General features: G+C 45.6%; 3 protein-coding genes and 1 long non-coding RNA gene across 6 annotated transcripts; 2 read left to right on the top strand and 2 right to left on the bottom strand.

The window, feature by feature from the left end:
- Positions 1 to 29,725: 29,725 nt before the first annotated feature.
- On the bottom strand, positions 29,726 to 31,467 carry LOC127307153 (uncharacterized). Its single transcript, XM_051337859.2, has 3 exons — positions 31,089 to 31,467; positions 30,937 to 30,983; positions 29,726 to 30,421 (listed from the first exon to the last, which is right to left on the bottom strand). The coding sequence occupies exons 1-3, from the start codon at positions 31,294 to 31,296 to the stop codon at positions 29,876 to 29,878; spliced, it is 801 nt and encodes a 266-aa protein (XP_051193819.1). The 5' UTR covers positions 31,297 to 31,467; the 3' UTR covers positions 29,726 to 29,875.
- Positions 31,468 to 31,519: 52 nt separating this feature from the next.
- Positions 31,520 to 33,941, top strand: LOC127307155 (uncharacterized). Of its 2 annotated transcripts, none has more exons than XM_071822768.1 (4): positions 31,520 to 31,719; positions 31,884 to 31,962; positions 32,754 to 32,949; positions 33,818 to 33,941. In XM_071822768.1, exons 1-4 carry the CDS (start codon positions 31,657 to 31,659, stop codon positions 33,837 to 33,839), a joined length of 360 nt encoding a protein of 119 aa, XP_071678869.1. In that variant the 5' UTR covers positions 31,520 to 31,656; the 3' UTR covers positions 33,840 to 33,941. The 2 variants fall into 2 exon arrangements, with proteins under 2 accessions (XP_071678869.1, XP_071678868.1); XM_071822767.1 differs by having other exon boundaries at positions 31,881 to 31,962.
- Positions 33,942 to 34,035: 94 nt separating this feature from the next.
- LOC127309496 (uncharacterized) lies at positions 34,036 to 37,421 on the top strand. 2 transcript variants are annotated; one of them, XR_007857181.2, is made up of 6 exons: positions 34,036 to 34,171; positions 34,919 to 35,020; positions 35,646 to 35,788; positions 35,888 to 35,961; positions 36,030 to 36,092; positions 37,184 to 37,421. It is a non-coding gene; the product is annotated as an uncharacterized lncRNA (long non-coding RNA). The 2 variants fall into 2 exon arrangements; XR_011747358.1 differs by having other exon boundaries at positions 35,868 to 35,961.
- Positions 37,422 to 64,026: 26,605 nt separating this feature from the next.
- Positions 64,027 to 65,528, bottom strand: LOC127307156 (zinc finger protein CONSTANS-LIKE 3). The gene is made up of 2 exons (XM_051337860.2): positions 64,742 to 65,528; positions 64,027 to 64,625 (listed from the first exon to the last, which is right to left on the bottom strand). Exons 1-2 carry the CDS (start codon positions 65,408 to 65,410, stop codon positions 64,308 to 64,310), a joined length of 987 nt encoding a protein of 328 aa, XP_051193820.1. The 5' UTR covers positions 65,411 to 65,528; the 3' UTR covers positions 64,027 to 64,307.
- Positions 65,529 to 71,694: the final 6,166 nt, after the last annotated feature.

Here is a 71,694-nt window from a genome sequence, read left to right as displayed (position 1 = left end):
GAAACATCCAACTCCCCGCCATTAAGTATTTCGCCTATTACATTGCTACCAGCATTCTTGGTAGGGAGAACACTAGCAATATTTCTAGCTACCATCTTGCTTTCTTGATTGCTGCACTTACTGGACAGACACCTTATCATCTTGGTTCTCTTATTGCTCGCCGCCTGTCTAACAGGGGGCCTATTTTTGGAGGAACCATTGCATCGCGCATTCTAGCATATTTAAGACTTCCTCTTGATTCTAATGATGTGCCATTAACTCCTAGGAGGCTTGATATTGCTGCTATGAAGAGCCATCATTTTGTTACCGCTGATTCCACTCCAGATAATTTGGTCTATAGAATGTTGTTTGTTGACGGGAATGAGAAGGAAATTCCTTTGCCCCAGCCAGATTTGTTCAGTATTGACAGGGAACCATGGTCGCGCACTAAGGAGGAGGTGGAGGAAAAGATGAAGATACAAGACTTCCACCAGCAGCATGACTCCGAAGACGCCGAGCCCTCCTACGACTACACCGTCACGTATCCGGGTGCTTCTTCTAGCACATACCCGGAATATGATCCATCTTCGTCGTACTACGGAGATGCAACTTCATGGCCACGATGGGATTGAACTCCACTTAGGCCAAAAGCCTAAGCTTGGGGGGGAGGTATACCGGCATCACTCATTCTTTGCATATTATGATTGCTGGATACTTGTATATACTTGTTTAGTTTGTTTGAGTGGTTTTCTAATGAGAGGGAGATGATATTTGGGGAAGTGCTGCCTGAAAACAGATTCTGGACTGTTACCGAAAAAATTCTCGAAAATAGCCAGAACAGTATTTTGCGAAGCCAATTTTTGTCCATGTTCCCTAGGTTGTTATCTAACTTTCATTAGTTGAACACTTTTCGATTTGAGCAGTGGAAGAATTTCTTAAAAATCGAGTACTGTACTGCTGTCAAGTTTGACGAATTTCTGCTGCTTTGTGTTTTTGTGACTCTTCTACTTTGCCATTTCTTGTTTTTGCTTTGTTTCTTTCCTAAAACACAAAAAGACCAAAAATATTTCTATTGTTTCTCTTCATCATTTGTTTGTTTTGGTTTCTTGCATTTATTTTGCTTTATTCGTTATCGTTGGTTTGCTATAAGAAAATCCAAAAAGATTTTGCTTTGTTTGCTTGTTTCCTTTTGTTCTTGTTTCCAATTCGAAGACACCAAAAATATTTGCTGTTCTTCTTTGGTTTGTAAAGTTCATCTTGAGTTCAATGGTCTTCGGTGGCTGGAGCGTGGTTTTCATTTCATATTATCCAAGCTACACAAGTGAAAGGCAATAATGACGATCTACGACAATTGGATTGTGGTGAGAGGCTGGTATGAACTCTATTTGTTTTCATTTTTATACTTATACTCATCCATGTGAGCATGCTTAGTTGGTTCATGTGAGGTATATGTCATTTGAGGAAGTCTAGTAGTTCATGATCTCTCATGTTTAGCTCCAATTTATTAATATGAGTAGCATGTCATGGATGTTTGCTTGCATTGTTTTATTCATAAGTAGGTATGGCATTGTGGTATCCTCCTCTGAATAATTCATTTATATCTACTTGGCACATGCTCACGCATTCATATGACTGAACAAAAGTCAATTAAGCCTCTATGATTTACATTGCTTCAGAGTTCTTGTATCAATTTTATGCCTCCGTTAATTTATTTTGCCGCAAGCATGATTATGACAGTTACTGCTCTCTTAATTTGTCGCTCCCCAGTCTATTGCTAGCCTTCACTTGTATTGAGCGGTAACGCTGCTCTTGCTTCCAAACACCTGAAAACCAAGTTGTTCCAAAGTGTCCACCATAAATACCTATGCATGGCATTTCAAACCATTCCAAGTAAATTCTCATGCGCTACCTTTAAAACCTTCAAAATGCTTCTCAATTTGTGTTAATGTTTCATAGCTCATGAGGAAGTATGTGGTGTTTAACTTTCAAACTTGTCATTTACTCTTGACGGACTTTCATTATGGACTAGTGGCACATCCGCTTATCCAATAATTTTGCAAAAAGAGCTGGCAGTGGGATTCCCAGTCCCAAATTAATTAACCTAAATAGACACTCCTCCATGGTATGTGATTGTTGGACGGCACCCGAAGGATTCGGTTAGCCATGGTTTGTGTAAGCAAAGGTTGGGGGGAGTGTCATCATAATAAAACTAAAATAAAAAAGGCACTCCTTCATGGTATGAGATTGTTGGCAGGCACCCGAGGATTCGGTTAGCCATGGTTTGTGAAAGAAAGGTTGGAAGGAGTGCCACATAAACACAAAAATAATTCATGGGAGCCGCTCTTGGAAGTCCGGTTGGCGAGGTAGTTGGTGTACCCATTACCATTCGTTGACAACAACAAACACCTCTCAAAATAATTTTACTCCTGTTTTTTTAAAAAAATGAAAAGCTCTAGCGCATGTTAATCCCTGCTTCCCTCTGCGAAGGGTCAATCTTTTACTTTTATGTTGTGTCTCCATTCTTTCTTTGAGCACTATCTTGAGAGCACAACTGTCATTCTTAGTATAATATGCTTGTCTCAAAATATGATTGATTGTGGTATAACTTTGATGCTTTTATCTTTGACAATCACTACTTCTAGTCTGTCTATGAACTTCAGAGGTGCCTGAGCATTTATGTTTTGCTGATCAAACATGGGCAAGCGAGATACCACTTTATCATACTCTCTTATGAACATTGCAATCCTGCTTATATACATGATTCATGATGCTTATTATTAATTGTTGGTACCTCTCCATGATTGACATAGCTATTAGATGATCTTATTTGCATGTATCTTATTATGAACTGCTTAAGTGTTAGCCATATTATGAGAATATATACATCATATGAACAAATGTGTTCGTGAAAGTTCTTTTATCGCTCAGTTGTTAACTGAATTGCTTGAGGACAAGCAATAAGCTAAGCTTGGGGGGAGTTGATACGTCCAAAACGTATCTACTTTCCCGAACACTTTTGCTATTGTTTTGCCTCTAATTTGTGTATTTTGGATGCAACTAACACGGACTAACGCTGTTTTCAGCAGAACTGTTCTGGTGTCTCGTTTTTGTGCAGAAATCCAACTTTCAGGAAAATCCTCGGAATTTATGCAGAAGGTCCTATTTTCCCAGAATATTGGCGGAGCCAGAAGGGCAAACCAGGTGGGGGCCCGAGGGCCCCACACACTAGGCCGGCGCGGCCCAGGAGGGGCCCGCGCGGCCCTAGTGTGTGGCGGTCTCGATCGGCCTCCGACGCCCTCCTTCGGACTACTTATTGCCTTCGACCTAAAAACGCACGGGGAGAAGTTGAAGTCGCCAGAAACCCTCCAGAACGCCGCCACATCGCGAAACTCCGTCTCGGGAGCCAGAAGTCTCCGTTCTGGCACTCCGCCGAGACGGGGAATTGGAGGAGATCATCGCCATCATCACCACCGACGCCTCTTCATCAACCAGCCATGTTTCCCCCATCCATGTGTGAGTAATTCCCCCGCTGTAGGCTGAAGGTGATGGTAGGGATTGGATGAGATTGGTCATGTAATAGCATAAGATTGTTAGGGCATAGTGCCTAGTGTCCGTAATTGGTACTTTGATGATATTGTTGCAACTTTTTATGCTTAATGCTTGTCACTAGGGCCCGAGTGCCATGATCTCAGATCTGAACATGTTATTGTTTCATCATGATATTCATTGTTTATGATCTTACCTGCAAGTTGTATACACATGTCGCTGTCCGGAACCAATGGCCCCGAAGTGACAAGAATCGGGACAACCGGAGGGGATGGTAGTGATGTGAGGATCACATGTGTTCACGGAGTGTTAATGCTTTGCTCCGGTACTCTATTAAAAGGAGTACCTTAATATCCAGTAGATTCCCTTGAGGCCCGGCTGCCACCGGCTGGTAGGACAAAAGATGTTGTGCAAGTTTCTCATTGCGAGCACGTACGACTATATATGGAACACATGCCTATTGATTGCTTTGTACTTGGACACCATTTTATTATTATCTGCAAATGCCCTGCTATGATTGTTACATGAGTTTCTCTCATCCATGCAACGCCCGTTATCCGTCCCCGTGCCTACAGTATTTTAATCCTGTTGTTTACTATAATCACTATTGCTGTCTCTGTTACTCTGCTGCTATTATTTCACTACTACTACTGCTATAAAACTGTTACTACTGATAAACTCTTGCGAGCAAGTCTGTTTCCAGGTGCAGCTGAATTGACAACTCCGCTGTTAAGGCTTTCAAGTATTCTTTGTCTCCCCTTGTGTCGAATCAATAAATTGGGTTTTACTACCCGCGAAGACTGCTGCGATCCCCTATACTTGTGGGTCATCATGGAACTCCATAAGAAACTCTTGTGAATGAGTAATCGAGGCACAGGCCATTGCGTGGTTTTGCAATGGGTGCAGAAGAGGCTCACCGATTTGGCAAAAGCTACAGAGAAACATGCCAACAACTATGGCAGAGATGATACGAGTAGCGGATAACTATGCGTTGGGAGACCCAATGCAACCGGCGGTACAAGCTGAGCCGAAACAAATAAACCAACCTCAGCAGCACCAAGAGCAGTACCAGGATAACCGGCACAACAAAACAAGGGAAGATTTCCCAGATAGAAGGTACGGGCAACAAGTGGCCGCGGTGCAGGGTAATTCCGGCGCCAGCGGAAGCCAGAGGCAGAAAACCGGATCGCAGCCATGGGCGGGTCCTAAAAAACAATGGGTTGAAAAGAAACCGTGGGGAGAGAAAAAGAATTGGCAAGAACATGCAAGGTACACCATGGAATCGGCAATGGAACAACCATGCCGGTGGCACACTCCAAATCCGGCGAAGCCGGCGAACCATTTGACAAAAGATTGTTCCTGGACCAAGTACTTGATTTTGAAAGGTGCGGTAAAAGATGCGCAAGCACAAGGCTGTACTACGATACTACCACCATCGCAAGACATGTTGCGGCAACAACTGCCACCACCACCACCGCTTACCGGAGTAAATGCTCTACCGGTACAGCCTTAGCCAAACCGGCAGCAGCACCAGCAGGTTCATCAGGTGGGAGATGGCGATGGCCAACCGCCACCGCCGTCACCTTTAGGCCGGAACATTTACCAGGATCCGGACTTGTGATGTGTTGTGTTCGTCACTGAGCCAACAGACAGGCAAAGTGTGCATCGTCGTTCCATGGAAGTAAACACAGTGATGCCGGCGGTACCAAAATACATGTTGTGGTCAGATCAGGAAATTGCCTGGTCGTTTAAAGATCACCGAAAGATAATGCCAAACCCGGGTGGCTACGCTCTTGTTGTGGATCCAATCATGCAGGGCCCAACGACTCGAGTTCGGTTCAGCAAGGTGCTGATAGACAATGGGAGCAGCATAAACATTATGTACCGGCACACTATGCACACATTGGGAATAACAGATAACATGTTACAACCAACCCACACAACGTTCCACGGAATCGTTCCGAGGCTGTCCTGTTCGCCCATGGGAAAAGTCCGGGTGGATGTGTCATTCGGAGAACACGACAATTGCCGGGTGGAAAACATTATGTTCGAAGTGGTGGACCTAGACAGTCCTTACCATGCACTGCTGGGTAGGCCGGCATTGGCAGCGTTCATGGCCTCAACTCATACGGCGTATCTCAAAATGAAGATGCCGGCACCTCGAGGACCCTTAACTGTGGTAGGAAATTACAAGGTCTCACTGGAAACCGCTTCTGCCGGATCAAATCTGGCCGAATCGCTGGTGATCGCAGAGGAAAAAAGGAGAATGCAAACTGCGATTGCGCTGGCTCAGTCCTCACAATTGAGCTTACGGCAATGAGTGGAAGCCTGGGCACACCGGCATTCAAGCTGACCAAGGAAACAAAAGACATTGTGCTGGATCCGGCTTACCCTGAGCGTACCGTTCGTATCGGCGCCGGTCTCAGTGAGGCATAGGAAAGCGCGCTCGTCAACTTCCTCCGTGAGAATCGGAATATCTTTGCCTGGTCTACTGGTGACTTGGTAGGTGTTCCGAAGGAGTTGGCTGAGCACTCTCTAAATGTCCGGAAGGATGCGAAGCCGGTACGACAACCCTTACGCCGGTTCGCTGAAGACAGGAGAAAGATCATTGGAGAAGAAGTGACCAAGTTACTGGTTGCCGGTTTCATCGTGGAAGTACTGTATACCGAGTGGCTAGCCAATCCGGTGCTGGTCGAGAAGAAAAAAGAGGAGAAACCAAAAGCTCCAAAGGTGTGGCACATGTGCATCGACTACACCAACCTGAACAAGGCTTGCCCGAAAGATCATTTCCCTTTACCCCGGATCGATCAAGTGATTGATTCTACTGCTGGCTGTGAACTGTTGTCATTCCTGGATGCTTATTCCGGTTTCCACCAGATTCCCCTGAAAAAGGAAGATCAAATAAAAATTGCGTTTATCACCCCGCACGGGGCTTATTGCATGTCACTATGCCTTTCGGTTTGCGCAACGCGGGTGCAACGAACCAGCGCTGTATGCAAAAGTGTTTGTTTGATCAAATCGGAAAAAATGTGCAAGTCTATGTGGACGATGTCGTGATAAAAACTAAGGTAAAAGAAACCTTGATCGATGATCTGAGGCAAACGTTTGACAACCTAAGAAGGTTCCGGATGAAACTCAATCCGGCAAAATGCACCTTCGGCGTCCCTGCCGGTAAACTGCTTGGTTTTCTCGTATCTAGTCGGGGAATCGAGGTTAATCCGGTAAAAATCCGGGCCATCGAAAGAATGACTATACCGCAAGATCTCAAAGATGTACAAAAATTTACCGGAAGCTTGGCATCGCTAAGCCGGTTCATAAGCAGGTTGGGAGATAAGGCTTTGCCACTCTATGCTTTGATGAAAAAATCTGATACCTTCGTCTGGACCCCTCAGGCAGACGCAGCGTTCAAAGAGCTAAAAACAATGTTAGCCACTGCTCCGGTACTGGCTTCGCCTTTGGAAAGAGAGCCCATGCTGTTGTACATAGCAGCAACAAACCGGGTCGTGAGTGTTGTAGTAGTGGTGGAAAGAGAAGAGGAAGGAAAAACCATGCAAAGACCGGTATACTACCTGAGCGAGGTGCTCTCCCTCGCAAAGCAAAACTACCCTCACTTCCAGAAAATGACCTATGGTGTGTTCATGGCAGCCACAAAGCTGAAGCACTACTTTGAAGAGCACCCAATGAAGGTGGTGAGTGAGGCACCCATTTCAGATATCATGTGCAACAAGGATGCTAGCAAAAGGATTGCCAAATGAGCAATTCAGATATCACCATATGTACCGGTATACGAAAGAAGAGATGTCATAAAATCACAAGCTTTAGCTGATTTCTTGGTTGATTGGGCGGAAATGCAATACAAACCACCGGAACAAAAGATAGAATACTGGAAGATGCACTTTGACGGATCCAAGCTCAAAGAGGGTCTAGGCGCCGGTGTGGTCCTGACTTCACCAAAGGGAGATCATCTCCGGTATGTTCTGCAAGTGCACTTCAGAGCATCAAACAATGTAGCTGAATACGAGGCTCTGGTCCATGGACTCAAGGTTTTAAAAGAAATCGGTGCGCACCGGATCATTTGCTATAGCGATTCAGATCTTGTGGTGCAGCAGTGTTCCGGAGATTGGGACGCAAAAGATGCCAACATGGCCTCATATCGGTTCCACGTGCAAAAGATTGCCGGCTTCTTTGAGGGCTGTGAGTTTCACCATGTGCCGCGCGCGGAAAATGAAGCCGCGGATACTCTCTCTAAGCTAGGTTCCTCCTGGCAGGAAATTCCTCCCGGAGTGGCTTTGGCTCACCTAAAGACACCATCGATTAAACCGAGTCCGGAGTCAGAGTCAATCTTTGTACCGGAGTCACACATTGTGCCAATGGACATTGATGAAGGAAACCCGGGGACTGTTCCGGTAAACCCGGGGACTGCAGGATCTAAGCCGGAAGAGGCTATGCTGGTGGACAATATGGAGATAGACCTACCGGTATTCCTGGTTCGGGAAGCACCAACTTGGGTTGAACCTATTAAGGAATTCCTGATCAACGGCACCCTGCCGGTTGACGAAAATGAGTCAAAAAGAATCCAAAGGAGGTCCAAAGCTTACACCATCATCAATGGAGAAGTGTACAAGAGAAGTGTTACCTGTGTCCTTCAGAGATGTGTGGAACCGGAAGAGGGAAAAGAAATGCTGGTGGAGATTCACCAAGGAGAGTGTGGGCACCATGCCTTATCAAGGGTGCTGGTGGCAAAAGTGTTCCGGCATGGGTTCTACTGGCCCACGGCGCTGGAAAACGCTGAGGACTTGGTACGGAGATGCAATGGGTGCCAGCGGTACGCCAAGAAAAACCATACCCCAGTATCCGGCCTGAAAACTATACCATTAACTTGGACGTTCGCTGTTTGGTGCCTTGACATGGTTGGCCCATTCAAAACTGCGAGGAGCAGCATGACCCACATCCTAGTGATGGTGGATAAGTTCACTAAGTGGCTTGAGGTGAAGCCTATTGCCAAATGTGATGGGCATACGGCGGTGAAGTTCTTGAAAGATGTTATCTTGCGGTATGGCTACCCGCATAGCATTATCACTGACAATGGAACGAACTTTGCTCAAGGAGAGTTCAAAAGATTCTGTGACGATAACAACATCTAGCTAGATTTGTGCTCAGTCGCACATCCGCAAGGCAATGGCCAAGTGGAAAGAACCAATGCTTTGGTGCTTTCTGGTATCAAACCAAGGCTCATTGAACCGCTTGAAAAGACACTGGGATGTTGGCTCGATGAGCTACCATCAGTACTGTGGAGCATAAGAATGACTCTGTACCGGTCTACCGGATACACTCCATTCTTCATGGTTTATGGGGCGGAAGCCGTGATACCAACCGATATCATACATGATTCACCAAGGGTTCAACTCTATACCGAAGAATAGGTAAAAGAGGCCCGAGAAATTTATGTGGACTTGCTAGAAGAAGCAAGGGAACTGGCTTTGGCAAGAACAACCATATACCAGCAGAACCTCAGACGCTATCATAGCCAGAAGGTTAAACCGAGAGTGTTCCGGGAAGGGGACCTGGTGCTACGCCTAGTGCAGCGCACTGAGGGGCGCCACAAACTCTCACCTCCATGGGAAGGACCTTTCATTGTGAGCAAGGCTCTACACAATGATGCCTACTATTTGATCGATGCACAGGAATCAAAGAAAGGAAAGGCGGACAGGTCACGAGAGGAAACTAAGCGCCCATGGAACATAGCTCTGCTGCGTCCTTTCTATTCCTGAAGTTGTGCTGTAAGGAGTTCTTTTTTGTACCTTATATGCTATGAATAAAAGATGCCGGAACCTCGAATGGATCTCGGGGACTACTTCTATTGAAATTGCATGTAATATGTTTATTTTTTCAGTTTACCGGTTGCTTGGTAAACGTTTTTTTATTTCCGGTTTAGTAACGTGCTAAACTTACCGGAGTCTTCGACTTTGCTGCTGTCCGCAACCCGGCTTCATGGCAAGCAAGATAAACCGGTAGGAACTAAGCACCTGAAAAACGAAAAGAGGAAGTGGGAGCAAACAATCCGGAAAAAGTTTAACTAACCCCGGTCATACCGGTTTTTTGTGCAAAATTTCGAGTTATTTCTAAGTTCAAGAAAGTGCTTGCTTGGCAAAAGAACTTTGTGACTCATACGCCAAAACACCCAGAGAGGTAGGCAGAAAAAGAACCAAATGTGCATCGGATTGAATGCCGAAACAATTCCGGAATCTTCACAGTGCAAGATAAAAGCAAACAATAAGCAAAATGCTAAGATAGCATACAAACTTAACTTGATAAGTTACCGGTATAACATACTGGCATGAAATATTGTAGCACAGCCAAAAGAACGGCAGAGTATTATCTTACATCATAAACCCCAGCATACCGGGGTAGAATTTAAGGAGCATTGTTTTTGAGGTAACCAGGTGTGACACATACAAACTGAGAAATATTCAGACAACGGGGGGCTGCGCGCCGGCTTCAGGAGCTTCCGGAGGGGCATCGCCTTCTGCCGGAGGGACGTCGCCTTCTCCGGCTTCCTCATCCTCCTCGTCCTCAACATCTTCTTCCTCGTCGTCACTGACTGCGTCCTTGACGTCGGGAGGAGGACGGATGAAAGTGCGGAGGTGGGCGCATTCCGCGATCCGGTAGGCACGGTCCTGCCGCTTTGCGGTGAGAACTGGGTCTGTATCCGTAGGCGCGTCGCCGCGAAGGCTGTGGAAGGCGTCCAGGTCCAAATCTTCATACCAAGAATAGGCAACGCGTAGCGCTGCATCTGCTCCGGCACGGGCCGCTGAGCACTTCCATTCACGGATCCTCTGGCCAGCATCCTTCAGGCGGCCGGAGGTGAGCGTTACGTTGGCTGGCACTGCTTCCCCAGGCCATAGCACCTTGAAGATCTGGATGGCAACATCCGGTAGATCGGCCAGATGCCGGTCCACTGAGCGCATGTGCTGGATCCGGGCGGTGAGCGCGACCAAGTAGTTATACGCATCCCAGGAAGCATCCGGATTGGTCATGGATTGCTCAGCCCTGTGATCCGTCACTTTCTTGACAGCGTGTGCCTGTGAGTCCGGGAAGAGTTCTGCGGGAGAAAGAAGAGAAAAAGGACCGGTATAAGAATATGTTGCCGGAAAGAAAGGAAAAAGCTTGTAAGCAAAGAGAAAACAAAGGAAACCGGCATAAAAAGATCTTGTCGGAAAGAAAGAAACTTCTAAGCAAAAAGAAGAAAGGGCTTACTGAAGGCCAGCGCATCATCTTGCAGGACCAGCCGGTCATACGCGGTTTGCTCGGTGGTGAGTAGGGTGATCCGGTCTTCTGCCGCCTTTCGCGCTCGGCTCTGCTCCTCCAGCTCCGCCCGCAGCACCGCGCTGGAATTGGTGAACTCCTTCAGAGATTCATCCAATTTGGCCTCAGCTGCAGCCTAGGCCTCCTTGAGCTCCCGCGCATGCCGGAGTTCAGCCTCCATGAGCTGGTCCTTCAGCTCGGAGGAATGAGTCCTCTGAGCATCCAGAGCTTGGTAGTGCTCCTTGGCAAGCTGCTCCTTTTCAGCTACAAACCGAAAGAAAGATAGTTAATAAGATGAATCCGGTAAATTAAAAAGATGCAAGACAAGCGAAAAGAAGAGGCGGTACCTTTGAGCGCGGAGATCTGGGCGGAGAGGTCCTCGAAGGAGGCTTCCGGAAGAGCTGGTGTGTAAAAAAGTTATAAGTGCTGAAAAGGAAAAGCAACCGGTAAAAAGAAGCCAGGGGCGAAAAAAGCTAACCTTGGCACTTGCTGTGGGCCTCAGAGAGCTCCCGGTGCTCCCACAGAAGCTCCTAGAAGAGCTGCTTCCGGGTGTCCAGCACGCTCTGTTCAGGTTAAAAAGATCCGGTAAAGAAGATGTCAGTTTCTTGTGTTTCTAAGAAAGTTTCGCGCTAAGAACTGCGATCTCAACCCGAAACTCGGGGACTGGCTATGCCGGTTTCTTGTGTTTCTAAGAAAGTTTCGCGCTAAGAACTGCGATCTCAACCCGAAATTCGGGGACTGGCTATGCCGGTTTCTTGTCTTTCTAAGAAAGTTTCGCGCTAAGAACTACGTTCTCAACCCGAAACTCGGGGACTGAGAGGATATACATATAGGTTGTAAGATTGAAAACCGGCATGAATTTAAAGAACTATGAAGTTTGTGCAACTTACCACCACGTTGTTGTTGGCATCGTGCCACGCGGTGTCGAACTCTCTGACAGCGCGCCGGAGCCGGCAAAAGTGCTGCCCAGTGCTCCGAGGGCCGGTAGGATCAACAACCGGGAGCTTGTCCTTCCCAAGGCCGAGCGTCGCTGGGGACAGGTCTGCTTGATTCCACTTTTCAGCATAGTCAAGCAGGTGGCCCAGGTCGGCTCCTCCGCGGGTGAGCTCGGTGATCCGCCCACCTGACCTGAGGTCGTCTCACCAGCCGCAACAGCGGCGCGGCCGGCATGCACAACTAGTGTATGCGAGCCGGAAGAGGTGGGGGTCGCCGCGGTGACCACCGTGGCAAGTTCCTGCGTGGAGAGCTTGGTGCCTTTCGGAGGGGTTGGCTTGGCGGAAGCTGGCTTGCCGGCTGAGGTTGCCGAAGGAGATGTTGGTGTGGTTTTGGCTGGCGCGGGAGCTTCAGGTGCTTCCTTTGCCGGGGCAGAGCTTGCCGGCGCGGAAGAATCCGGCACGGTCTTAGAGGGGGAGGAAGTAGGAGCTTTCTTCTTCTTCATCGAGACAGGAGGAACCTGAGGTTCCGCCCTCCCGGCATCTTCAGTGTTGGCGCCGGTGTTGCTGGCGCCGGTGTCTTGGGCTTCCGGAGGGGAGACAAGGTCCTCCTCCGCGCGGTGATCTGTAGGTTCAGGGGCCGCGCGCCCCGCACTTGTGTTGCCTCCCCGAGAGGAGGCAGGAGATTTACCGGCACCAGAAGGTACCGGACTTGGTTGAGGAGGAGATGAGGACCTGGAGGCGTCCTCCGAGGTCTCCGGCCTCATGCCGGTGGCGCTCTTGGAAATCTTGAGCGCAGGCCTGAAAAGATGGAAAAAAGAAGTTCGGAAGAAGCAACCGGAAAAAAGAGACTCACGAAACAAAAGGAAAGTGGAAACGGAAACTTACCCGGAAGCAACCGGCATCTCCCGCTTCCGATAATGCTTCGCGGTGACCTTTTTCCCGCCGACTTCCATCCGGGAGCGTTTGGTAGGGGGAGCATCGCTTGAACCGGCTTCGGGCGCGGGCGCCTTGTTCTTTTGGCCCTGGGAGGCGAGTTTCTCAAGGAATTCATCCCCGACCATGGCTTGCAGCGGGGTGGCGCGCTCCACAACCTGTGGGTTGGCGCTGGCTGAGGGGAGATCTACAGAAAGACAATATATGAGGGAGCGAAAGAACAAAATACCTCAAGGATAGTGACCTCGTCATCTGTACCGGAATCGTGGGTTGGAAAGTTACCGGGGCATGAGGTATGGGTCCTGCCCATCTGGTGCTTGTTCCCGATCACGTAAGGATCCGGGTCAACCTCGTCCAAGGCGCGCTTGCGGCAAGGGCCTCGTTCCTCAGCGGCGATGCGAGGAAAGCGCTTGCGGGCCTGAAAAAAGAGAAGAAAGATGGTTAGCAACACGTTAAAAGCTACCGGAACAACAATCTGGATTGCTCAGTTTCTTACTTCGGCAATAGGAGGATTAGTGGAGCTGAGGGGAAGAAAGCCCCACTCCTAGTCCAGCGGCATGTCGGTTTGGCAAATTTGCCTAGCCTTAAGGGCTACATCCTCTTTATTTAGGGGGGGCAGCTGGTGATCTTGGTGGGATCGCAGGGGCCGCACATCTGGCTCATCTTGTGAACCCGGCGCTGGAGGGGAAGCACCCGGCGTGAGATGAACGCGCGGATGATGTCATCGGAGCAGATGTCCGTGTCCTTCATAAGCTTCTCCATGAAGCGGACAATCCGGTTGGTTTCAATATGGTTAGTCCCCGGATTGTACCTCCAGTTGGCCTTCGATGGTGTTCCCGGATGGTAAGCCGGCAGATTAATGAAATCTGTGGCATCCTTGTTCCTCACGTAAAAGAAGGTCTGTTGCCATGCCCGGCATGACTCCAGACCGGAGAATTTGAAAAAGGGGCTCCCCTGGCGCGCGCTGATAATGCAAGATCTGCATTGGACCGGAGGTTTGGGATTGGGAATGTTCTTACCTTGCACCGAGTTGATCCGAAGGCCGAAGAAGCGAGAGAAAGCTTCTTTTGTAGGAAGGAGACCTATGTAGGCCTCCATAAAGGAAACAAAGCAAGAAAGATAAAAAATGGCATTGCCAGGAAGATGATGAGGTTGGAGTTGGTAGAAGTCAAGAAACTCGCGGAAGAAATCGGAAGCCGGAAGGCCGAAGCCGCGCTCGAAGTGAGCAGAGAAAACCACGTACTCTCCAGGTTCAGGCGTGGGTTCCACCTCGTTTCCTGGAGTCCGGCAAAGCACTTGTGCCGGTATCCTCCGGGAGCGGTACAGCCAGTCGATTTTCGGCTGCTTTACGTCGGAGCCCTTCTAGGCTCCGCGGGTGATCGCCGCCAAGTTCGCACCGGAAGCTTGGCCGGAGCTGCTGGCCTCCTGGCCCCTTCCGGTTCCGGCCTCTGGAGCAGAGGAAGAGGCATCCATCCGGGCAAGCTCTGCCTCGAGCCCGTCGGAGGCCTCGCTGTGGTGGCTGCTGCCGGCAGATTCGGAAAAATATTCTTCGGAGGACATCCCAGTCAAAAGGTGCCCAAATCTACCTAAAAACAGATTTCCCAAGATCTAGCCTTGCGCGAAGATCTACGAGTAAGAGAAAAACCAAAAGAAAAGGGAAAGTAAATCCCCTACCGGCCCAAGAACTGGGCAAAAGGAAGAGATTAAAGAGGCGTCGAGGCTAACCTGAGGCGGCAGAGAACCACAAAAATGACGGTCGCCGGAGATTGGGCGAACTTGCAGTCGTCGGTGACAAAGAGAGAACGAGGAAGAGGGAGTGCAGTGAAGTGCTTGAGGCAGGAAATGCGAAGATACGCAGTGAATCTCTGCGGAGCTTCTCTGCGAGTTCGTCGGAGAGCAGAACTCCGGCGGCGAGCAAAGGCGATACGAGCGTAGCAAGCAGAGCAAGCGATGTGCGCGTGAGAAGTGGTGAATGCGGAGAAGAAGAGGAGAAGGGACCGCTTCGCCCTTAAATAGGGAGAAGAGGTCATGGGCCGGCAACCGCTGGGCCGCGGCGGTTCGGTTCGTGGGCCACCACGTGGCGCAACGATACACGCACGGAAAATAGAAAGCCACAGGGAGGCCGCACGGATCTGGAACGGCGGCGAAGATCCGGTGTGGCGCCATAAATGATAGCGCAGAAGTCGAAGGGAAGTGACCCCTAACACTGTCGCGCCAGACACAGTGCTCATGTCACTGACAGGCACTGTACCTGAGATATTCTCAACTTTGTCGAGGAAGGTTTTAATGACAAAGATACCGGAAAAGTTCGGTGTTAACATAAGTTCGGCAAAGACTCCGGGAGGCTTGAACCGGGCGCCGGACGGATTAAACCGGTACCTTGAGTAACGAGAACCTGGCATGGTCCGTTGGATAGGATCCACTGGACTATACCAGCTTCGGGGACTAAGGTTGGGGGGATGACCCCCGGTATGCCAAAGGCATGCCGAACCGGATGGTTCGAGCTATCAAGATACCGATTTAAAGGTAATTCCGAATAACAAAGCATGGTTCATGCCTAAGTGAATCATACCAGTATCCCAGGAGGGGTATACCGGAACCGGCTAAGAAGGTACCGGAGTACCGGTACAGGCTACACTGTAGCACGTCGGCAAGACTGGTCAAATATTCTCTCAAGAGCTAGAGGACAAGGATGAGCGAAGCACTTCAGCTTTAAACGAAGCCCTGGCGCCAAAAGCAAATAATGACGTAAAAGGTACCGGAGGATGTCACCGCTCCTGATTAAAGACATACCGGTGTCACCGGTAGCCAAAGTGGCTTTGTAAAGTAGTTTGTCTAGTCAAATATGCCATCATGGTTTCCTAGGGTTTCTTCCCCTGTAAGCCACCCTCTCCCCTATATAAGAGAGGGGGCACACCCATACGCGGAGACAGAGGCTACGTTCTATCTTGTATCCAGAAACCTGTAAGCTTGTATGATCAAGAAATAGAGAGATCTAGAGGTGAGATTGTTCTTGTGTTCTTCTTCTTCTACCTCTGGCCAAGGCCAAGTTCTTGAGGAAAGCATCCTGAATCCATCCCATCCTTACCAAAACCCTCCCTCGAATCCTCTAGCGCACATTCGGCCCCAACTTAAGCCATCCCATGGCATCTGTCTGTTCACCACGACGATAGGCTCTCTTATCTTGTTGGGCTTCACCGCCTAGAGAGTACGACGTCGGCTAGAGGATTAGTGCACATTTCCACCTTTACATTTGATGGCACTAATTCTGATGCCTGGAAATTCTACATGCTTGATTATTTTAGGGGCATGCACCCACATGTGGAGCAAATTCTTGATATGGGTTTTTCTTCTCCTAAGGATCCACAAAATCCAACCTTTGAGGAGAAGAAAAACTCTTATCTAGATGCTCAAGCTACTAAAGTGATTTGCCATGTTGTGAGTCATGTAGTGATTTCCTCCATCGCGCCTTTCCGGAGTGCTCATGAGTTTTGGACAAAGCTTCGAGATACATATGGTGGGTCCAAGAACATTGAGGATTATCACACTCCTTCCACTTCACCAATGTGTGGTAAGACACAAGGTAATGGTATGGTGAGTGGTGATGAACATTGCATTGTTGATGGTGAGCTTTTTCTTGATGATTCTTCATCCCTATCCCATTGCAATGTCTCATCTTTGGGCTTGAACACTTGTGATGTCTACGGGTGCTTCTATTCTTGTAGACAGTGTTGGGCCTCCAAGAGCAGAGGTTTGTAGAACAGCAGCAAGTTTCCCTTAAGTGGATCACCCAAGGTTTACCGATCTCAGGGAGGAAGAGGTCAAAGATATCCCTCTCAAGCAACCCTGCAACCACAAAGCAAGAAGTCTCTTGTGTCCCCAACACACCTAATAGGTGCACTAGTTCGGCGAATAGATAGTGAAATACAGGTGGTATGAATAAGTATGAACAGTAGTAACGGCGCCAGAAAAGTGCTTGCTGGCGTGCGGTTGATGGTGGTAATATTGCGGGCAGTAGAGATGCAGTAAAACAGTAAACAAGCAGTAATAGCAGTATTTAGGAACAAGGCCTAGGGATCATACTTTCACTAGTGGACACTCTCAACATTGATCACATAACAGAATAAATAGATAGATGCTGGACTCTACACCCTCTTGTTGGATGATGAACACCACTAACTGTGTAGGATTACACGAACCCTCAATGCCGGAGTTAACAAGCTTCACAATATTCGATGTTCATATTTAAATAACCTTAGAGTGCATGACAGATCAACATAACCAAACCAAGTACTAACATAGCATGCACACTGTCACCTTCACGCTACGAAAGGAGGCATAGATCACATCAATACCATCATAGCAATAGTTAACTTCATAATCTACAAGAGATCACAATCATAGCCTACGCCAAGTACTACACGATGCACACACTGTCACCATTACACCGTGCAGGAGGAATAAACTACTTTCATAACATCACTAGAGTAGCACACAGATAAATTGTGATACAAAACACATTGCAATCATAAAGAGATATAAATAAGCACTTCACTATGCCATTCATAACAGTGAATAAGTATTCTGTGAAATATAGCCTAAGAGACCCACACGGTGCACACACTGTCACCTTTACACACGTGGGACAAGGAGTCTCCGGAGATCACATAAGTAAAATCCACTTGACTAGCACAATGACATCTAGATTACAAGCATCATCATATGATTCTCAATCATGTAAGGCAGCTCATGAGATTATTGTATTGAAGTACATAGGGAGAGAGATTAACCACATAGCTACCGGTACAGCCCTTAGCCTCGATGGAGAACTACTCCCTCCTCATGGGAAACAGCAGCGGTGATGAAGATGGCGGTGGTGTCGATGGAGAAGCCTTCCGGGGGCACTTCCCCGTCCCGGCGGCGTGCCAGAACAGAGACTCTTGTCCCCCAGATCTTGGCTTCGCGATGGCGGCGGCTCTGGAAGGTTTCTCGTACCGTGGCTTTTCCGTATCGATGTTTTAGGTCAGGGACCTTTATATAGGCGAAGAGGCGGCGTCGGAGGGGCGACGAGGCGATGACACAATAGGGGGCGCGGCCCAGGCCCTGGCCGCGCCACCCTATCATCTGGGGCCCCTGTGGCCCCCCTCTGGCGGCTCTCGGGTGTTCTGGATGCTTCCGGGGATTCTAAGATGCTGGGCGTTGATTTCGTCCGATTCCGAGAATATTTCCTTACTAGGATTTCTGAAACCAAAAACAGCAGAAAACAGCAACTGGCCCTTCGGCATCTAGTCAATAGGTTAGTTCCGGAAAACGCATAAAAACAACATAAAGTATGCATAAAACATGTAGATATCATCAATAATGTGGCATGGAACATAAGAAATTATCGATACGTCGGAGACGTATCAGCATCCCCAAGCTTAGTTTCTGTCGTCCAGCGGTGTAAACGATAACAAAGATAATTTCTGGAGTGACATGCCATCATAACCTTGATCAAACTATTGTAAGCAAATGTAATGAATGCAGCGATCAAAACAATGGTAAATGACATGAGTAAACAAATGAATCATATAGCAAAGACTTTTCATGAATAGTACTTCAAGACAAGCATCAATAAGTCTTGCATAAGAGTTAACTCATAAAGCAATAATTCAAAGTAAAGGTATTGAAGCAACACAAAGGAAGATTAAGTTTCAGCGGTTGCTTTCAACTTGTAACATGTATATCTCATGGATATTGTCAACATAGAGTAATATAACAAGTGCAATATGCAAGTATGTAGGAATCAATGCACAGTTCACACAAGTGTTTGCTTCTTGAGGTGGAGAGAAATAGGTGAACTGACTCAACATAAAAGTAAAAGAATGGTCCTTCAAAGAGGAAAGCAACGATTGCTATATTTGTGCTAGAGCTTTGATTTTGAAAACATATAGAGAACAATAAAAGTAAAATTTTGAGAGGTGTTTGTTGTTGTCAACGAATGGTAGTGGGTACTCTAACCCCCTTGCCAGACAAACCTTCAAAGAGTGGCTCCCATTTTATTTTATTTTTGTGTGGCACTCCTTCCAACCTTTCTTTCACAAACCATGGCTAACCGAATCCTTCGGGTGCCTGCCAACAATCTCATACCATGAAGGAGTGCCTTTTTATTTTGGTTTTATTATGATGACACTCCTCCCCACCTTTGCTTTCTCAAGCCATGGCTAACCGAATCCTTCGGGTGCCGTCCAACAATCACATACCATGGAGGAGTGTCTATTTTTATTAATTAATTTGGGACTGAGAATCCCATTGCCAGCTCTTTTTGCAAAATTATTGGATAAGCGGATGAAGCCACTAGTCCATTGGTGAAAGTTTCCCAACAAGATTGAAAGATAAACACCACATACTTCCTCATGAGCTATAAAACATTGACACAAATAAGAGGTGATAAATTTTGAATTGTTTAAAGGTAGCACTCAAGCAATTTACTTTGGAATGGCGGAGAAATACCATGTAGTAGGTAGGTATGGTGGACACAAATGGCATAGTGGTTGGCTCAAGGATTTTGGATGCATGAGAAGTATTCCCTCTCGATACAAGGCTTAGGCTAGCAAGGTTATTTGAAACAAACACAAGGATGAACCGGTGCAGCAAAACTCACATAAAAGACATATTGTAAACATTATAAGACTCTACACCGTCTTCCTTGTTGTTCAAACTCAATACTAGAAATTATCTAGACCTTAGAGAGACCAATTATGCAAACCAAATTTCAACAAGCTCTATGTATTTCTTCATTAATAGGTGCAAAGTATATGATGCAAGAGCTTAATCATGAGCACAACAATTTCCAAGTATCAAATTATTCAAGACATCATACCAATTACTACATGTAGCATTTCCCGTTTCCAACCATATAACAATTAACGAAGCAGTTTCAACCTTCGCCATGAACATTAAAAGCTAAGAACACATGTGTTCATATGAACCAGCGGAGCGTGTCTCTCTCCCACACAAGCATTTATTCAAACAAAAACAAAAACAAAAACATACAGACGCTCCAAGTAAAGTACATAAGATGTGACCGAATAAAAATATAGTTTCAAGAGAAGGAACCTGATAATTTGTCGATGAAGAAGGGGATGCCTTGGGCATCCCCAAGCTTAGATGCTTGAGTCTTCTTGAAATATGCAGGGGTGAACCACCGGGGCATCCCCAAGCTTAGACTTTTCACTCTTCTTGATCGTAGTATATCATCCTCCTCTCTTGACCCTTGAAAACTTCCTCCACACCAAACTCAAAACAACTCATTAGAGGGTTAGTGCATAATCAAAAATTCACATGTTCAGAGGTGACACAATCATTCTTTACACTTCTGGACATTGCACAAAGCTACTAAAAGTTAATGGAATCGAAAAATCCATCAAGCATATCAAAACAGGCAATGCGAAATAAAAGGCAGAATCTGTCAAAACAGAACAGTTCGTAAAGACGAATTTTATTGAGGCACCAGACTTGCTCAAATGAAAAAGCTCAAATTTAATGAAAGTTGCGTACTTATCTGAGGATCACTCACGTAAATTGGCATAATTTTCTGAGCTACCTACAGAGAATTTTGCCCAGATTCGTGACAGCAAAGAAATCTGTTTCTGCGCAGTAATCCAAATCTAGTATGAACCTTACTATCAACGACTTTACTTGGCACAACTATGCAACAAACTAAGATAAGGAGAGGTTGCTACAGTAGTAACAATTTCCAAGACACTAATATAAAACAAAGTACTGTAGCAAAATAAACACATGGGTTATCTCCCAAGAAGTTCTTTCTTTATAGCCATTAAGCTGGGCTCAGCAGTTTTAATGATGCACTCGCAAGAAATAGTATTTGAAGCAAAAGAGAGCATCAACAGGCAAATTCAAAACAAATTTAAGTCTAACATGCTTCCTATGCATAGGAATCTTGTAAATAAACAAGTTCATGAAGAGTAAAGTGACAAGCATAGGAAGATAAAACAAGTGTAGCTTCAAAAATTTCAGCACATAGAGAGGTGTTTTAGTAACATGAAAATTTCTACAACCATATTTTCCTCTCTCATAATAACTTTCAGTAGTATCATGAGCAAACTCAACAATATAACTATCAAATGAAACATTCTTATCATGAGTCTCATGCATAAAATTATTACTCTCCACATAAGCATAATCAATTTTATTAGTTGTAGTGGGAGCAAATTCAACAAAGTAGCTATCATTATTATTCTCATCATCAAATATAGGAGGCATATTGTAATCATAATCAAATTTATCCTCCATAACAGGTGGCACCAAAAGACTACTATCATTATAATCATCATAAATAGGTGGCAAAGTATCATCAAAGTAAATTTCCTCCTCAATGCTTGGGGGACTAAAAAGATCATGCTCATCAAAACCAGCTTCCCCAAGCTTAGAATTTTCCATAGCATTAGCAACAATAGTGTTCAAAGCATTCATATTAATAACATTCCCATTAGCATGCATATAAAGTTCCATGGGTTTTTTAATTCTCTCTTCAAACACATCATGTCCTAATTCAAGATAAAGTTCATAAAGATCTCTCATATTTTTGTTGTTTTCCATTATGCCTAACTAGTGTAAACAAGAAACAAAAAGATGCAATTGCAGGATCTAAAGGAAATAGCTTCGAGCACACACACAACGGCGCCAGAAAAGTACTTTACCTGGGACCGGAGTATGAGAGCCTTTTACCTTTCCTCCCCGGCAACGGCGCCAGAAAAGTGCTTGATGTCTACGGGAGCTTCTATTCTTGTAGACAGTGTTGGGCCTCCAAGAGCAGAGGTTTGTAGAACAGCAGCAAGTTTCCCTTAAGTGGATCACCCAAGGTTTATCGAACTCAGGGAGGAAGAGGTCAAAGATATCCCTCTCATGCAACCCTGCAACCACAAAGCAAGAAGTCTCTTGTGTCCCCAACACACCTAATAGGTGCACAAGTTCGGCGAAGAGATAGTGAAATACAGGTGGTATGAATAAGTATGAGCAGTAGTAATGGTGCCAGAAAAGTGCTTTGCCCAGGACTGGCGTGTGGTTGATGGTGGTAATATTGCAGGCAGTAGAGATGCAGTAAAACAGTAAACAAGCAGTGATTTCAGTATTTAGGAACAAGGCCTAGGGATCATACTTTCACTAGTGGACACTCTCAACATTGATCACATAACAGAATAAATAAATATATGCTAGACTCTACACCCTCTTGTTGGATGATGAACACCACTAACTGTGTAGGATTACACGAACCCTCAATGCCGGAGTTAACAAGCTCCACAATATTCAATATTCATATTTAAATAACCTTAGAGTGCATGACAGATCAACATAACCAAACCAAGTACTAACATAGCATGCACACTGTCACCTTCATGCTACGAAAGGAGGCATAGATCACATCAATACCATCATAGCAATAGTTAACTTCATAATCTACAAGAGATCACAATCATAGCCTACGCCAAGTACTACACGATGCACACACTGTCACCATTACACCGTGCAGGAGGAATAAACTACTTTAATAACATCACAAGAGTAGCACACAGATAAATTGTGATACAAAACACATTGCAATCATAAAGAGATATAAATAAGCACTTCACTATGCCATTCATAACAGTGAATAAGTATTCTGTGAAATATAGCCTAAGAGACCCACACGGTGCACACACTGTCACCTTTACACACGTGGGACAAGGAGTCTCCGGAGATCACATAAGTAAAATCCACTTGACTAGCATAATGACATCTAGATTACAAGCATCATCATATGAATCTCAATCATGTAAGGCAGCTCATGAGATTATTGTATTGAAGTACATAGGAGAGAGATTAACCACATAGCTACCGGTACAGCCCCGAGCCTCGATGGAGAACTACTCCCTCCTCATGGGAGACAGCAGCGGTGATGAAGATGGCGGTGGTGTCGATGGAGAAGCCTTCCGGGGGCACTTCCCCGTCCCAGCGGCGTGCCGGAACAGAGACTCCTGTCCCCCAGATCTTGGCTTCGCGATGGCGGCGGCTCTGGAAGGTTTCTCGTACCGTGGCTTTTCCGTCTCGAGGTTTTAGGTCGATGGGGCCTAAATAGGCGAAGAGGCGGCGTCGGAGGGTCAACGAGGCGACGTCACCACAGGGGGGCGCGGGCCACCCCTGGGCCGCGCCGGCCTATCTCCTGGGGGGCCTGTGTCCCCCCTCTGGCGGCTCTCGGGTGTTCTGGATGCTTCCGGGAATTCTAAGATGCTGGGCGTTGATTTCGTCCGATTCCGAGAATATTTCCTTACTAGGATTTCTGAAACCAAAAACAGCAGAAAACAGCAACTGGCCCTTCGGCATCTCGTCAATAGGTTAGTTCCAGAAAACGCATAAAAACAACATAAAGTATACATAAAACATGTAGATATCATCAATAATGTGGCATGGAACATAAGAAATTATCGATACGTCGGAGACGTATCAACTTGTAGACTATAAATGCTTTACATGCTAGTGTTGGTAGTCCTTGCATATCTTCATCCCATGTTGATATGCTTGCCTTGTCTTGTTGCCATAATGAAAATACTTGGCTTTCCTCTAGTATTTGTGTGACTAACAATGTAGAGGAAACCGAAGATACTATGGGCCAAGACAAGATCTTGGATGGAGCTTCAAGTAGTTCATCTTCTTCTTCATCGCACGGTTCCTACACTTGCCTTATGGCTAAGGCTTCTAAGGTATCTCATTCCTTGGAAACCTATCTATCTAGTGATGATGAGGATGACGATATGGAAGAACTTAATGTTGCTTCCTTAAACATGATGGGTGAGTTGGTTTTCCATGCTCTCCATGATAAGAAATTTGCTTGCTCTAACTTCATGAAAATCTTGGCTTTTTTCCATTGAGAGCACAAAACTTATTGAGAAAATGGAAGGGCATAAGCAAGAGTATGCAAACAAGATTGCAACTCTTAGTGAAGCTCTTGAATAACAACAAACCACCAAAGAATCTCTTGAGGAGACCTTTACTCTAGAGCTATCTAAAGTAAAGGAATCTCGTGATAGAGCTTTAGAGGCGGCACATGATTTTCAAATTAAAAATGATGAGCTAGTAATTGCTCATACTAAACTCCTTGAGGATTTTGAGCTTCTCAAAAATGGTTCTAGGACCATTGAGAGTGAGCTCATCAAACTCACCGAGTCACAAGAGCAATTTAAGGCTCTCAACCTAATAGAGCTTGCTAAGTTGCCTTCTCCTTATGCTATAATTGATAATGCTTGTGCTACTAACTCTACCTCTTGTGAAGCATCCATCTTGAAGGAGAATGTTGAGCTAATGGCTCAACTTTCTTTGCTAACAAGCAATTATGAGAAATTGGAAGAAAGTCATGGAAAGCTTTGTAGCTCCCATGATGATCTTCTAGTCTCTCATGATTTGCTAAAGTTAGCTCATGAGGCTATCATGTCAAAGGTAAAATCTTGTGAGCCTCATGTGATTACTAGCACTACCTCTCAAAATGCTATTTTGCCATGTGCTAGTGCTTTTTGTTAACCCACTCATGCTATTGATTTATCTTGTGGTGAACTACCTTCTATGCCTTGTTGCTCTAAAAATCCATGTGCTTGTGCTAGTAATTCACCCACCCATGATATTGCTATATCTTGTGGTGAATTACATACCTTGCCTTGTTGCTCTAACAATAAAGCTTCCACTTGCTATAGTACGTGTTTTGTTACTAACCATGTAGGGGAAATCGAAGAGCACGAGGCCCAAGTCACTTCTTTGAAGAAGGACTTGGTAAAGGGTCATGAAGGGAAGCAATCCCCAAATGACAAGAGTGGACTTGGATTCAACTCCAACGACAAGAACAAGCCCACCACGCACAAGCGGAAGAAAGGCCATGGGCATGTGAAGGACCCCGCCAAGATTGTGTGCTTCAAGTGCAAGATTGAAGGGCATCATGTTAGATCGTGCCCCTTGAAGAAGAAGCCACTTGGCGAGAAGAAACAAGGGAAGCGGCCTCAAGATGGAGCTCATGGTCTTCCTCAAGGTCAAGCTCAAGGTCTACCTCAACTTGAAGAAAGGCCGCTACCCAAGAAGGATCAAGCCAAGGCTCCCGTTGTGGAGAAATCAAGTGAGAAGAAGGAGAAGAGAAGAACATGCTACATATGTCGTGAGAAGGGTGATGGCGTGTAACTCACACGTTCGTTGGGAACCCCAAGAGGAAGGTATGATGCGCACAGCAGCAAGTTTTCCCTCAGAAAGAAACCAAGGTTTATCGAACCAGGAGGAGCCAAGAAGCACGTTGAAGGTTGATGGCGGCGGGATGTAGTGCGGCGCAACACCAGGGATTCCGGCGCCAACGTGGAACCTGCACAACACAACCAAAGTACTTTGCCCCAACGAAACAGTGAGGTTGTCAATCTCACCGGCTTGCTGTAACAAAGGATTAACCGTATTGTGTGGAAGATGATTGTTTGCAGAAAACAGTAGAACAGAATTTAGTAGATTGTATTTCAGTAAAGAGAATTGGACCGGGGTCCACAGTTCACTAGAGGTGTCTCTCCCATAAGATAAACAGCATGTTGGGTGAACAAATTACAGTTGGGCAATTGACAAATAAAGAGGGCATGACCATGCACATACATATCATGATGAGTATAGTGAGATTTAATTGGGCATTACGACAAAGTACATAGACCGCCATCCAACTGCATCTATGCCTAAAAAGTCCACCTTCAGGTTATCATCCAAACCCCCTCCAGTATTAAGTTGCAAAGCAACAGACAATTGCATTAAGTATGGTGCGTAATGTAATCAACAACTACATCCTTAGACATAGCATCAATGTTTTATCCCTAGTGGCAACAGCACAACACAACCTTAGAACTTTCTCATCCTTGTCCTGTGTCAATGCAGGCATGAACCCACTATCGAGCATAAATACTCCCTCTTGGAGTTACAAGCATCTACTTGGCCAGAGCATCTACTAGTAACGGAGAGCATGCAAGATCATAAACAACACATAGATATAACTTTGATAATCAACATAACAAGTATTCTCTATTCATCGGATCCCAACAAACGCAACATATAGAATTACAGATAGATGATCTTGATCATGTTAGGCAGCTCACAAGATCCGACAATGAAGCACAATGGGGAGAAGACAACCATCTAGCTACTGCTATGGACCCATAGTCCAGGGGTAGACTACTCACACATCACTCCGGAGGCGACCATGGCGGCGTAGAGTCCTCCGGAGATGATTCCCCTCTCCGGCAGGGTGCGGAGGCGATCTCTGGATCCCCCGAGATGGGATCGGCGGCGGCGGCGTCTGCGGAAGGTTTTCCGTATCGTGGCTCTCGATGCGGGGTTTCGCAACGGAGGCTTTAAGTAGGCAGAAGGGCAGGTCAGGAGGCGGCACGAGGGCCCCACACCACAGGGCCGCACGGCCAAGGGGGGGCCGCGCCGCCCTAGGGTGTGGCCCCCTCGTGGCCCCTTTTCGTCTCCTCTTCGGACTTCTGGAAGCTTCGTGGCAAAATAGGACCCTGGGCGTTGATTTCGTCCAATTCTGAGAATATTTCGTTACTAGGATTTCTGAAACCAAAAACAGCAGAAAACAGCAACTGGCACTTCGGCATCTTGTTAATAGGTTAGTTCCAGAAAATGCACGAATATGACATAAAGTGTGCATAAAACATGTAGATAACATCAATAATGTGGCATGGAACATAAGAAATTATCGATACGTCGGAGACGTATCAGCATCCCCAAGCTTAGTTCTGCTCGTCCCGAGCAGGTAAAACGATAACACAGATAATTTCTGGAGTGACATGCCATCATAACCTTGATCATACTATTTGTAAAGCATATGTAGTGAATGCAGCGATCAAAACAATGTATATGACATGAGTAAACAAGTGAATCATAAAGCAAATACTTTTCATGAATAGCACTTCAAGACAAGCATCAATAAGTCTTGCATAAGAGTTAACTCATAAAGCAATAATTCAAAGTAAAGGCATTGAAGCAACACAAAGGAAGATTAAGTTTCAGCGGTTGCTTTCAACTTGTAACATGTATATCTCATGGATATTGTCAACATAGAGTAATATAATAAGTGCAATAAACAAATATGTAGGAATCAATGCATAGTTCACACAAGTGTTTGCTTTTTGAGGTGGAGAGAAATAGGTGAACTGACTCAACATTGAAAGTAAAAGAATTGTCCCCCATAGAGGAAAAGCATCGATTGCTATATTTGTGCTAGAGCTTTGATTTTGAAAACATGAAACAATTTTGTCAACGGTAGTAATAAAGCATATGTATCATGTAAATTATATCTTACAAGTTGCAAGCCTCATGCATAGTATACTAATAGTGCCCGCACCTTGTCCTAATTAGCTTGGACTACCGGATCATCACAGTGCACATGTTTTAAACAAGTGTCACAAAGGGGTACCTCTATGCCGCCTGTACAAAGGTCTAAGGAGAAAGCTCGCATTGGATTTCTCGCTATTGATTATTCTCAACTTAGACATCCATACCGGGACAACATAGACAACAGATAATGGACTCCTCTTTTATGCATAAGCATGTAACAACAATTAATAATATTCTCATTTGAGATTGAGGATATATGTCCAAAACTGAAACTTCCACCATGGATCATGGCTTTAGTTAGCGGCCCAATGTTCTTGTCTAACAATATGCATGCTTAACCATAAGGTGGTAGATCGCTCTTACTTCAGACAAGACGAACATGCATAGCAACTCACATGAAATTCAACGAAGGGTAGTTGATGGCGTCCCCAGTAAACATGGTTATCGCACAACAAGCAACTTAATAAGAGATAAAGTGCATAATGACATATTCAATACCACAATAGTTTTTAAGCTATTTGTCCCATGAGCTATATATTGCAAAGGTGAATGATGGAATTTTAAAGGTAGCACTCAAGTAATTTACTTTGGAATGGCGGAAAATACCATGTAGTAGGTAGGTATGGTGGACACAAATGGCATAGTGGTTGGCTCAAGTATTTTGGATGCATGAGAAGTATTCCCTCTCGATACAAGGTTTAGGCTAGCAAGGCTTATTTGAAACAAACACAAGGATGAACCGGTGCAGCAAAACTCACATAAAAGACATATTGAAAACATTATAAGACTCTACACCGTCTTTCTTGTTGTTCAAACTCAATACTAGAAATTATCTAGACCTTAGAGAAACCAAATATGCAAACCAAATTTTAGCATGCTCTATGTATTTCTTCATTAATGGGTGCAAAGCATATGATGCAAGAGCTTAATCATGAGCACAACAATTGCCAAGTATCACATTACCCAAGACATTAATAGCAATTACTACATGTATCATTTTCCAATTCCAACCATATAACAATTTAACGAAGAAGAAACTTCGCCATGAATACTATGAGTAGAAGCTAAGGACATACTTGTCCATATGCTACAGTGGAGCGTGTCTCTCTCCCATAAAGTGAATGCTAGGATCCATTTTATTCAAACAAAACAAAAACAAAAACAAACCGACGCTCCAAGAAAAGCACATAAGATGTGATGGAATAAAAATATAGTTTCAGGGGAGGAACCTGATAATGTTGTCGATGAAGAAGGGGATGCCTTGGGCATCCCCAAGCTTAGACGCTTGAGTCTTCTTGATATATGCAGGGGTGAACCACCGGGGCATCCCCAAGCTTAGAGCTTTCACTCTCCTTGATCATGTTGCATCATACTCCTCTCTTGATCCTTGAAAACTTCCTCCACACCAAACTTAGAACAACTCATTAGAGGGTTAGCGACAATAAAAATTAACATATTCAGAGGTGACACAATCATTCTTAACACTTCTGGACATTGCATAAAGCTACTGGACATTAATGGATCAAAGAAATTCATCCAACATAGCAAAAGAGGCAATGCGAAATAAAAGGCAGAATCTGTCAAAACAGAACAGTTCGTATTGACGAATTTTATCGAGATACCAGACTTGCTCAAATGAAAATGTTGAAATTGAATGAAAGTTGCGTACATATCTGAGGATCACTCACGTAAATTGGCATAATTTTCTGAGTTACCTACAGGGAAAACAGCCCAGATTCGTGACAGCAAAGAAATCTGTTTCTGCGCAGTAATCCAAATCTAGTATGAACTTTTCTATCAACGACTTTACTTGGCACAATAAAACACTAAACTAAGATAAGGAGAGGTTGCTACAGTAGTAAACAACTTCCAAGACACAAAATAAAAACAAAGTACTGTAGGTAAAAACATGGGTTGTCTCCCATAAGCGCTTTTCTTTAACGCCTTTCAGCTAGGCGCAGAAAGTATGTATCAAGTATTATCAAGAGACGGTGCGTCAACCTTACCTTGGGCTTTACCCTTACCTTTATTGATTTTCTTTCCCTTTGATTTAGGAAATATATGATTTCCCCCCGGTATAGAGGTGAATTTCAGGGTGCCTTCTCCCACATCAATGACTGCTCCCAATAGTTTCAGCAAGGATCTTCCGAGTGTGATTTTTCCTGTCCCTACACATTCAACAACAAGATAATCAATGGATATTGTTCTTCCAAGAATGGTTGTATGCACACCTGCGGCTATTCCCTTAGGAATTATAACAGAGTTATTAATGAGAGTTATTTCTTCTCCTCCTTCATCGACTCCCCAAAGTTTCAAAGATTTATAAATGCTCTCAGGCATAAGGCAAAATTCAGACATAATATCACAGTTGGCACGAAGAGTTCGATCACCGATAGCAATTTTAACAGTAGGATCCCACAATGAAAGTTTAGAGTTCACTAAAACTTGTTCAAGACGATTACGAACATGACAATAGTTATTATCCAAGCTAGATGTACTTATCTCGAGATTGTTTAATTTCTTCTATAAATGTCCCTAGACTACCCGGCCATGCAAGGCACCTGAGAGGGGCAAAACGATCTGAGCCACCCGTTTCACCCTCTACAGTAAATACTCAGTCCCACTTTTCACAGCAGCCGTCCGATCGGTGAGTTTTTTCCTCACCTGCTCATCTTCCCAACGAGTCTATGACGCGTGGGTTCAGCAATATGGGAGGCCCAACGGTCAGAGGCAGCTACGGGTGTTAATTCGCGTCGCCTTTGAGTCTACAGCGGCTGAACAGTGAAAACCTAGATCGGGACACACCCAATCCACTCCCCCCAATCCCCGCTCCTCCTCTCCTCCCCAACCCACGTCTCTTCTCCTCCCCAATCGCCGGCCGATCTCTCTCTCCCGCTGCAGCCACGCGTGAGGCCGGAGAGGCCACTCCCCAGGCGCTGGAGAAGCGGAGAGGGAGCGGCGCCGGCCTTGGTGTGGGCGTGCGTGTGCAGGGCGTGGCGGCGGGGTCGAGGCGGCGGCGGTGCTGTCCTCGGTGGAAGCGGAGGAGGAGGCGCTCCTGGCCGAGGTCTAGCGGGAGGAGGCGGCGCGGAAGCGGGCGGGCTCCCTGGGAGCTCCTCGCCGTGCTGGGGAGGCCAGGCGCGCCGCGGTGCGGCTGCGAGCTGCAGCAGCGCAAGGTGACCGCGCGGTGGAGCTGATGGCGGGCTCTCCGCGAAGCCTAGCCACGCGAGAATTCCTTTCTCCGACTCCGTGAGCTCCTCCTCTTTCTTCTCTCTAACCGAGTTTTCCATGAAACCAAAATAATCTTTGTAATTCCTCTTGTAGAAGTCATCCAGCCTCTGGAATATGAGAGCAGCACAAAATTAGTTGCAACCACAGCGAAAGCTCTCTTCTCAATCAATTTGTAGCTCCAGTAAACTTATATATAGTCATAAAACTGACATTGTATAGAGGCTGCAGTTGAATTCGTCTGAGACTTAAAATACAATGATAGCTGCATTTAACTATGTAGGTTGAGTTTGTATGTGGCAGAAGGTTCCCTATTTAAATCAGAGGCATCTACTCCAACACCAAGAAACTTGAACCTGTACTACGAACAAGGGTAGTAAATTACAGCACAGGTCAAACCTCCCTCAAGATTTTCATGAAAAATGAAAAAGCAAGGGGACAATAGTATTAAATCAACTGAAACAATGAAATGGGAACATATGGACCCAAATGTGTATTTTGAAAAGAGCTCATGATTTGATAGAGAAGTGCATATAGATTATCAACTCAAAACAATAGCAAAAGGCTTCTTCCAGTAGCCATGAATGATATTTCCAAGGAAAAATATCGAATGTAGGCCACATACCTCCTTGTCGTTCTTTTCTTTGTTTTCCTTTGATCTCTTCACATAATCTACATATGCAGGAAGAATAATTTATCTATCCAAGGTGAACAGCAAACCGGCCACAAATAACGGTTATCTGTAGACCCGAAAAATCGGACCATATGCTCACATACCTTGCAATAGGGCCTTTCTTGATTCACTAGCCTCGGGTATGGCCGCAGCTGATGCCAGCAGAGTAAGGAGGGATCTCCTGCCAACTCCATTCCTCTGAGCCAAGGTGACCAGTGGCTGGAGGTGATTTACCGCTGATTGATGAAGAGATGAAGCTGCCGAGACTGGCCTTCTGACTGCGTCCATCAGTTTACCTGGAGGCTGAGCCATGTGATGACTGTCCAGCGTGCTCTCTTAACTCCTTTGTAGATATGGCCAGGTTGCTACTACTTGATATCAAGAAATCCTGGATTTTATATGAGCCGCAGGTTTTTCTATGGATAGAAACAGACAGGGGCAAATCTGAGCATATGCAGCACTCCCCAGGTTTTGGACCAGTCACATGTCAGACTGGTTCTTCCATTTAACCTTTTTGCTTTTCCGGTATGTACACTATATTTCTTATTTCTAGACCATATATTTAAATAACATTTCTAGACTTTATCTCAGCATTTCCCCAACGGCCGGAGCACCGGCAGCGGCTGGACGCGGCAGCGGTGGTGGTAGGCACTACTGTGTTGGGGACGGGCCATGCAGCAGCACACTTTGGAACACACTCTGGGATGCACGGTCGCCCGTTCCTGTGACGCCATGGTGAGCACCTCTCAATCCTTCTTTCTATATGCTCCTGATCTCTCTTTTAGGCTTTTTCTTTCGATTTGCTTCTACTTTAAGATCTTGCGTGTGAACTGTTTGATGAAATGTATGTGTACTGATTCATTCTTGCTGCTCTATTTTTTTGGCTCCCCGTGCAGCAGCTGCTGGCCAAGCAAGGCACTTTGTGCGGTGACGGACTGCTCCTGGAAGAAAATGAGGACAATAGCTTCAATGCCACATGTAAGCTCCGTGCTGATCGCCTGTTAATTTACTCTAAAAAAAGTGATGAGGTGCATCTTGTTCAACTTGTGTAGATTTGCTATGTTTGCAAATCTATGGAGAAATTGCATATGACGAGGATTCTGATCAGATGCGCGAGGGCTTTGGTTGCAGTGGATGTTTTATTTTGTTTACCAATTTTCTTTTGCCAAATTTGTTTTTCAAACTTATTTTTTGTGTGATTATAGTACCTGTAGGAATTGATACTGAGCTACATGATGATGCACTTAATTAAGGAACTATACTTGAAAGATCACCCATATGGCGAATGGCTCAAGAGACAGAAGATGTACCTCACAGACTATGTCCCAAAAACTTACAAAGTTGCTTGAAGCATTTCTGGTTCATGACACCTTCATGATAGGACGATTATCTGGTTAAAATATCGGGTAGGATACAAAATGAAATGCAACACCAATTAGTATATCGGGTAGGATACAAAATGAAATGCAACGCCAATTAGTGAGTGCAAGTAGGCTAGGGTACGTAGGAAACTGTTTCCCAATATTTGTTTTGTCATGGTTAACATATTGTTATCATCCATATAATATACTGTTGAAATATTCATGATAGGACGATTATCTGGTTAAAATATTCAGGATAAAGAGTCAACACAATTTCTTTGCAGGATAAAGAGTTTACATTGATTAGATTTTCAGTTAAACATTACTGTTGAATGCTGATAGAAGGTTGTTGCTTTCTGTGTTTGACTAAGCTTGTTTGTGTTATTCACTTTCTCCTTATTTATGCAGTAATAAGCTACAACAAACACAACAGATTGATTGCGAGGAGTTGGTGCTCCTTCATCTCCTCCCTCAGCCAGGAGATGTCAGCGAGATTTCTTGTGCCAATGATGCACAGTGAGGAGGTGGTGCGGCCTTGTGGCGTGTTTGCAACGGTCGATCCGGTGGCCTGCCAGCAGCCTCGCCATCTCTGGCTTGTTACTAGGTATACCATCTCCCTCCCGGATCTTCTTTAATTCTCCAATGGAATTCATGATTTATGCTCAGTTGGTGTGGTGTTCTCAATATTGTTTGGTGGTCCACACAGATGCAAAAGGAGTGGTGAAAATTTGGGATTAATGATGCATTGCTTACTAAAAAAGAAAAGATATATTTATTTAATGAAGAGCTCTAAATAATTAGTGCTGAGCTTTTCTTATGATAGGTCGTATTCTCTATTAATAATATTAATATTCTTACTAAAACATTTGGAAGCTTTTGGGACAAACAATGTGTGAGCGTGACCTTGCTATTACTTCTTTTCTTATCATGGTGCAAATGGATTATGTCAATTGCTAACCAGCGTTGGAAAAAACCATTCTTTCACTCCACACAATGCAGCTGTTGTGCTCCAACGGTTCAATTCCCAAGACACAAAGATTTTTTACGTTTGTTAACATAAATACTTCTAAGTATCATGGCTCCTAGAGGAAAATGCTTAATTGTATGCTAATTTCTCTCTCTTTTGGTATCCTTTGTTCTATTATAGATGTGACATAATGCTTATTTCTACTTCTAGCAGGCTCCTTGTAATTACTATCAAGAATCATGCCAATTTGCCTACTGCAGCTAAAAGTACATATGAAAGGCCTTAGTTTCCAATACTATTGTTGCAGTACAAGTTGGTGAAACTGATTTGTGATGCAAATTACATGAGTGGTCTGGTGACAATGGCTTGGTTCATTGCTCATCTTAGCAGTTAGCACAGCTAAAATCTATTGTGGCATAGGAGCTCACAAGATTGAGATGATCTTCTGAAACTTTTGTAACACCGAAATTATTTTTTTTTCTGATGTTTTGTACAATACTTGCAGTTGCTGCTTGGAGCATGGTTGAGTCGGCTCCCTTGCTGTGGGCCTACGGCTCTCCCCTTGCCCCCTTGTCGAAGCCATCGGAGAGGACAAGGCCGCCAACCCATGATGATACACTCACAGTTACCCAGGTCCGCACTTCGCCCTATGCTATTTCTTTCATGCCATGGGTACAATTTTTCTGTGTCTCAAGGCTACTCTCATAAACCATCTCTTGATTTAGGCCTCGCTGGTCCTCCCTTGCATGCCCTCATATGCCTGGGGTTATGGCAATCAGGACATGGTGGGGGCAGTTGGTGGTAAGGCAGAGTCAGTCGTACTGCCAGCAGTGGCACTACTCGAGATCAATGCCATGAGGTTCGGCAACTTTCTCGCTTGGATGCTTGCCATGTTAGGGATTGGTCATTTCTCCTACATGTCTTTTAACTGGTTATTAATTGTCTCCCTAATCAAATACAGAGTTGGTTCTCCTACACCCCCTTGGACCCATTTACATTTTCAAGGGCTGCATATAGTGTTGTTCTGAGCCTTCTCACTTCTCAGTTGCTTCCTTTTTAGTGTATTGATTTGAGGCTATTGCTGCCTACCATGTAGTCAATAGCGATCATCCCTTGAATGATTGCAAGTGAGATAAAATTTGTGGAGGTCTCCTACTGCATTTACCATGTAGTCAATAGCGATCATACCTTGAATGATTGCAAGTGAGATAAAATTTGTGGAGGTCTCCTACTGCATTTTGTTCTTTCGCCGCAAGTTTGATTTCTCTATGTTATTACTATGAACTAATAGTATAAATCACCTACAAGGAGCTCAATATAAGGTTATTGCAACTAATAGTTGTATGTGCTTATGTATCTTATTTTGCATCTTCAAAACAAGCAGTGGTTTATTTTTATGGTCACTTAATCACCTTCTCACCTGTCTCTGATAGTAAAGTTTTAAAATTAGTGCAATCTGACTAACTAGCGTATCATTGTATGCAAACAACACAATTCTAAGATACATTATTTTTTCCCTTCCTATCGTTTGTCCATGTTTATGGTTGTGTAGTTTCTTGCCCATGCTCTGACTTGCTCAAGTTTTTTTTTCTTATATTGTTTTCAGGAGTATCACTCAAGTCCCAGGATTTGACGATATTGTTTCTGGCTATTAGGTTGTACAACATCTTTGTTATGGATTGTGACCCCCACACAATACTGGATTCAGGTACACTAGCAACTACTCTTTTTGTCATTTACTTGATTTAGTTGAGACTGAGGTCAACATGTATGCTGGAAAAGGACAACTTTGCATGTATTAACTTATGAAGGGGGCAAATCGATCTGCACCCCACGTTTTACCATGTACAGTAAATTTCGGATCCCACTTTCTACCTCAGCCGTCCGATTTAGTGAAACTTCTCTTACTCGTTCAGCTTCTGAAAGAGTCCATGACTCGTAGGACCGGCTACGTGTGGGGCCCGACGGTGAGAGGGAGGCACGCTCGCCCGTTCGGTCGCTTTCGTTCTCCTCTCCATGGTGAAACCCTAGATTGCCCCCACCACGATACCCAATCCCCGGCCCTCATTTCCTCCCCCAATCCTCGTATCTTCTCCTCCTCCCCAACCCTTGCAAAGTTCACCCTGGATTATGCGAATGGATCATATCATAAGTTCATGACAGCTGCATTTACTTCCAAGTTCATGCATGCACTACTGTATTTTTTCTCCGTTTAGCTGGATCATATTTGATGCACTTCATTTTCAGAGTTTCAGATTGTTTTTCGATATGCTTCCCCAAATAGGAATTATGCTTACAATGATGGACTCTGTGAGCTGTTGTTATTTATACAGGTTATTTACAGGGTTTTGTTTCCAGTTAAGGAATAAGCGGTGGGTGGTAGTGTCAGTTAGGGAACCATGCCACCATTCCGAGACATGCTACAAGACTGGCAGAAAGTGCAGGAAAAGGCATGCACTTCTTCGTTCCAATAAAGGTTGGATAAATTTTGAGCAGTCTGTCCAATTCCAGTTTTCTTGAGATATCCAGCAGTACTTGCTTTATACTATGAGCAGAGAGAAAATTATGTATACAGGTAAAAATATCGGTTTGCTGCAAATGGTAATTTCAACAGAGGGCGAGAATGGCGATGGCATGCTTTTGTGTGAGGTGAGATCTGAATTGACTCTGACTGATGCAAAATTCAAGTCTGATAATGGATCTACATTATTGTTTAGGTGCAGAGAAGTGCCACAGTCGAGAAATCAGAGAAGAATATATCACAGAACTATGCATATGAGGTAGGATTACCGTTTTCTTCTTCCAATCCCATTTTTCATTGGATCATTTCCCCAATAAATGACATACAAAGAGGCATTAGTGGGACATGTTATATCTGTTTCCTAATATGCCTATTTAGTTTTCATGTGCACTGGTAGGCTAGACCAAGAATGCTCACATCTCCTTAGGTTATGGCTATTTAGATTTAAGATATCTTTCATTCTCTTCATACGTTCTCTATATTTCTTGAATTGCTTATGCTAAAGAAGTATGAAATTTGCATGAGCTATTTAACATCGAATCATTGGATATTTTAGTTATTCTTGTTGATATAAACCTTTCTAATTAAAAAAAACACCAAAGTATGCCATCGACCTACCCTGGAGAGGAGTTATTTTGTATGCTGTCGTCCTTCCTGGAACGAGTTACGTGTCGTTGACATTGCCATGTATAATAGCCATGTTACTACTTAGCACTGGACCACTGGTATTCCAGCAGCCATGTCTGCCTTCAGCCTGTACATGCCACCACATCGCTGTCTAAATTAGATGTACTATATGACCGTCCTTATATATGTAATGTTATGATCTTCCTTCTGGAGAAAACAATGCAAAACACTAACAGTTAGCGTTTTCCTTGGAGTTAAACAGAATCCCACATATATTGCTTCCAGGTGTACCTCAAGTTCAGGTCCTACTGTCCAGCCATCTGTTGCAAAAACGCTCATGTACATGCCTCCTAGATTCTAATTTGGCATAACACCAGTCTACCCTTTCCGCAGACCAGTATGTAACATGCCAGCTATGTTCAGAAATCCAAGTTGGTAGTGCATACTGCATTTTGTAAATTTAGAGCATCATGAATCTTATCTCATGGTTCAGTTTCAGCTCTCAAGGGGCCTACACTGATGTATCAAGACCATGTGAGACTGCTAAATCTGGATGTATTCACTATTTGTATGTTTAGCTGTTAAGTTCAGTGTTTCTTTGAACAGTAGGTGCACCGGGCTACATATGTTGTACTATTTGTTAGGGATTAAATCTCGTGTACTCTGTTATATTTGTGCTACCAAAGAACTCTATGGTGCATTGACTTATGCACAAATCTGCAGGTACATCTCTGAAAACAGGATAGACAATTATTCCTGGGAGTTTTACGACTGCTTTGTTGACTCCTGTGTACCCTTCGACTGTTTATTTGATTTAGGAGTCAGAAGGCTCCAAGTCAAACCATAGTATTGTTAGGATCAGTTTGAACATACACATAACAAGAGGTCTAAGTAGTGCATGTATTCCAGTAGCATGTTTATTCAGATTCTACAGAGAAAACCAGAGATCCAAGTTTATACAGAGATGTGTGTGCTTAATGCCTGTTATCATGATTCTGAAGTTTTTCTTTAGAACTATAGACTGAGGAAACTTGACACAATTTTTTTCCGCTGGAGCTTCATATCTCCAGCCAGGCATTCTGTTTTTTGTTTTATTGGAACATTATGGTCTCGCATTGACCTGAACCAAGCATAAATACTTCCTACCACCGTCTCTCTAAGGCACTGTCTCTCTTTTCTTGCCCTATAAGGCACTGTCTCTCTTCTCTTTGTCAGCCACCGTTCACTTCAGTGCTTTTATATTCAATAACAAAAGACAGTTCCTTTATTTTTCAGCCAAACCAATCACTCTGCTGCTTTCCTTTATCCTACATGACGATTATACATGTATTTTCCAATGATGCCAAATTATAACAACATAGTTACGTTGAAAGAAAGATATATTTTTACATGTAATATGAATACTAGACATCAATCCGATCTATGTGACCACACTTCAGAAAACCCGGTATAGTTCAACTCTGGAGAAAATATGAAATTTGCGGATGTTCGAGCGATATGCCAAAACTTCGTAAATTGATTTCTGATAAATTACCAATAAGGCCCAGATCATGTCGCCCACGTTTCTATTAACATTGGATACCTCTTAGCATATTTTCCATGTGGAAATTTTTTTTAACATGCTCCTAATGGCTCTTGAGAACTGTTTGAAATAGTGAGTACGCCCTTTTAAAGTGCTAATTAAGAAGCATCAGCATCCCCAAAAAATCTCATGGATAAAACTTATAGCTTGAGTAATATCTTGATTATGCCAATTGCACCACTCAGGTCATATGTATGTCATAAAAGAAGAACTGATCAGGGAGGTTTATACTATCGACTTCCCGGGTACCAGGGTATCATTGGGTTGACACTTGGTTGCTAAGAGGTGAATGTGCCAATCATCCAATGTCGCATGTTTCTATTGTCGAGGAATGCTAATTATGGATGGCAATACAACTAAGCCTCCCTGCACCACCAGCTTTTGTAAAACACCACTTCGTCTTATTGTTTCAGCTTCCCTTCTACTTTGCTCCACCTCCTCCGTTATTGCTTCAGTATGAAACCTCTCTGCAACAAACAAAGACCAGCTATAGATTAAATAATTAATTAATTCAGTGGTGTTTCCACAGATACATGTTTCGAGTGGCTATATATCTAAGGAAAATATATTACTTTTTCATGGCGTCGGTCCCTGTGTAGGCGATGACTCTGATGACGATGCAGGCGACAACTCGGATGCACAATATTGTCTCGCTTTCGCCCTTGGCGCGATAGCGCACCGGGTCATCTGCAAATAGTACATACCTCCTTCTCTAACTCTGGCTTCACCAGTGAAGCATTGCCGGCCGCTTGGCCCACCGTCCCGATAACGGCGACGCCAGCAGCCACGTCGGCAAGGGTGGATGCTCCAGCATCGCCATCGGCATGTACTGTTGCCGAATCACCCGCCGGTAGATCCGCCGCTTCCTCTACGACCGGCCTGATGCCGCCCGTCCCGATGGTGCTCGCACCAACGTGAAGGGTATCCACGGTGGTTGCCCTCGAAGCACCGACGCTCATGGTGGCCTCTTCAACGACCTCCTTCTCTCCACCCAAAGCGGCGGCCTTGCGCTTCTTCCCATCTTCCACATCGCCAGCTCTTCCCCCGCCTTGCATCGCCACCGATTCTCCTGGATCAAGCGAGAAGAAACCTACCCTGGAGGCGAAGTGGCCGAGAGAGAGAGAGAGAGGTTTTTGGTAATTTTGGGAGTAGTGGGAGACTGGGAGGGGAACGGAGTGGGGGAATGGAGGGTGCGGCCGTGGGAGAAGATGGCTTTATACGCGCCGACGCCTCCGCTTCCTCGCCACGTCACGAAAATGACCCCTCAGTTTTCTACGTCTGATTTAAAAAAAAACGTCGGCCTAAATGTTTTTTTTTCCTTTATAGATTATTCCTCCCATCTACAATTTGGATTTCCCAAAGGAAAGTGGAAGAGATATCGAGAGCACTACCCAAATGAAAGTACAAGGGCCGTCGAGGGCGTTTCCTCCAACGAAACACACTATATACTATTATACCTCACCATGGGACGCCCCATCGGATACTATTCTACTCGATCCAAAAGCTCTACTCCAATCTTCGGTACTAAAATAAACCAAATCCTATGGGTAGTCTCCGCCATTTGCGCGATAGCACAACGGGTAACATTGCGATGAAACACAAACGTGCACGTGAGAAAATAAGAAATCGCAGCCACTTGGCCATAATATTTCTGTGATGGCAAGTGAATTACGCAAAAGGAAGTGAAAGAGATATTGAGAGCATTACCCACATGAGAGCACAAGGGATGGTTCAGATCATACGAGGGGCAGAAGGAGCCGTGGCATGGGAGCAAAGGGAGTAGCCAAAGGACGGTGCATGGACCATCAAGAACATTTTCTCCAACTCACGCCATCGGATGATGTTATAGCTCGCCTGGATGGCCACCCAACCCGAATGCCCTCCCTTTACCAGTACGGTGATGACATCAGCAAGAAGAGTAGAGCTCCGCTCCAAGCCTCTGATATTAAAATAAGCCAAAACTTATGGTTCAAATTCTTATTGAATTATGCTATTTGTGCGATAGCACAACGCGGTAATTCGGGACTAAAATAAGAGAAACCCTATGGTTAGCCTTCATCATTGCGTGATAGCGCAACGGGTCATCTAGTCTATTATAAATGCTAGTGAGGGCTGAATCAAAGTTATTAGCTGAATCATGTGATGGAACCAACTTCTTTATGGCATTAAAAGCTTGATCCCCATTGCAATGAAGGAAATCTCCTCCCACTAAAGTATCCAAAGCATATCTATAGCGAATCATAAGACCAAAATAAAAATTACTAAGGAGCAAACTTAGAGTCATTTGAGGTTCAGTTTTACGATAAGAAGTAAAAATTCTAGACCAAGCATCCTTAAAACTCTCCTCATCCCCTTGTTTAAAAGTGAAGACTAATTCTTCAGGCGAAGAAGTAACAGGTTCAGAGCTAGACATGGTAACAAAAGTAACTAATTTTTTTTTGTATTTTTAATATAGAGTGCAAGACAGTAAATAAAGCAAACTAGATAAAGTAAATGCAAGTAACTAATTTTTTTGTGTTTTTGATATAGCAAACAAGATAGTAAATAAAGTAAAACTAGCAACTAATTTTTTTTGTATTTTGATTTAGTGCAGCAAACAAAGTAGTAAATAAAACTAAGCAAGACAAAAACAAAGTAAAGAGATTGAGAAGTGGAGACTCCCCTTGCAGCGTGTCTTGATCTCTCCGGCAACGGCGCCAGAAAAAGAGCTTGATGGCGTGTAACTCACACGTTCGTTGGGAACCCCAAGAGGAAGGTATGATGCGCACAGCAGCAAGTTTTCCCTCAGAAAGAAACCAAGGTTTATCGAACCAGGAGGAGCCAAGAAGCACGTTGAAGGTTGATGGCGGCGGGATGTAGTGCGGCGCAACACCAGGGATTCCGGCGCCAACGTGGAACCTGCACAACACAACCAAAGTACTTTGCCCCAACGAAACAGTGAGGTTATCAATCTCACCGGCTTGCTGTAACAAAGGATTAACCGTATTGTGTGGAAGATGATTGTTTGCAGAAAACAGTAGAACAGAATTGTAGTAGATTGTATTTCAGTAAAGAGAATTGGACCGGGGTCCACAGTTCACTAGAGGTGTCTCTCCCATAAGATAAACAGCATGTTGGGTGAACAAATTACAGTTGGGCAATTGACAAATAAAGAGGGCATGACCATACACATACATATCATGATGAGTATAGTGAGATTTAATTGGGCATTACGACAAAGTACATAGACCGCCATCCAACTGCATCTATGCCTAAACAGTCCACCTTCAGGTTATCATCCAAACCCCCTCCAGTATTAAGTTGCAAAGCAACAGACAATTGCATTAAGTATGGTGCATAATGTAATCAACAACTACATCCTTAGACATAGCATCAATGTTTTATCCCTAGTGGCAACAGCACAACACAACCTTAGAACTTTCTCACATCGTCCCGGTGTCAATGCAGGCATGAACCCACTATCGAGCATAAATACTCCCTCTTGGAGTTACAAGCATCTACTTGGCCAGAGCATCTACTAGTAACGGAGAGCATGCAAGATCATAAACAACACATAGATATAACTTTGATAATCAACATAACAAGTATTCTCTATTCATCGGATCCCAACAAACGCAACATATAGAATTACAGATAGATGATCTTGATCATGTTAGGCAGCTCACAAGATCCGACAATGAAGCACAATGGGGAGAAGACAACCATCTAGCTACTGCTATGGACCCATAGTCCAGGGGTAGACTACTCACACATCACTCCGGAGGCGACCATGGCGGCGTAGAGTCCTCCGGGAGATGATTCCCCTCTCCGGCAGGGTGCCGGAGGCGATCTCCTGGATCCCCCGAGATGGGATCGGCGGCGGCGGCGTCTCTGGAAGGTTTTCCGTATCGTGGCTCTCGGTACGGGGGGTTTCGCAACGGAGGCTTTAAGTAGGCGGAAGGGCAGGTCAGGAGGCGGCACGAGGGCCCCACACCACAGGGCCGCGCGGCCAAGGGGGGGGCCGCGCCGCCCTAGGGTGTGGCCCCCTCGTGGCCCCTCTTCGTCTCCTCTTCGGACTTCTGGAAGCTTCGTGGCAAAATAGGACCCTGGGCGTTGATTTCGTCCAATTCCGAGAATATTTCGTTACTAGGATTTCTGAAACCAAAAACAGCAGAAAACAGCAACTGGCACTTCGGCATCTTGTTAATAGGTTAGTTCCAGAAAATGCACGAATATGACATAAAGTGTGCATAAAACATGTAGATAACATCAATAATGTGGCATGGAACATAAGAAATTATCGATACGTCGGAGACGTATCAAAGGGCCACATCTCCTTCTTTTGCACTATTGGTAACTCATCCAACCCTATCTTGATCGATGGTGCTTATTCTCTTTGCAAGGATAAGGTTGGAAATGTGTTTGCCAAATATATGGGCACTCAATGTGGTTTCTCGAAAAGAACCATTTGGGTTGCCAAGCCTATTGTGACTAACTTCTTAGGACCCAACTTGGTTGGGGACCATCAAGCCAAAATTTGATCAATAGGTATAAGTGGAGGGCTTGGAGACTTGACTAGTTCATGAAGACTTAGGGGATCTTCATCATTCTCATTTCCTCAAGTCAAGTATTATCCCTTTCATCCTTTACCCATGCTCCTCCTTGCGGTAACGAGTCCTCAACTCCTTTACATTGAAAGTTACTTGCTGTAGGACAACGTTGCATAGAAAACAAAAATTTTCCTACCGCGAACACGCAATCCAAGCCAAGATGCAATCTAGAAGACGGTAGCAACGAGGGGGTATCGAGTCTCACCCTTGAAGAGATTCCAAAGCCTACAAGAGGAGGCTCTTGTTGCTGCGGTAGACGTTCACTTGCCGCTTGCAAAAGCGCGTAGAAGATCTTGATCACGATCGGTTCCGGCGCCACGAACGGGCAGCACCTCCGTACTCGGTCACACGTTCGGTTGTTGATGAAGACGACGTCCACCTCCCGTTCCAGCGGGCAGCGGAAGTAGTAGCTCCTCTTGAATCCGACAGCACGACGGCGTGGTGTCGGTGGCGGTGGAGAACTCCGGCGGAGCTTCGCTAAAGCTACGCGGAAGATATGGAGGAGAGGGGGGCGGCTAGGGTTTGGGAGGGGGTGGCCGGCCACTTCAATGGGGCGGCCAGCTTGTGGTCTTGGGGTGGCCGGCCCCCTCCCTTGGCCCCTCATTATATAGGTGGAACCCCAAGTGTTGGACTCCAAGTCTTCGAATAAGACCCGAACCCAAAACCTTCCATATGGAGGGGAAACCTAGCCAACCTAGGACTCCCACTAGAGGTGGGAGTTCCACCTCCCATATGGGGGGGTGGCCGGCCCCCTAAGGGGGAGTCCACTTGGGACTCCTCCCCCACTAGGGTTGACCAGCCATGGAGGTGGAGTCCCATGTGGACTCCACCTTCCTTGGTGGTTTCTTCCGGACTTTTCTAGAACCTTCTAGAACCTTCCATAGAACCTTCCGCGACATTTTAATTCACATAAAATGACATCCTATATATGAATCTTATTCACCGGACCATTCCGGAACTCCTCGTGATGTCCGGGATCTCATCCGGGACTCCGAACAAATATTCGAACTCCATTCCATATTCAAGTACTACCATTTCAACATCCAACTTTAAGTGTGTCACCCTACGGTTCGTGAACTATGCGGACATGGTTGAGTACTCACTCCGACCAATAACCAATAGCGGGATCTGGAGATCCATAATGGCTCCCACATATTCAACGATGACTTTAGTGATCGAATGAACCATACACATATAATACCAATTCCCTTTGTCACGCGATATTTTACTTGTCCGAGGTTTGATCTTCGGTATCACTCTATACCTTATTCAACCTCGTCTCCTGGCAAGTACTCTTTACTCGTACCATGGTATGTGGTCTCTAATGAACTCATTCATATGCTTGCAAGACATTAGACGACATTCCACCGAGAGGGCCCAGAGTATATCTATCCGTCATCGGGATGGACAAATCCCACTGTTGATCCATATGCCTCAACTCATACTTTCCGGATACTTAATCCCACCTTTATAGCCACCCATTTACGCAGTGGTGTTTGGTGTAATCAAAGTACCTTTCCGGTATAAGTGATTTACATGATCTCATGGTCATAAGGACTAGGTAACTATGTATCGAAAGCTTATAGCAAATAACTTAATGACGAGATCTTATGCTACGCTTAATTGGGTGTGTCCATTACATCATTCATATAATGATATAACCTTGTTATTAATAACATCCAATGTTCATGATTATGAAACTAATCATCCATTAATCAACAAGCTAGTTTAAGAGGCATACTAGGGACTTCTTGTTGTCTACATATCACACATGTACTAATGTTTCGGTTAATACAATTATAGCATGATATATAAACATTTATCATAAACATAAAGATATAAATAATAACCACTTTATTATTGCCTCTTGGGCATATCTCCTTCAGTCTCCCACTTGCACTAGAGTCAATAATCTAGATTACATTGTAATATACCTAACACCCATGGCATTCTGGTGTTGGTCATGCTTTGCCCTAGGGAGAGCTTTAGTCAACGGATCTGCTACATTCAGATCAGTGTGTACTTTGCAAATCTTTACTTCTCCATCTTCAATGTATTCGCGAATCGAGTGGTAACGCAGCTTGATATGCTTCAGCCTCTTGTGTGACCTTGGCTCTTGTGCATTGGCGATGGCACCCATGTTATCACAGTAAATGATTAATGGGTCCAATGCACTAGGAACCACACCGAGCTCTACAATGAACCTCTTCATCCATACCGCTTCTGATGAAGCCTCTGAAGCTGCTATGTACTCTGATTCTGTTGAAGACTTCGCCACCGTGCACTGCTTCGAGCTTGCCCAGCTTACTGCAGCACCATTCAATATAAACACGTACCCAGATTGTGACTTAAACTCATCAGGATCAGTGTTCCAACTTGCATCGGTGTAACCACTTACAACGAGCTCTTGGTCACCTCCATAACAAAGAAACATATCCTTAGTTCTTTTCAAGTACTTCAGGATATTCTTGACCGCTGTCCAGTGTTCCATTCCTGGATCACTTTGATATCTGCTAGTCAAACTAACAGCATGTGCTATATCCGGTCTAGTACATAGGATGGCATACATGATAGATCCTACTGCCGAGGCATAGGGGATTTTACTCATCCTTTCTCTTTCTTCTGCCGTAGCCGGTCCTTGAGTCTTACTCAAGACTTTGCCTGGTAACATTGGTAAGAACCCTTTCTTACTTTCGTCCATTCTAAACTTCTTTAGAATCTTGTCCAGATATGTACTCTGTGATAGCCCTATTAGGCGTCTTGATCTATCTCTATAAATCTTGATGCCTAATATATACGATGCTTCACCAAGGTCTTTCATTGAAAAACTATTATTCAAATAACCTTTAACACTGTTTAATAGTTCTATATCATTCCCGATCAATAATATGTCATCCACATATAATATCAGGAATGCTACAGAGCTCCCACTCACTTTCTTGTAAATACAGGCCTCTCCATGACACTGTATAAACCCGAAGTCTTTGATCACCTTATCAAAGCGTCGGTTCCAACTTCTTGATGCTTGCTTCAGTCCATAGATTGAACGCTGAAGTTTGCATACTTTGTCAGCATTTTTAGGATCGACAAAACCTTTGGGTTGTACCATATACAACTCTTCCTCAATGTCTCCATTAAGGAACACCGTTTTGACATCCATCTGCCAAATCTCATAATCGAAAAATGCAGCTATTGCTAACAAAATCCTTACAGATTTTAGCTTCGCTACAGGTGAGAAAGTCTCATCGTAGTCAACTCCTTGAATTTGTCGGAAACCCTTTGCGACAAGTCGAGCTTTATAGACTGTAATATTACCATCAGCATATGTTTTTCTCTTGAAGATCCATTTATTCTCGACAGCCTTTCGGCTATCAGGTAAGTCTACCAAAGTCCATACTTTGTTATCGTACATGGATCCCATTTCGGATTTCATGGCTTCTTGCCATTTGTTGGAATCTGGGCTCATCATCGCTTCTTCATACGTCGCAGGGTCCTCATCATTGTTATCCACAATCATGACATTTAGACAAGGATCATACCAATCAGGAGTGGTACGTTCCCTTGTCGATCTGCGAGGTTCAGTAGTTTCCTCGTTCGAAGTTTCATGATCATTATCATTAGCTTCCTCTGTTGCCGGTGTAGGCGGTACTGGTACAACTTCCGGTACTGCGCTACTCTGATCAACGAGTATAGATTCATCAATCTCATCGAGTTCTACTTTTCTTCCAGTCACTTCTTTAGTGAGAAATTCTTTCTCAAGAAAAGTTCCGTTCTTAGCAACAAAGATTTTGCCTTCGGATTTGTGATAGAAAGTATACCCTATAGTTTCCTTAGGGTATCCTATGAAGACGCATTTCTCCGCTTTGGGTTCTAGCTTGTCCGGTTGTAACTTCTTTACATAGGCTTCGCAACCCCAAACTTTCAGGAACGACAGCTTAGGTTTCTTATTAAACCATAATTCATACGGTGTCGTTTCTACGGATTTTGATGGTGCTCTATTTAAAGTGAATGCGGCTGTCTCTAATGCATAACTCCAAAATGATAACGGCAAATCAGTAAGAGATATCATAGAACGAACCATATTTAAGAGAGTTCGATTACGACGTTCGGACACACCGTTACGTTGAGGTGTTCCCGGTGGTGTCAATTGTGAAAGTATTCCGCATTTCTTTAAATGCATGCCAAACTCATAACTCAGATATTCACCTCCACGATCAGATCATAGAAATTTGATCTTCTTGTTACGTTGATTTTCTACTTCACTTTGGAATTCCTTAAACTTCTCGAAAGTTTCGGATTTATGTTTCATGAAATAGATATACCCATATCTACTCAGATCATCTGTGAAGGTTAGAACATAACGATAACCACCGCGCGATGCTACGCTCATTGGTCCACATACATCGGTATGTATGATTTCCAATAAGTCAGTAGCTCGCTCCGTCATACCAGAAAATGGAGTCTTTGTCATTTTTCCCATTAGACATGCTTCGCATCTATCAAGTGACTCAAAGTCAAGTGATTCAAGTAATCCATCAGTATGGAGTTTCTTCATGCGTTTCACTCCAATATGACCAAGACGACAGTGCCACATATAAGTAGAATTATCATTCAATTTAATTCGCTTAGCATCAATGTTATGTATATGTGTATCACTACTATCGAGATCTAACAGAAATAAGCCATTCTTTTGTGGTGCTCGACCATAAAAGATATTATTCATAAAAATAGAACAACCATTATTCTCAGACTTGAATGAATAACCGTCTTGCATTAAACAAGATCCAGATATAATGTTCATGCTCAACGCGGGTACAAAATAACAATTATTTAGGCTTAAAACTAATCCCGAAGGTAGATGTAGAGGAAGTGTGCCGACAGCGATCACATCGACTTTGGATCCATTTCCAACGCGCATCGTCACTTCATCTTTCAGTAGTCTTCGTTTATTCTTTAGTTCTGTTTGAGTTACAGATATGATCAACCGAACCAGTATCAAATACCCAGGTACTAGAACGAGAACCAGTGAGATAAACATCTATAACATGTATATCAGATATACCTTCTTTCTTCTTCTTGACAAGGCCGCTCTTTAGATCAGCCAGATACTTGGAGCAATTACGCTTCCAGTGTCCCTTCTCCTTACAGTAATAGCACTCAGCATCAGGCTTAGGGCCGTTCTTAGGTTTCATAGGAGGCGTGGCAGCTTTCTTGCCACCCTTCTTGAATTTTCCCTTAGACTTGCCCTGTTTCTTGAAATTGGTGGTCTTGTTGACCATCAACACTTGGTGCTCTTTCTTGATCTCAATCTCAGCAGCTTTTAGCATGCCAAAGAGTTCAGGTAACTCCTTGTTCATGTTCTGCATATTGTAATTCATCACAAAGTTCTTGTAACTTGGTGGCAGTGATTGAAGGACACGATTAATCCCCAGTCTGTTAGGAATCACTATTCCCAAGTCACTGAGTTTCTTCGCATGTCCGGTCATGGCGAGCATGTGCTCACTAACGGAGCTGCCTTCTTCCAGCAGGCCGCTGAAGACTTGTTTCGATGCTTCATAGCATTCCACGGCCGCATGAGTCTCAAAAATAGCTTTCAGCTCTTTCATCAACTCATGAGGATCGTGGTGCTCAAAACGTTTTTGAAGATCGGATTCCAGACTGCACAGGATGGCACACTGAACTTGAGAGTACCGAATTTTCCGAGTCTCGTAAACAGCTTTTACTTCATCGGTTTCAGTTTCGGCAGGAGGGTCACCTAGCGGTGCATCAAGCACATATTGCAGATTTCCGCCAGAGAGGAAGATCCTCACATGACGGAACCAGTCGGTGAAGTTGCTACCGTTGCTCTTAAGTTTCTCTTTCTCTAGGAACTGATTAAAATTGATTGGGGACGCCATCTCTACAACATATATTTGCAAAAGTTTAGACTAAGTTTATGACAAATTGAGTTCAAATTTTAATTCAACATAATTAAAAATCTAGGTGAACTCCCACTCAAAACAATATCCCTCGCATTGTCTTAGTGATCACACGAACCAAATCCACCGCACCTATGTCCGATCATCACGAGACAAGGTGTGATTTCAATGGCGAACACTCAAAGTGTTCATCATATCAACCATATGATTCATGCTCTACCTTTCGGTATCACGTGTTCCGAGACCATGTCTGTACATGCTAGGCTCGTCAAGGCCACCTTAGTATCCGCATGTGCAAAACTGTCTTGCACCCGTTGTATGCACTTGTTGATTCTATCACATCCGATCATCACGAGATGCTTCGAAACGACAAGTCTTGGCAACGGTGCTACTAAGGATGAAAACTTTATTATCTTGAGATTTTAGTGAGGGATCACCTTATAATGCTACCGTCGCGATCTAAGCAAAATAAGATGCATAAAAGGATTAACATCACATGCAGTTCATATGTGATATGATATGGCCCTTTTGTCTTTGCGCCTTTGATCTTCATCTCCAAAGCACGGACATGATCTCCATCATCAACGGGCATGATCTCCATCATCGTCAGCGTAGCGTCAAGGTCAATGACGCCGTCTTCATGATTGTCCTCCATGTAGCAACTATTACAACTACTTTGAAATACTACTCAACATGAAATTTAAAGACAACCATAAGGCTCCTGCCGGTTGCCACAATACAATAATGATCATCTCATACATATTCATCATCACATTATGGCCATATCACATCACCAAACCCTGCAAAAACAAGTTAGATGTCTCTAATTTGGTTTGCATATTTTACGTGGTTTAGGGTTTTCGAGAGAGATCTAATCTACCTACGAACATGAACCACAACGTTGATACTAATGTTTTCAATAGAAGAGTAAATTGAATCTTCACTATAGTAGGAGAGACAGACACCCGCAAAGCCTCTTATGCAATACAAGTTGCATGTCGAACGAGGAACAAGTCTCATGAACGCGGTCATGTAAAGTTAGTCCGAGCCGCTTCATCCCACTATGCCACAAAGATGCAAAGTACTCAAACTAAAGATAACAAGAGCATCAACGCCCGCAAAACCATTGTGTTCTACTCGTGCAACCATCTATGCATAGACACAGCTCTGATACCACTGTAGGACAACATTGCATAGAAAACAAAAAATTTCCTACCGCGAACATGCAATCCAAGCCAAGATGCAATCTAGAAGACGGTAGCAACGAGGGGGTATCGAGTCTCACCCTTGAAGAGATTCCAAAGCCTACAAGAGGAGGCTCTTGTTTCTGCGGTAGACGTTCACTTGCCGCTTGCAAAAGCGCGTAGAAGATCTTGATCACGATCGGTTCCGGCGCCACGAACGGGCAGCACCTCCATACTCGGTCACACGTTCGGTTGTTGATGAAGACGACGTCCACCTCCCGTTCCAGCGGGCAGCGGAAGTAGTAGCTCCTCTTGAATCCGACAGCACGACGGCGTGGTGTCGGTGGCGGTGGAGAACTCCGGCGGAGCTTCGCTAAAGCTACGCGGAAGATATGGAGGAGAGGGGGGCGGCTAGGGTTTGGGAGGGGGTGGCCGGCCACTTCAATGGGGCGGCCAGCTTGTGGTCTTGGGGTGGCCGGCCCCCTCCCTTGGCCCCTCATTATATAGGTGGAACCCCAAGTGTTGGACTCCAAGTCTTCGAATAAGACCCGAAACCAAAACCTTCCATATGGAGGGGAAACCTAGCCAACCTAGGACTCCCACTAGAGGTGGGAGTTCCACCTCCCATATGGGGGGGTGGCCGGCCCCCTAAGGGGGAGTCCACTTGGGACTCCTCCCCCACTAGGGTTGGCCGGCCATGGAGGTGGAGTCCCATGTGGACTCCACCTTCCTTGGTGGTTTCTTCCGGACTTTTCTAGAACCTTCTAGAACCTTCCATAGAACCTTCCGTGACATTTTAATTCACATAAAATGACATCCTATATATGAATCTTATTCTCCGGACCATTCCGGAACTCCTCATGATGTCCGGGATCTCATCCGGGACTCCGAACAAATATTCGTACTCCATTCCATATTCAAGTACTACCATTTCAACATCCAACTTTAAGTGTGTCACCCTACGGTTCGTGAACTATGCGGACATGGTTGAGTACTCACTCCGACCAATAACCAATAGCGGGATCTGGAGATCCATAATGGCTCCCACATATTCAACGATGACTTTAGTGATCGAATGAACCATACACATATAATACCAATTCCCTTTGTCACGCGATATTTTACTTGTCCGAGGTTTGATCTTCGGTATCACTCTATACCTTGTTCAACCTCGTCTCCTGACAAGTACTCTTTACTTGTACCGTGGTATGTGGTCTCTTATGAACTCATTCATATGCTTGCAAGACATTAGACGACATTCCACCGAGAGGGCCCAGAGTATATCTATCCGTCATCGGGATGGACAAATCCCACTGTTGATCCATATGCCTCAACTCATACTTTCCGGATACTTAATCCCACCTTTATAGCCACCCATTTACGCAGTGGTGTTTGGCGTAATCAAAGTACCTTTCCGGTATAAGTGATTTACATGATCTCATGGTCATAAGGACTAGGTAACTATGTATCGAAAGCTTATAGCAAATAACTTAATGATGAGATCTTATGCTACGCTTAATTGGGTGTGTCCATTACATCATTCATATAATGATATAACCTTGTTATTAATAACATCCAATGTTCATGATTATGAAACTAATCATCCATTAATCAACAAGCTAGTTTAAGAGGCATACTAGGGACTTCTTGTTGTCTACATATCACACATGTACTAATGTTTCGGTTAATACAATTATAGCATGATATATAAACATTTATCATAAACATAAAGATATAAATAATAACCACTTTATTATTGCCTCTAGGGCATATCTCCTTCACTTGCTCCCCTTTTACATGTTTTGGTTTTGTACCTTGCATGTGGTTGTGTATGTTGTGCTTCCTACTTGCTTATCTCGCTTCCATGCTTATATATGTTGGGTGGCACATCATGTACAATTGTTCTTTGTTGAGCCTATTGCATCTTATTGATATCTTAGTTGTTGGCTCATGTGAGAAATTAATGGACCATCCCATTTGGGGGGAGTGATATGCTTTGTGCATTTCACAATCCTAAATTGTGCGACATGATGAATTAAAATTCTATAATGTCCATTAATTATCTCACTTGGTTCTTATTTGCCTCTTGCACGAAAAATGTCCTTATCACATTATGGGGGAGTATTATGCTTTGTGCATTCTACAAGCCTAGAAAATGTGAACATTTGAGGTTGTGTCACATAGGATTGATGTTATAGATTATCTTGTTCCTATGTGACATGTGTGCTCAAACAAGTCCCACTTTACCATATGCTTTCTTTGTTGTGAAGATAATCTTGGACATACTCACAAACTACCATATGGATATTTCCTAAATACCTCTTGTCCTTGGACAATTGGTAATAAATTATGTGGTATTGTTCCGGATCATCCTCACACTTGGCTCATGTGCTCAATTGCTTATTTCTTGCCAAGAATTTGTCCTTGTGGGTTAGACTCCCATATGTCTTCCTTGCTTCTTTTGGATCTCCTTATTTCACTTGAAAGTTTTTAGTGTTCTGATAAACAATGGTTGAGCGATGATCCCGCATTTGTGCATTTTGTATTCAAATGCAAAATCCTAAATAGTGCACTAATTTTGGGGGAGCTCTCCTATGTTTGCTAGAACACTCCCTTGTTTCAAGAATTTGACCTTGGAAGACAAACCTTTTCTTTTCAGTACTTTTGTGCCATCATGAAAAGCGTTGAGGGTTTGGTTTATTTGGAACCTTGCTTTCTTTGGGAGTTGGTTATCTCATTACTTTCTAGTTGGTTTAGATTCTAATAATGAGATAATTCCTTGAGCATGTACGCCGTGTATATCATCTTGCTCATTGTGTTTTAGTTCATTTGTTGAACTTGTTTTCCTCTCTCAAAGCATCCCAACTATCTCCTTCTCTTGGTGATTCTTGTGATGTCTTTGAGGTATTTTTGGTTGAAGTTGTTCAATGTACAATGAGTTAAATATGAGTCGTTGGCCGTGCTATAAAGCAAATATATCATTGGTACATTGTATTACTTCACCTTGGATACCTCGCTCTTATTCTCTTGTATCTATCTTGTGTGTGCATGTTTCTTGATGGATAAATATCTTTGTGATGTTGTCCACTTAGAGAAACTTATATACATGAGAGATGATATTTTTTTCTTTTGATATCCATCTTTGTTGGAGTCCATTCCTTTATTCTTGTTCATCTCTTTGGTGGCTCCACAAAGAACTTTATGAGTGCTCATTTTATCCTATTTGCATCTTCACGCACCCATACTTGATTTTGGCACAAGCTTCGTTTTGACTTGCCTCTTATTAAGCTTGTGTTTCTTTTTGGGTCATTGGATTGCTTGCTTCATTTGTCGAAGCTTTGTCACCTTCATATCCTCTTGCAATCTTTGATCCTCAATATAGTTGGATTTCCTCCCGGTATTCGTCATTGAATACATGCATTTCATTTCACTCACATTATGAGAAATGCACACCTTATGGAGGAATTCTAACTACATTGGCCTTCCGAACCTTTCATCCATTTTGGCAATCGATGCCAATGGGGGAGAAGTTTGGAGGGTTTAAGGGAATTGCTTTTGTTGGTTCTTAAGCATTTGCCTTTCATGCCTAACATTTGTTGCTTTGCATGGTTGAATATTTAGAGGATACTCCGCTAGGCTTTAATTGCCGGTATATGCAATGAAATTCAAGTTCATTCACACATGCATATATTATGGAGGAGTTTGTTCTAAATATTCAACTTGGGTTGTTCGCTAAATTCCATATTTAAACCCTCTCAAAGAGATTGTCATCAATTACCAAAATGGGGGAGATTGAAAGAACATGGATCCCCCATGTGTGGTTTTGGTAATTGATGACAATCCCTATGGACTAACGGTTGCATTGAGAATCTATCTTAGGTCCATGGTCATGTGTTGGTCTCAAGGTTGCATGATGAAGAAGATCGAGTACGATGAAGAAGACCGATGAAGATGGTGTCGAAGAGAGACGAAGACCGTGTTGAAGATGAAGAGAGATGGAGACGGCGTAGAAGATGGATGAAGACAGTGGCGTGCGTACAAGATCGATGAAGATGGTGGCGTGCGTACAAGATCGAGGAAGATGATGGCGTGTATGTTGGAGGAAGACGGTGGCATGTACAATGATGAAGAGGGTGAAGACGGAGCTTGCCGACTGGAGAGAAACGCGCAAGGATATCTAGGTACCGCGTCCTCTGATAGTTTGATAGACCATGGTTAAGAGCATATCTAATAGAACCCGTCAATTCCACCGGAACTAAACTTTTCCGGTGGATTTATGGGTTCGGGCCAAAAGCGGCGCAGAACGGAGTCCGAACCGGTGGGCCAACCCATACAGTTTGTTCGGGGGTCTGAGAAACTGGATCATCGACCCGTATAAATACAGGCCGCAGAGGGGAGTATGGTCCAAAACCCTACTCCTGCCGCCGCATCCGCTTCCTCTGCCGCACGGTTCGACTTCCGGCGAGCAATCACGGAGCCACAACCGTCGCTTTTCCATGTCCTCGACCGTCACCGTCACCACAAGTTTGGGGCGACCAACGGCGGGAGGGGAGGAGGGGGGATTGGCGGGAGCAACTCGCCCCCGCCCCCCACCCCCGTCTTCTACTCCGAGGCCGACCGGTGGAAATGGAACCGCTCGGAAGGTGCTCGGAAGCGCAGCGCTGGACCAACTGGGGTCTGACGCGGTGACATCGCCGGGGAAACTCATGCGCTATGCCAATAGCGGCGAGGGGTCTTCCTCGGGCACGTCCGGCCGTGCGCTAGCGCCGCCCGCCACTGACAGCATCAACGAGGAGGAGGAGGAGGTGTCGGTGCGCAACCTCTAGTTGCAATCGGGGTAATACGTCCTCAACGACGACGAGGAGGCGACGGCTATCCCGCAGGTGTCCGTCATTTCTGCCGTCGAGGAGCGCGCGCGCGCTTCCACCGCGACGAGGCGGAAGCCGTCTGTGTCGTGCGCGAGTACGAGGCGGCGCAGTCCGCCACGTGAAGCAGGAGGTCATCGTCTTCGACTCGGAGTCGGCCGCCGACGTCGTAGTCCTCCGTGGCGCACAGTAGGTCGCCGCCGGCAAAATTAGTTTACTTTTGGAGGTGGTCTCCGACGACCACCTCAAATGCAATGTATTTAGCGATCAAAACTATCGAATTATGCCCATAATATGTTTAAATTTTAGTTTTAAACATCCTCGGCCTTCTTCAGCGTCTCAAAGGAGTTGACTAATGCACTTCCTTCTCCTCCGGGGTAGGCGCATCTAGGTCATCAGATGACCATGATATGTGATACGTCTCCAACGTATCGATAATTTCTTGTGTTCCATGCCACATTATTGATGTTATCTACATGTTATATGCACACTTTATGTCATATTCGTGCATTTTCTGGAACTAACCTATTAACAAGATGCCGAAGTGCCAGTTCCTGTTTTCTGCTGTTTTTGGTTTCAGAAATCCTAGTAACGAAATATTCTCGGAATCGGACGAAATCAACGCCCAGGTTCCTATTTTACCCGGAAGCATCCAGAACACACGAGAACCGCCAGAGAAGGGAGGCAGGGCCACCACACCACACCCCGGCGCGGCCAAGGGGGGGGGGGCGCCCCCCTAGGGTGTGGGCCCCCCTTCGACCTTCCTGCGCCGCCTCTCCGCCTATAAAAAGCCCCTGGATCAGAAAACCCTACCACGATTGACGAAAACCACAGAAACCTTCCAGAGCCGCCGCCATCGCGAGGCCAAGATCTGGGGGACAGGAGTCTCTGTTCCGGCACGCTGCCGGAGCGGGGAAGTGCCCCCGGAAGGCTTCTCCATCGACACCGCTGCCATCTCCACCGCCATCTTCATCACCGCTACTGCTCCCATGAGGAGGGAGTAGTTCTCCATCGAGGCTCGGGGCTGTACCGGTAGCTATGTGGTTCATCTCTCTCCTATGTACCTCAATACAATGATCTCATGAGCTGCTTTACATGATTGAGATTCATATGAGTTTGTATCACAATTTATCTATGTGCTACTCTAGCAAAGTTATTAAAGTAGTTCTATTCCTCCTGCACGTGTGTAAAGGTGACAGTGTGTGCACCGTGTTAGTACTTGGTTTATGCTATGATCATGATCTCTTGTAGATTGCGAAGTTAACTATTGCTATGATAATATTGATGTGATCTATTCCTCCTACATATGCATGAAGGTGACAGTGTGCATGCTATGTTAGTACTTGGTTTAGTCTGTTGATCTATCTTACACTATAAGGTTACTAAATATGAACAAATTGTGGAGCTTGTTAACTCTGGCATTGAGGGTTCGTGTAATCCTACGCAATGCGTTCATCATCCAACAAAAGTGTAGAGTATGCATTTATCTATTCTGTTATGTGATCAATGTTGAGAGTGTCTACTAGTGAAAGTCTAATCCCTAGGCCTTGTTCCTAAATACTGCTGCGTTACTACTGCTTGTTTACTGTTTTACTGCGTTACTACTGCTGCAATACTACCACCATCAACTACACGCCCGCAAGCTATTTTCTGGCACCGTTGCTACTGCTCATACTTATTCATACCACCTGTATTTCACTATCTCTTCGCCGAACTAGTGCACCTATTTGGTGTGTTGGGGACACAAGAGACTTCTTGCTTTGTGGTTGCAGGGTTGCATGAGAGGGATATCTTTGACCTCTTCCTCCCTGAGTTCGATAAACCTTGGGTGATCCACTTAAGGGAAAACTTGCTGCTGTTCTACAAACCTCTGCTCTTGGAGGCCCAACACTGTCTACAGGAAAGGAGGGGGAACGTAGACATCAAGCACTTTTCTGGCGCCGTTGCCGGGGACCAGAAAGCTACACAACGGGATTTCCTCCCTCGTCAACCACGCGCCAGTCCTGGACAGCATCAAGTATTTTCTGGCGCCGTTGCCGGGGAGGAAAGGTAAAAGGCACTCATACTTCGGTTCCAGGTAAAGTACTTTTCTGGCGCCATTGTGTTTGTGCTCGAAGCTATTTCCTTTAGATCCTGCAATTGCATCTTTTTGTTTCTTGTTTTACACTAGTAAGGCATAATGGAAAACATCTGTGAGCTTTTTATTCTATTTCCTGAGTCAAGACATGAATGGTTTAATGCGAAAATTAAAAAACCCATGGAATCTTATTTGCATGCTAGTAGCAATGATATTAGTATGAACACTTTGAACACCATTGTTGCTAATGATATGGAAAATTCTAAGCTTGGGGAAGCTGGTTTTGATGAGCATGATCTTTTTAGTCCCCCAAGCATTGAGGAGAAAATTTTCTTTGATGATACTTTGCCTCCTATTTATGATGATTATAATGATATTGGTCTTTTAGTGCCGCCTACTATGGAGAGTAATTTTTATGATGATAATACTATGCCTCCTACACTTGATGAGAATAATAATGATAGCTACTTTGTTGAATTTGCTCCTACTACAATTAATAAGAATAACTATGCTTATGTTGGGAGTAGTAATAATTTTATGCATGAGACTCATGATAAGAATGCTTTATGTGATAGTTATATTGTTGAGTTTGCTCATGATGCTACTGAAAGTTATTATGAGAGAGGAAAATATGGTTGTAGAAATTTTCATGTTACTAAAATGCCTCTCTATGTGCTGAAATTTTTCAAGCTACACTTGTTTTATCTTTCTATGCTTGTTGCATTATGCTTCTTGAACTTGTTTATTTACAAGATTCCTATGCATAGGAAGCATGTTAGGCTTAATTTTGTTTCATACTTGCCTCTTGATGCTCTCTTTTGCTTCAAATACTATTTCTTGCGAGTGCATCATTAAAACTGCTGAGCCCATCTTAATGGCTATAAAGAAAAGAACTTCTTGGGAGATAACCCATGTGTTATTTTGCTACAGTACTTTGTTTTTATTTTGTGTCTTGGAAGTTGTTTACTACTGTAGCAACCTCTCCTTATCTTAGTTTTGTGTTTTGTTGTGCCAAGTTAAGCCGTTGATAGAAAAGTAAGTACTAGATTTGGATTACTGCACAGTTCCAGATTTCTTTGCTGTCACGAATCTGGGTCCACCTCCCTGTAGGTAACTCAGAAAATTAAGCCAATTTACGTGCATGATCCTCAGATATGTACGCAACTTTCATTCAATTTGAGCATTTTCATTTGAGCAAGTCTGGTGCCATTTTAAAATTCGTCAATACGAACTGTTCTGTTTTGACAGATTCTGCCTTTTATTTCGCATTGCCTCTTTCGCTATGTTGGATGAATTTCTTTGATCCATTAATGTCCAGTAGCATTATGCAATGTCCAGAAGTGTTAAGAATGATTGTGTCACCTCTGAATATGTCAATTTATATTGTGCACTAACCCTCTAATGAGTTGTTTCGAGTTTGGTGTGGAGGAAGTTTTCAAGGATCAAGAGAGGAGTATGATGCAACATGATCAAGGAGAGTGAAAGCTCTAAGCTTGGGGATGCACCCGGTGGTTCACCCCTGCATATATCAAGAAGACTCAAGCGTCTAAGCTTGGGGATGCCCAAGGCATCCCCTTCTTCATCGACAACATTATCAGGTTCCTCCCCTGAAACTATATTTTTATTCCATCACATCTTATGTGCTTTTTCTTGGAGCGTCGGTTTGTTTTTGTTTTTGTTTGTGTTTGAATAAATTGGATTACATCATGCTTGTGTGGGAGAGAGACACGCTCCGCTGGTTCGTATGAACACATGTGTTCTTAGCTCATAATATTCATGGCGAAGTTTTCTCCTTCGTTAAATTGTTATATGGTTGGAATTGGAAAATGATACATGTAGTAATTGCTATAATGTTTTGGGTAATGTGATACTTGGCAATTGTTGTGCTCATGATTAAGCTCTTGCATCATATGCTTTGCACCCATTAATGAAGAAATACATAGAGCATGCTAAAATTTGGTTTGCATATTTGGCTTCTCTAAGGTCTAGATAATTTCTAGTATTGAGTTTGAACAACAAGGAAGACGATGTAGAGTCTTATAATGTTTTCAATATGTCTTTTATGTGAGTTTTGCTGCACCGGTTCATCCTTGTGTTTGTTTCAAATAAGCCTTGCTAGCCTAAACCTTGTATCGAGAGGGAATACTTCTCATGCATCCAAAATACTTGAGCCAACCACTATGCCATTTGTGTCCACCATACCTACCTATACTACATGGTATTTTCCGCCATTCCAAAGTAAATTGCTTGAGTGCTACCTTTAAAATTCCATCATTCACCTATGCAATATATAGCTCATGGGACAAATAGCTTAAAAACTATTGTGGTATTGAATATGTCATTATGCACTTTATCTCTTATTAAGTTGCTTGTTGTGCGATAACCATGTTTACTGGGGACGCCATCAACTATTCATTGTTGAATTTCATGTGAGTTGCTATGCATGTTCGTCTTGTCCGAAGTAAGAGAGATCTACCACCATATGGTTAAGCATGCATATGTTAGAGAAGAACATTGGGCCGCTAACCGAAGCCATGTTCCATGGTGGAAGTTTCAGTTTTGGACAACAATCCTCAAATCTCATATGAGAAAATTATTAATTGTTGTTACATGCTTATGTATAAAAGAGGAGTCCATTATCTGTTGTCTATGTTGTCCCGGTATGGATGTCTAAGTTGAGAATAATCAATAGCGAGAAATCCAATGCGAGCTTTCTCCTTAGACCTTTGTACAGGCGGCATAGAGGTACCCCTTTGTGACACTTGGTTAAAACAGTGCATTGTGATGATCCGGTAGTCCAAGCTAATTAGGACAAGGTGCGGGCACTATTAGTACACTATGCATGAGGCTTGCAACTTATAAGATATAATTTACATGATGCATATGCTTTATTACTACCGTTGACAAAATTGTTTCATGTTTTCAAAATCAAAGCTCTAGCACAAATATAGCAATCGATGCTTTTCCTCTATGAAGGGCCATTCTTTTACTTTCATTGTTGAGTCAGTTCACCTATCTCTCTCTACCTCAAGAAGCAAACATTTGTGTGAACTGTGCATTGATTCTTACATACTTGCTTATTGCATTTGTTATATTGCTTTGCATTGACAATATCCATGAGATATACATGTTACAAGTCGAAAGCAACCGCTGAAACTTAATCTTCTTTTGTGTTGCTTCAATACCTTTACTATGAATTATTGCTTTATGAGTTAACTCTTATGCAAGACTTATTGATGCTTGTCTTGAAGTGCTATTCATGAAAAGTCTTTGCTATATGATTCAGTTGTTTACTCATGTCATACACATTGTTTTGATCGCTGCATTCACTACATATGCTTTACAAATAGTATGATCAAGATTATGATGGCATGTCACTCCAGAAATTATCTGTGTTATCGTTTTACCTGCTCGGGACGAGCAGAACTAAGCTTGGGGATGCTGATACGTCTCCAACGTATCGATAATTTCTTGTGTTCCATGCCACATTATTGATGTTATCTACATGTTATATGCACACTTTATGTCATATTCGTGCATTTTCTGGAACTAACCTATTAACAAGATGCCGAAGTGCCAGTTCCTGTTTTCTGCTGTTTTTGGTTTCAGAAATCCTAGTAACGAAATATTCTCGGAATCGGACGAAATCAACGCCCAGGTTCCTATTTTACCCGGAAGCATCCAGAACACACGAGAACCGCCAGAGAAGGGAGGCAGGGCCACCACACCACACCCCGGCGCGGCCAAGGGGGGGGGCGCGCCCCCCTAGGGTGTGGGCCCCCCTTCGACCTTCCTGCGCCGCCTCTCCGCCTATAAAAAGCCCCTGGATCAGAAAACCCTACCACGATTGACGAAAACCACAGAAACCTTCCAGAGCCGCCGCCATCGCGAGGCCAAGATCTGGGGGACAGGAGTCTCTGTTCCGGCACGCTGCCGGAGCGGGGAAGTGCCCCCGGAAGGCTTCTCCATCGACACCGCTGCCATCTCCACCGCCATCTTCATCACCGCTACTGCTCCCATGAGGAGGGAGTAGTTCTCCATCGAGGCTCGGGGCTGTACTGGTAGCTATGTGGTTCATCTCTCTCCTATGTACCTCAATACAATGATCTCATGAGCTGCTTTACATGATTGAGATTCATATGAGTTTGTATCACAATTTATCTATGTGCTACTCTAGCAAAGTTATTAAAGTAGTTCTATTCCTCCTGCACGTGTGTAAAGGTGACAGTGTGTGCACCGTGTTAGTACTTGGTTTATGCTATGATCATGATCTCTTGTAGATTGCGAAGTTAACTATTGCTATGATAATATTGATGTGATCTATTCCTCCTACATATGCATGAAGGTGACAGTGTGCATGCTATGTTAGTACTTGGTTTAGTCTGTTGATCTATCTTACACTATAAGGTTACTAAATATGAACAAATTGTGGAGCTTGTTAACTCCGGCATTGAGGGTTCGTGTAATCCTACGCAATGCGTTCATCATCCAACAAAAGTGTAGAGTATGCATTTATCTATTCTGTTATGTGATCAATGTTGAGAGTGTCTACTAGTGAAAGTCTAATCCCTAGGCCTTGTTCCTAAATACCGCTGCGTTACTCTCGCTTGTTTCTTGTTTCTTTGCGTTACTACTGCTGCAATACCACCACCATCAACTACACGCCCGCAAGCTATTTTCTGGCACCGTTGCTACTGCTCATACTTATTCATACCACCTGTATTTCACTATCTCTTCGCCGAACTAGTGCACCTATTTGGTGTGTTGGGGACACAAGAGACTTCTTGCTTTGTGGTTGCAGGGTTGCATGAGAGGGATATCTTTGACCTCTTCCTCCCTGAGTTCGATAAACCTTGGGTGATCCACTTAAGGGAAAACTTGCTGCTGTTCTACAAACCTCTGCTCTTGGAGGCCCAACACTGTCTACAGGAAAGGAGGGGGAACGTAGACATCAATATGTCGGAGGAGTCATCCTCTGAGGTGGCCGCCTCCCTGCGGCGTTCCATGTCAGCGTCAAACGCCGCGTGGGCCGCCCGCTCCTCCTCTGCGTCCTCCCTGCGGTGTTCCATCTCGGCGTCGAACGCCGCGTGGGCCGCCCGCTCCTCCTTTGCATCCCTGACCGGGTAGAGGAGGTCGTCGGTGTTGTCGTCGTCCTCCAACTCCTTGTCAGAGCTCGAGACCGGGGGAGGTGGAGTCGGAGGTGGAGGCGCGGTAGGCTGGCCACGACCGACGCTGCAAAGGTGGAGGTTGTGCGGCGGCGGCGCTACGGTGAAGGTTGTGCGGCTGGCTAGGGTTTTGTGTGGGAGGAGATGAGATGCACGCGCCCCTGTTTATATAGGCCGAAAGCAGGCGATGGGCGTGGCACGCGTGGCATCGTCATTGTCGTGGTATCGTCACGGCATATGCCATAGGGTGGCTAAAGAGAGTGGTTCCTAGTATGATCTTACGGCGGTATCCGGATGCGGGTATGAGCACGAGCGACACGGCGACGTACCCAGGTTCGAGGCCCTCATGTGGAGGTAACACCTCTATTCCTGCTATGAGTGTATAAGATGTAACACAACACAAATGGTGCTCCTTGAGCTGTGTCCGGCTGCTCCTGAGAGGCTAAGGTAGAAGAATGTCTCTCTCACAGGGCAACGCTAAGACTAGAATCAGTAAGTGTTGATCGATCCCCCGCACGAGAGGGGGTAGTGCAGCTTATATAGGCGCTGGCACTTTACAAAGAAGTCCCTATGACCTACTGGCCGGCTGGCCGGCTCCGGCTTCCCGCTCCTTCCCGAGGCGCCGCTGTCAGGAGCCGTTGGACGTGGAAGCCTTGTCTTGTCACCAGCCAAAGTCAGCGGTATGGAGAGGAGGTGTCCCTGTCGCCATCGATGGCCTGTAGCCGTACGGCGCGGCGTAAGCCATGCTGGCTTGTCCGGCGGAGGCACAGTTGCTCTACAGTGCCCCGCACTTTACGGAAGGTGAGATCATCGTGGACTTTACGAGCCGGATCACCTTTCCAGTTCCTTCTCCTGCAAGGCTCACCAACTCGGAACATGTCAGGGAGATTCAAACCAAGCCGGATATGGCAAGTTGAAGCCGGCCCAGCCACAGCGCAGATGGCTATGGCCAGACCAGCGTGGACTTTGAACCAGCCGGCTCCCAAGGCAGCTGGCCACGGCTCCAGCCGGCTGCTCCTCAGCCGGCCTTTGCCGCGGGCCGACAGGCCTTGAGCCGACTGTTCTCAGTCCTTTGCCCTACCCGGGGTCTTCCCCCCGACAGTCATTACTTCTTGCGCAGAGGTAGGCGATGGCCGTGCTCCACGCGAGGCATCGCCATTAACGTGGCCGCAGTCTGCCGAAGCGACGCCTCGGCGCTAGTACTAGTGCGCCTGAGAAGATGCATACGGCCTGGGTCACTGCTAGGCGGGCCCGACAAAACTTCCGCCTGACGCGAGCGGACACTTTGCCGTTCGCATAGCGTCCGACAGACACATCCGAGGTGCATATTTGGGACAGATTTGCATCGTTGTAGACGGCCCGGTAATTATGCGTCGTCCCGCTGGAGTAGAATCCAGACACATTTTACGACCGCGCGGACGCAGACGGTCGCTCAACCGTCCATTTCCATCGTCTCGTTGGAGATGCCCTTACTCAGTTAATGCCCTTGATTAGAGTACAACAAAGTGGTACTGAATCTGGCTTTTAGAGCATGACCATAGTGCATTGACATGATTACACGGATGAAGCTCAACATTTTGGAAAGATGGAACTAAAGAAATCAGAATTTAAGCATCCACGATGACCTGCCGCCATAGCATGTGGAGGCAACTCTCCACGTCAACCTGCCGCCACAGCATATGGTGGCATGGCCCACCACTCTGCATGGCAATGAACGGCGACGCACGGCAGGCAAACATGCCGCCACATTCACCGACGGCAAATGCTGCTGCCACACTCTGCGGTGGCACGTGCCACGTGTCGGCTGGGAGCGCTGCCGTCACGCATGTTTTCTGTCAATTATATTCATAGGTGGTCTTTTCTGTCAATTCATTGAACAGGGTGGTCCTTTATGCCAAAAACGTACACGGTCCACGGCGGCTTTGCAAGATCACTTCACTTGTTTATACGGTTCGGCGATTCCAATTTGGTTGTCTCCGCCTTTCCACGAGGTTCATTCGCATCCCGCAATTGTTAAATCTTCTTTTGAACTGAGCGTTTTTGTTTAATCTGTCCGATGAAGAATTGAAGATACGTAATCCCATGCTTAGTGCATTGGTTTCTTGGAAGCTTTTTTCAAGAGTTTCTGTTAGCAGAACCGCTACGGTATTGCACTGACGAGTGACGAATCGATGATGCTGGAACAGCTAACTGAAGTTGATAGTTGCAAGATCACTAGCTACTGTACTACACAATGCAGTGTACAAAGACTAGATTGGGCAGAGGAGGAGAAAAAAAAGAGTACATGATGAGGTAGGAGGGATACTAATCCCACGGAACAAAACTGTACAGATTATTCGATGTTACAGGGAAGCACGGGTCGCAGCCATCGCCATGGACCATGGTTGGTTGAGAGCGCCAAAAATTACAGGCAGCAGAGTCCCCGTCGCCGGCCGGCCGGCCGGTCTCGGTGGGCCACCGTAGGTCGTCAGAAGGACGGCACAACGCCGTAGTCTCCTTCCGACGCCAGGAGCGCCGACGAGGCGGGCGAGAAGGGCCCGTCGTCGTCCTCGGCGCCGGCGTTGCGCTTGGCGAAGCGGCCCTTGATGCGCGGCCGCGTCTCGGCGTAGGCCTTGCGGGACGCGTAGCGGATGGTCTTGCTGAAGCGGCGGTTCTTGCGCTTCTCCCGGTACCGCATCAGGCGGGCCTCCCTGTCCTTTCCCTTGCTCGCGACCGGCGCCGTCGGTGCCCGCGCCGCGCCGGCTGACAGCGCGTCCGGCACCACTACTGCCTCCGACGAAGACAACTGCTGATTCGGGAGTATTAGGCATTATTAAACACCACGTACGTCCATGTCAGGATAATAAAACTAGTAGTAATTTCCGTTGAAACGAGCTACAGTTTGCGGAAGCAAAGGCTTACGCTGCGGTTCATGGATTGTTCCGGGTAGAAGATGGCGCCGGCGACGAGGTCATGCTCGGACGGCGCGACCGGCACCCCGATGGCCTTGATTCCGTCCTCGATGGAGCGGACGAAGTCCAGATCGAGGCCGAGGTAGGCGTCGGCGTCGCCGAAGAAGGCGACAGCGGCTGCGCTGTTGTCCTCGGTGCTATCGCCGGGCTCGGGGAGAAGCCACGATGCCGCCTCGGCCTCGTCGCTCCCGTCGTCGCCATCCTCAGCGTCTTCCCGCTTCGTCCCGGCGGCGGCGGAGGCCGGGGAGGGGACGAGGAGGGGCTGCGGGGACGCCGTGTCGGAGAGCGCGCCGAAGAAGGGCGCGACGGGGATCCGCTCGTGCCTGCCGGCGAGCGGGTTGGCGGAGTGGATGTCGGCGTCGCAGGCGGCGCAGAGCGCGGCGGCGTCGGCGCGGCAGGTGACCGCGGCGGGCGCGTGGTCGCAGACCTCGCAGAGCCAGACCCGCGCGTGGCGGGAGCCGGCGCCGTGCGCGCGCGCGTCGCACCCGGCGCAGAGGTACGCGCCGTCGTGCCGGCAGTAGAGCCGCGCGGCGTGGACTGCGCACGTGTCGCAGGGACGGCCGCCCAGCCCCCAGCCTCCCCCCGCCGCCGCCGGCGGCGGCTTCTCCTCCGTCTTCATCCCGGTTTCTCTTTCTGGCGCTGGGCACGAGGGGAGCTTGGTCGCCACTGTGTGTCACGGGTGGTGGATTTGGTGCGTCTTTTCTGCTGGCGTTGGCGCGGGTGGTGGGTTTTGAGGGGTCGGCGGCACATGGGAAACATGGGAGGGGGGCCGTCGCGGGCAGTGGACATTTCGGGCGGCCGGTCGCTCTCGCGGAGGGCCGAGGGCCACGCCGTTTGTTCGTTTGCCAAACCGGGACAGGTCGTGTTAAAAACCAGCTCGCGACCTCACCTCGGCTGAGCCGGTGTTCGCGAATCTGTTGCAATTTTGCGATCGCTATCGGCCGCTTTGCATTGCATCGTCCGCATTCCTCAGTCGCAAGCATATGTTGAAATTTCTAAGATACAATAAATACCCGCTGTGTCCGATGGCGACGGGTGTGAGCGCCACCATGTTTCATTCAGGCCGGCGGCCCGAAACCTTTTTGGGCTCACGGTCGTTGAGCGAACCGTTTTCGTCCGTCGTATCCGGAAATGCATTTGGGTCTGTTCCAGCGGAGCGACGCAAAATGATCAGTTGTCCGTGGAGACGCAAACCTGGCCTAAATATGCGTCTCGGATGCGTCTCTGCAGACGTCCGGAAACCTTCGCTCGCGTCTGGCGAACGTTTCGGCGGCCCGCCAGGCAGCGACCCTGCGTAGATGCGTCTTCTCAAACGCGCCAGCGACTGCAAAGCTGCGTCGCTTCGGCACTCTACGCCACGTTAATGGCGACGATGCCTCGGCTGCCGAGCGGCCGCCCACCTCCGCCAACCACGTTAATGGCGACGCCACGCGTCCCGCGGCCACCGCATGCCGCCGGCCTATATAAAGGGGGCGCGTGTTCTTCTTCCACATCCACTCCTCCAAAGAAACCCTAGCCGCCACAAAGCTCGACTGTAGCGCTGCCTAGGTGTTCCTACGATGCAGCCAAGCCCGCGAGGAAGTCCATGGACGGTCCTGGAGGCCGACGAGGCGGTCGAGGCCGCGGCCCTGGGCGCCCCCGTGGCCGGGGCAGGGGCCGCCGTAGTGGAGCAGCTACGGCCCCACGCTCGCCGTTGCCTGCGCCCTCCTCGTCCTCGCAGGAGGAGTGCTGCTTCGAGTTCCTCCTCCGCATCGACAACGATCCACTCGCCATCAAGCGGCTACCGGACAAGTTCGCCGAGTTCGTCGACGGCGTCGAGCCGGCGCAGTTGCAGCTATGGGAGGTGATACGCGTACAGCACGCGTCCGTTGGGAACCCCAAGAGGAAGGTGTGATGCGTACAACAGCAAGTTTTCCCTCAGTAAGAAACCAAGATTTATCGAACCAGTAGGAGCCAAGAAGCACGTTGAAGGTTGATGGCGGCGGAGTGTAGTGCGGCGCAACACCAGGGATTCCGGCGCCAACGTGGATCCTGCACAACACAACCAAATTACTTTGCCCCAACGTGACAGTGAGGTTGTCAATCTCACCGGCTTGCTGTAACAAAGGATTAGATGTATAGTGTGGATGATGATGTTTACAGAAAACAGTAAGAACAAGTATTGAAGTAGATTGTATTCGATGTAAAAGAATGGACCGGGGTCCACAGTTCACTAGTGGTGTCTCTCCGATAAGAAATAGCATGTTGGGTGAACAAATTACAGTTGGGCAATTGACAAATAAAGATGACATGACAATGCACATACATATTATGATGAGTAGTGTGAAATTCAATTGGGCATTACGACAAAGTACATAGACCGCTATCCAGCATGCATCTATGCCTAAAAAGTCCACCTTCAAGTTATCATCTGAACCCCTTCCAGTATTAAGTTGCAAACAATAGACAATTGCATTAAGTATGGTACGTAATGTAATCAACATAAATATCCTTAGACATAGCATTGATGTTTTATCCCTAGTGGCAACAGCACATCCACAACCTTAGAACTTTACATCCTTTGTCCTGCAGTTCTTGGAGGCATGAACCCACTATCGAGCATAAATACTCCCTCTTGGAGTTACAAGTAACGACTTGGCCAGAGCCTCTACTAATAACGGAGAGCATGCAAGATCATAAACAACACATAGTTGATAGATTGATAATCAACATAACATAGCATTCCATATTCATCGGATCCCAACAAACGCAACATGTAGCATTACAAATAGATGATCTTGATCATGTTAGGCAGCTCACAAGATCCGACAATGATATCACAATGAGGAGAAGACGACCATCTAGCTACTGCTATGGACCCATAGTCCAGGGGTGAACTACTCACACATCACTCCGGAGGCGACCATGGCGGTGAAGAGTCCTCCGGGAGATGATTCCCCTCTCCGACAGGGTGCCGGAGGCGATCTCCTGAATCCCCCGAGATGGGATTGGCAGCGGCGGCGTCTCTGGAAGGTTTTTCGTATCGTGGCTCTCGGTACTGGAGTTATTCTCGACGAAGGCTTCTTATAGACGAAGAGGTAGGTTTAGGGCGACGCGAGGGACCCACACAGTAGGGCCGCGCGGCCAGGGCCTGGGCCGCGCCGCCCTAGTGTGGCGTCGCCTCGTCGCCCCACATCGTTTCCCTTTCGGACTTCTGGAAGCTTCGTGGAAAAATAAGATCCTGGGCGTTGATTTCGTCCAATTCCGAGAATTTTTCCTTACTAGGATTTCTGAAACCAAAAACAGCAGAAAACAACAACTCGCTCTTCGGCATCTCGTTAATAGGTTAGTGCCGGAAAATGCATAAATATGACATAAAGTATGTATAAAACATGTAGGTATTGTCATAAAACAAGCATGGAACATAAGAAATTATCGATACGTTGGAGACGTATCAGGAGGCCAGCTGCAACTTCTGTCGTTGGACCGTGGAGGTCCTTTTCGACGGGCAGGGCAAGATGTACCTGCACACGGGGTGGGACAAGTTCGCCCGTGACCTCCTGCTCGAACTCGGCTGCCAGCTCACCTTCCTCTACGAGGGGGACGGCGAGATGATCGTCAAGATGTTCAACGACACAGCCTACCGCAGGCACTACCACACCGACGAATTTGGCTCGGACACCGATAGTTAGAACTTAGAGTGTTCTTTCTTTGCAGCGAATCTGGCTACGGGCCAATTGAAGCCGCTAGTGGAGGTTTCTGGATGTTCGCCTCATCGGTAGAACCAACAAGGGCACCATCTCTTCCCGCTAGATTTTCCAGTTTGGATGATTGGATGTGCCCTCGAATGTTCTTTTTTGGCAGCGAACATACGGAAATCAACACAACTGCGTTCTTTTTTTAAAATTTTATATTTGTGTCCACCATGGTTCAAACTATGTGTTAGTTTGTGTAAACCATGTTCCAAACTATGTGTTAGTTTGTGTAAAATCATGTTTCAAAATGTTATATTTGAAACTATGTTTAAATAGAGAAGAGGGAAAAAAGGAAGAAAAAAATGCGTCGCCCCGCTGGAGCAGACCCCAGACGCAAACGGACGCGCGGACAAAAACGGTCATTTTTGCGTCCGTAGCGCAACGCAAATGGACGCTCGCGGACATTAAAATGCGTCGCGCCGCTGGAGATGCCCTAATAATGATAACGTAAGTACATTACTCCTACATTGATGTATCTTTGGACTGGCCCCTCTGGAACCTTCTCCTTGATCCTCCCCTCCGCTCGAGGTTCTGGCCTTCCTCTCCCTCATCTCAGCAGCCAGGTCTGGAGTAGTGTAGATATTAATTATTGTTCTAGTTTTCCATTCCCACAATATAAAGTAGATCTAGGGTTCATGTTGGTCATGTTTGTCTTCCTCCTCCTTTCGACACTTTGTAGCTTCAATCTTGACCTCCACCGGATGATTGGCGAGGAGATCGGCCGGGTGGTTGCTGCAATGGCGTGCAAGTGTGTCATTGGTCTAGTAGGGGCTAGGGTCCACGAGTTGGTCCTGGCTTGGGCCGCGGTGAGCTGTTGAGCATCTAGGTGGCGTTGAGTTCGATCGATGCGAGGTGGCCAACCATGAAAGGCGTGGTGGCCGTGTTCTCGTCTTGGATGCACGTCTGGTTTGGTTTCTAGTAGTCACCGATGCGTTTGCGTGATGCTTGAGTTCGTGAGACTCGGCTCTCACTGGTGGAAAAAGGGGCTTTGGTCGCGGTTCGCAACTGCCATTAGTAGCGGTTGCGCAACCGCGACCAAAGTAGCGCGACTAAAGGCCCCCCCTTTAGTCGCGGTTCCTTACGAACCGCGACTAAAGGCCCATCCACGTGGGCCGCAGGCGAGCGCCAGGGCGGAGGACCTTTAGTCGCGGTTCTTCTGGCCAACCGCGACTAAAGGCCTCCGCAGGGTTTAGGGTTTAGCCCCCCCTCCCCCTAAATCTGGTTTCTTTTTAATTTGTATTGTTTTATTTCTTTTGGGTTTTAATTTTGAAGGAGTTTCACATATTCTACGGTACTACATACATGCATATGAATGTACAATTTCAAACAAATTTGAAATTAGAACCAAAAAGAATTCAAGAGGAATATACAATATATATTCAATATCGGATGACCATATACAATATATATTCAATATCGGATGACCATATACAATTTTGAACAAGTTTCCATCCATAATTTAGTGCATATAAAGTTCTACGTCATCGTAATGGTGTTCTCCTCTAGGATCGATGACTTCCCTCGCCAACCATCCAGCTAGTTCCTCTTGAAGTGGTCGGAAGCGAGCTTCTGGACTAAGCGTCTTCCGGAGGTTATTCCTCAGGATGTTGTTCTCACACTTCTGGTCCCGCTCATTGCAGTATCTCCGGATCCTCTCACCAACATAGTATCCACATAGATTGGTCCCCGGTGGCTGAATATCCCCAGTCGTCCGCACTGCCATTTTAAAATGTAGCTCTTTTTTGAATTCACCGACCTTGGTATCTACAAACCGTCTCCAAACCCTACGAGGCAAAGAAAATTAAATGAACAAGAGAGTTATTAATTAGTTACTTGATATTAGGAAATGATGAACGAAATAGGCCGATCGATATAGAGCGCAAATGAATGAAAATAATTACTTTTGCATCATTTTTCTCATGTCGGCCCAAAGCGCCGGATCCATATTCAGAGAGTCGTGGACGAGAACTGAGGAGGTCTGAACTTGAATTACCATAAGAATCCAGTGGAACCTGCGGACACGATACATGCACAGTCATGCATAACTCATACACGTCCTCCGTGTTCAGGATTCCCGAGGGCTTTTGTCAGGGCGTCGTTCTCTCTGTTGAACTTGATCCTCCCCTCTTGAGCATCCCTCATTGCCTCAATAAGCTTTTGGGTGGGTGTAATTATTTTGCCCTGATAAACACACTCCCCTGTCTCCGGGTTCAGCGATCCCCCATGCCCGTACCACCAGCTTTTGGCCCTTGGGTCCCATCCCTCCGTACCTGGACGGATTCCTCGCGCCCTCAGCTCGTTCTCCATCTTCTCCCACTTAGGCTGCCAAAAGCGATACCCTCCTGGCCCCATAATATGATTGTACTCCTTCTTGGCCGCATTCTCCTTATTTTTTTTCGATATTTCAAGGAACTGCTCCGATTTCTTTTGCTTCACAAATTCTGGCCAATCATGTTGCAGTTTCTCATATTGTCCTATGAAATCCGGAGTCTTGCCCTGCTTGACAAAGTCATGGGCTAGATTTTGCTTATATTTCCGGAATGCGTTGGCCATCTTAGAAAGAGCGAACTGTTTGACTAGCTTGCACCTCTCCTTGTTTTCCTGAATCTTGTTACCCGCCTCATCGTATCTGCGGTATTCCGGAGGTAGAACGAAATGTTCCATAAGCTTCTTGAAGCAATCTTTTTTTGTTCTCTTATCGACAAAAGTGAAACCAAGACGTGCCTTCTTTGGCTCATTCCACTCCTGGACGGTGATCAAGACGTTGTCTCTAACAACGGCTCCGCATTGGCTGACAAACTTGGTGGCGTTCTTGCTGGGCTCCAGCGGCCTGCCGGTTTCTTCATCGACAACCTCGATGGTGCATGTTTCGTTTGGTTTCATCGTCTTGGTTGCGCCACGCTTTGACGACGTACTCGATTTTTTCGACGATCCGGCCGAGGGCTAAAATAAGAAAGAGAGTCGCGCGCGTTAGTACACACACATTTATTCAAATCAGTTAGTTTGTATCACTAGACGCTCAATATGTATATATATATACCTCGGCGCCGGAGGTGGTTGCTACTTCCAATTGAAGATCGTCGTTTATCGACGTTTCTTCGGCATCATCTTGCTGACGGCGCCCTTCATCTTCACCCTCAAGGTTCAGATAAGAAGAGATATCATCTTC

This window comes from Lolium perenne, chromosome 6 (genome assembly GCF_019359855.2).
Source record: "Lolium perenne isolate Kyuss_39 chromosome 6, Kyuss_2.0, whole genome shotgun sequence".
Taxonomy (NCBI): domain Eukaryota; kingdom Viridiplantae; phylum Streptophyta; class Magnoliopsida; order Poales; family Poaceae; genus Lolium; species Lolium perenne.
This window is presented reverse-complemented; position numbering and strand designations above follow the sequence as displayed.

What these genes read in the sequence shown, in the direction of transcription:
- LOC127307153 (XM_051337859.2), bottom strand. Translation starts at nt 31,296, where the DNA reads ATGGCTCAGCCTCCAGGTAAACTGATGGACGCAGTCAGAAGGCCAGTC. An exon ending in AAGAAAGGCCCTATTGCAAG is followed by an intron (nt 30,984 to 31,088) that starts GTATGTGAGCAT and finishes CTGCATATGTAG; the next exon opens with ATTATGTGAAGAGATCAAAG. An exon ending in AAGAAAAGAACGACAAGGAG is followed by an intron (nt 30,422 to 30,936) that starts GTATGTGGCCTA and finishes CTCATATTCCAG; the next exon opens with AGGCTGGATGACTTCTACAA.
- LOC127307155 (XM_071822767.1), top strand. Translation starts at nt 31,657, where the DNA reads ATGCAGCAGCACACTTTGGAACACACTCTGGGATGCACGGTCGCCCGT. An exon ending in CCCGTTCCTGTGACGCCATG is followed by an intron (nt 31,720 to 31,880) that starts GTGAGCACCTCT and finishes CTCCCCGTGCAG; the next exon opens with CAGCTGCTGGCCAAGCAAGG. An exon ending in CAATAGCTTCAATGCCACAT is followed by an intron (nt 31,963 to 32,753) that starts GTAAGCTCCGTG and finishes TTATTTATGCAG; the next exon opens with TAATAAGCTACAACAAACAC.
- LOC127307156 (XM_051337860.2), bottom strand. Translation starts at nt 65,410, where the DNA reads ATGAAGACGGAGGAGAAGCCGCCGCCGGCGGCGGCGGGGGGAGGCTGG. An exon ending in AACAATCCATGAACCGCAGC is followed by an intron (nt 64,626 to 64,741) that starts GTAAGCCTTTGC and finishes CCGAATCAGCAG; the next exon opens with TTGTCTTCGTCGGAGGCAGT.